General features: G+C 35.0%; 1 protein-coding gene and 1 long non-coding RNA gene across 19 annotated transcripts; both read right to left on the reverse strand.

The window, feature by feature from the left end:
- Positions 1-1,985: 1,985 nt before the first annotated feature.
- Positions 1,986-27,579, reverse strand: LOC127872077 (calmin-like). The gene is given in 11 exon segments (XM_052415408.1): positions 1,986-2,041; positions 2,044-2,230; positions 2,878-3,012; positions 5,643-5,734; positions 7,916-8,112; positions 8,477-8,601; positions 10,312-10,404; positions 12,511-12,591; positions 14,104-14,199; positions 25,692-25,753; positions 27,522-27,579. Coding segments are annotated over 11 exon segments (1,182 nt in total).
- A 12,173-nt stretch (positions 27,580-39,752) lies between these two features.
- LOC127873257 (uncharacterized) lies at positions 39,753-47,470 on the reverse strand. 18 transcript variants are annotated; one of them, XR_008046089.1, is made up of 10 exons: positions 46,473-47,468; positions 45,937-46,273; positions 45,583-45,770; positions 45,342-45,408; positions 45,100-45,151; positions 42,364-43,628; positions 41,482-42,219; positions 41,156-41,257; positions 40,976-41,035; positions 39,753-40,811 (listed from the first exon to the last, which is right to left on the reverse strand). It is a non-coding gene; the product is annotated as an uncharacterized LOC127873257 (long non-coding RNA). The 18 variants fall into 18 exon arrangements; XR_008046087.1 differs by having other exon boundaries at positions 45,100-45,165; XR_008046094.1 differs by lacking the exons at positions 45,100-45,151; positions 45,342-45,408 and adding exons at positions 43,934-43,985; positions 44,154-44,220 and having other exon boundaries at positions 42,364-43,304; positions 46,473-47,464.
- Positions 47,471-72,089: the final 24,619 nt, after the last annotated feature.

The following is a 72,089-nucleotide window of genomic DNA, read 5'->3' on the forward strand; positions in this document are numbered from 1 at the left end:
ATAATTTGCTAATAAAATACAACGGGGTCTTATGTATGTGCGTAAAGTGTCGTCTGTTATCAGCTTGTGCAGTCTGCAAAGGCTAATCAGGGATGAAATTTTCTGCCTAAACTGGCTTTTTGCTAAGAAGAAACAATCAGAAATATCATATAAAGAAAAAGTGTTTTCACTGATTACCCTTTGCAGACTGCACAAATTTTCAGTCCCATTTTCATTGAGCAAGGCTTACTCAATGATATTATTCATGTACAATTTAAATAGTTTCTCAAAGCAAATCCAGTGAGGTGCATTTAATATCTTAATATATGAATTCAATAAAATCTTGCCTAAACACATTTTTTGCATAAGAACAAGTCAATTGACAGCTGATTACCAGCTTATTACATGAACTTTAAGCCTTTACCACTTAGATACGTATTTTGACGCATTTGATGTCCCTGAGATTAAATTTAATCTAATTTAAATTTAATAAAAGACCTTTCTTACTAGATTCAAGTTTTTAAAGATTCATTTCCAACCCTTAGATACTGATGGGCAGCAAAGAGCATAAAACCTGAACAGACTGCGATTTACTTCCATGCTTTTCTGGTTGTATGCTTTGTGTACATATCCATTTAACTTTGCTTCTGAGTGGGAAAGGGTTGAGGAGAATCATAAATATACACATCACAGAATATCTGATTAAATGTTGCACATTTAGTAATGAAACAAATGTGTCTATAATTTGACAGTACAACAAATACAGTTTTGCGATTTCATATATTAAATCCACTACCATAACAACTGATTCCTATATGCATAGCCTATGGTTAAATGACATCATCTACATGTAAGCCACCAAAATCATTATTTAACCCTTCACCACTTAAAATGCGTATTATGACCCTTATGACCCTTATTAGTCCCTTAGAAATGTAAATACAATTAAAGACTTTTCTTACTAGATTCAATTTTAAAGGCCCCGTCTCTAACCCTTATATACTGATGAGCAGCCAAAAGAATACAACATGAACAGCCTGCGATTTACTTGCAGGCTGTTCTGGTTTTATGCTGTTTGCACATATCCATTTCCACTTTGCTTCTGAGAGGAAAAAGGTTAACTAGAAATGTGTCACAAACACTGATGCTAACAAAATATAAACTTAATTCAAAAAATAAATATTGCTTCATATAGAAAGTAAAATAATCAACTCAGTCCAATAAGACAAATACTAGTCCCACATCACAGACAACAAGAATAAATAAAACAGACATGTTTATATTAAATGTAATTTACTTAGTGAATAGTTGCTAGAAATTATGGGACAATTAACATCAGATAATGTTACTACAAAAGAAAACAACCAAGATGGAATTATCTTAAAATGCACACGTGAAGACTTTATAAAATATTTATTAAAAACGATGTTTATATCACATGGCTACAATGTTGTTGTTACAAAAATATACACATACAACTAGATGAATGTTATTTAAGTATTATAAATTGTTTGTAATATTTGAAAATATGAGCACATATGTATACAATATACAATTATAATGTAATACCAAAACAATGGCAATGCAAGCCAAACGACAAATTAATCCTAGCTTTAACTAAATTTAACAATATACATAATTATATGGTGGAATAATTTTAAAAACAGTTTTTTGTTCGCTTGTGTATTATGTTACACTTTGTTCTCCTACAATTCACTATATTTTTTTATAATGTAACTAAAAGGTCCACGCAGACAAAACTGAATATATTGAACATGTACTAGTTGGTAAATGACAAGTTTATCTGATTTGCTCTCAAACATAGATCATTCATAAACACTGGTCATTCATAAGTTCTTCACTGTAAAGACTTATTCAGTTAATCATTTTTCATTCAACAACAACCTCCTTACCAACACAAATCAGAAAATCTTCTCACCCTGTGATCCTGTAGTATTTTTCCCAGCTGCATTGCCATCTCATTGGGGCTCTCTAAGAATTCTTCTTCAAGCTCCAAAATCTCCTCTGCCTGGTTCACCCAATCGCCAAACTTTCCAAGTTTTCCTGGCAGACTCGCGCCCAATTTCCACAGCCACACGCGCGTCTGTCGAACCACTTTCTTCCATGACTCTTCGAGGGGTTTGAAGGTTTCTGATGTGAATTTTACAGATTTTCCAGTTCGGACTTTTTCGTCTAGTTTGTAATAAATATGCCCCCTTCTGTCCACTTCTGCTTTGAAGGCCAAATAGTCCTACGAATAAAACAAAACAATACATATTTTGCTTCAGCTGATATTTTGTTTTCATATTTATATGAACTATTATATACATATTTTACAACGATAAATATCACAAACAATGCAGAGATCAATCATGTAAGATATAAAATGACTATGTTAATGATGTGCCTTAAACAGTTCTAGCTGTTAAAGACAGCCAGTGTTGAATTATTCAATGTTTTATGAGATCTCAAGCAGTATAGCGTAATAAATCTGTACTTATGGTGTCCATTGCATTTGCGTTCAAGGATTTCATTTCATTTCCGCCCAAAACCCCAATAATTACATTAGGAGAGCTTATATCCAGCTACATGGAATGTTCAATTATCTCATAACTTTGAAATCACATATACATTTATCACCTTGGCAGATCGAAATATACCCACAGCCATAGCAATAGTTATTATCACTTTCTATTAAACTAAATGCAAAGGTTTCACAAGTTTTATTCTTCACGGTAATTGACCACTATTTTTTTGGTCATTCAATTAGAATGTTCATAAGGGTAACTATAACAAGTATATCCTAAATTCACTTTTCAACGTAGAAACTCACCATAACAATATTATGAAATAATCAAAATGAAAAGTCATCATAGTTCAGTTACCATAGCAACGTACCATGTACTCCTGATGCATGTCTTCGACAGGCTCAACGATCGTCAGCACCTCCTCAGCCTCCGTCTGATACCAGGTAAGCAACTCCTTGTAGTCGGCCAATTCCTGTTCAGCAAAATTCTGCGACTTCTTTCGTAACTATGGAGACGGAAGAGAGTGGCTTATAATAGCAAACCATACTGGCCAGTTTGTACTATCCAAAAATGGCAACAGAAAAACTGTAAATGATATATTTTCATATTTCAATGAGAATCTGTTCTCAACATAATTATTGGGAATGACAAACTTTTACATATGGTATGAGAATCCTTTCTCAAAAGAATGGTCTTCATGACATTCTTTTACAATCGGCATGAGAAACTTTTTTCAACAGAATGATTTTGAATAACATACTTTTACATTTGGCATGAGAACCTTTTCTTTAACATAACAATTGTCCATGCCATACTTTCATATTTTGCATGAGAAACTTTTCTCAACAGAAATATTTGGAATGGCGAAACGTAGATTATATACAGTCGAAACCCGATGGCTCGAACTCGCTTGGCTCGAATTTCCGGTTGGCTCGAACTCTCATTAAAGCACCGATATATATATATATATATATATATATATATATATATATATATATATATATATATATATATATATATATATATATATATATATATATATATATATATATATATATGACGTTAGGTATTAATGTAATCCGTAATTATCTCGAGCAATGCGAAAACTCACTGCATGTTCAATCTCAACTGGATGTAAGAGAAAGCTTCGTTTCACGACGAAAGCTAAGGAACGCAAGAAAGACTGACATAATGTTATTCTTCAAAAAAATATATAAAAATCAATATATGTAGCACTGTCTCATATGTAAATGATGTGTATATGGTGCTGATGCATGTTTTGTTACTTAGCGCTCTGTGTTACCGGAAAATGTGCTACGTTAAAACGTGCTGATATAATTTACTATATGATATTTGTTTAATTGTATTTGTTACTGTTTTAAAATATTGGTAAACAACAGTATTAAGTATATATTTGGTTCTTATTAATTCAAAAGCAGAAAGTAGGACGAAGTAGTACAGAGTTTAAGCAATATGTGTACTTTTTAACTGGAGGTGAAAATATACTGCAGATTTGTTCGTAAACAGAAGTTTATTAGAAATCGGATGACTCGAATTCCCGACGCGTTCGAGCCGTCGGGTTTCGACTGTATATTTGAATGATATTTCAATAGGAGTCAGAATTCTACTAGAAAATCTTTATACTTAAACTTAGAGATCATTAAACCTTCAAACAGGTTTTAATCATAGCTTGAAAATGCCAATACAAAAGAAATTAGAAAGATAGAATTTCAATGAATTACACATATAGATATAGATATCACAGGGAGATGAAGGCTGTCCGCTGAATAAATTCAAATTATCCTGAATATCCATCACCTGTTTCAAAAATATAATACTCAATTCAACAACTTTCACAAATATCTAAATTAAAAAATAAAAAAAATATTCAGCTAATCAAAATGGCACAACAAAATCAAATATATTAAATCAATTTTATTAATCCAGTAAGAACTCAAGTAAAACACCAAAGCAAAAGAAACAATTCAACTTCTATTTCTTTGCCCTTAAAATCGTATTCCTGTATCCAGCTTCAAGGTTAACACATGACAAAGGTCCTTAAGTAAATTTGCCTTGTTTAGAACCATAACGTGACTGTATCAATTGTCACAAATAAAACTACTACCAAGCTAATCTAAAAGTGCAATGATAGACTATTTTATAAATTGCACAATATAATTACATATACATTTTGTACATCAGTTGGTGTAAATATGAATTATAGCTTTATAAGGAATAAATGTTGAACATTTTATATGAAACTTACAGTTATTTTAACCCTTTCCCCCATAAGAATCAAGATGAAAATGGCTTTTGCAATCAGCAAAAAACCAGAACAGCCTGCGAGTAACTTGAAGTCTGTTTAATGCTGTTTGCTGCTCATCAGTAACTAAGGATTGGAAATAAAGCCTTTAAAACTTGACTTTAGTAAAAAAGGTATTTTATTAAATGTAACTTTCTAAGGGACCTCAAATGCGTCAAAATACGTATCTAAGTGGTAAAGGGTTAATCCCAGTTAGTATATTACGTGTGAACGCCTGATTATTATATTCTAATTATTCATACAATAAACTTAAATGGTAAGGCGATTGACATACAAATAATGACAATACTGCCAAGTCATAAAGTGAAGTTCACTAACTACCCATAGATGAAAAGCTTTTTAGATTAACTAGACATTTTCATAAAACAAAAAAAATACAATGTACTGGAAGTTTATAGCACATCATGTCTCTCGATTATTACGCCAAATGATTGATCATTAGATAAATAGCCTTAGTAATATGTGATATTTATGAGTTTGCAATATGTAGTACGTAATAAGTTAGTTAACGACGTTATACGGTTTAACTATGGAATAACCGACAAGATATTTCACATATGAAGATGACATTGTTTGAAAACGGTAGGTGCACAGCTTTGGACAAGATTGTGTCGAGAAATATATACCGACGTCTATGATACTCTATTATAGACCCTCCTACAGTTCTCATCCCATTTGGATGAATGAGCGCATTCTTCGTAAAAAAAGAGAAATGAAACTTATGAAAGATATCAAGGAACTTATGTAACTGATAATTTTTGTGTTTGATTTTCAATTTAGTGATCATGAGAGCACAATCCTAAAATTCTTACAGATTGGTCCTCTCCAGCCTCTGGGTAGGTCTTCAAGAATTGAGCAACGTAAGTCATCACAGATTTCTCATCAGGTTTGGCGACATCCACGTCTGGAATTCATGGAAAAAAACACGAATCTTTGCAAAGAACTTAATTTACGACTTTCAAGACAAGAATCACACTGTCGGGAAAATACTTCATAGAGAAATTATGAAATTATGTTTTCAATAATTCAAGCGCATACAACTTATTATAACTTAAAGGTACCGTCATACAGTATTTTACAACTTTTCTTTTCTTCGTCGTCGTGGTTGACGGTACCTTTAAATGCAGTCTCAAAATTATTGAAAGCACAAATCAACTTAGGGGCCGTCCATAAAGTATGTCACGCTACCTTTAAATGCAGTCTCAAAATTATTGAAAGCACACATCAACTTAGGGGCCGTTCATAAAGTATGTCACGCTATTTTTGACCATTTTTTTACCCCCTCCCGCCCCCCTGTCACAAATCTCTGATCATCCCCCCCCGTTAAGTACGTAACACTTTCTTCAAACAGTTTTTTAATTTACACGTTATTTAAATTTTATTTAAAAAAACTCTTCAATTAAACTGTATTATAATATAAAATGGCCACTTAAAAATCATAAAAATGACTGGTTCACAGATTTTGGTATGTTTTCAAGTTAGTCAATAAATGCTTTGAATTATTAATGAAAGCATCGGAACTAAATAGCTCCTGTATCAATCAAGCATAAAATAAAAGAACGAAAAAAGAGTAATCCACACCGGGGCTCGAACCACTGACCCTAGGAGCAATCCTCGTAATGTCACATAATATAGCGATAACAACAGAACTTTCCGAATTATTCTTTTTTTTTGTTTCGCGTTTGTAACGTTTTATAATTTTCAGGTTTTTAAATCGTCAAAAGGTGCATATAATCGATATTTAAGAATATTTTTAATGTTTTAATGTTCAGTATTAGTAATTCCTCGCAAATATTATAACTACAAAGAAAATTTTCAGATCCAAAACATTTTTTAAATTTTGTCAATTTACCAATATGTGAACAAGTTCCTTTAAATGACTTTAATAGTAAAATTTGTTTTTGAAAATATTAGTTATAAAGCTATAAAATTCAAAAAAAAAAATAAATAAGAAATAAAACAAATAACAATGAAAAAATGTGTAACGTCACACATAGCCTGACCCCCTCCCTCCAACAAACTGTCACAATGTCTTACAGTCCCTCTCCCCGTCTGGAGCGTGACGTACTTTATGGACAGCCCCGTAAGCATAATGCACCATAATTAAAACTAATATCTACACTATCAGACAACGCTTTGTTTTATATGTTCAAGAGCAAATAAGTCAGGAATGTGTGGAGGAATATGTCGCTCACTGGAGAAAAAAGACCTTGCACATGTACGCCCTATGAATACGATATATTTGACTAGAAACAAATGTACACAGAATACAGATGGCTCATATATAATTCTCTGGACACAGACACGAGTAATGTATTTAAAACCGAATGCGAACGGTTTGTACTACATGTATGCAAAAGTCCACATGTATGCACCGTAAACAGCCAATTTCACATATGTGATATACGCAATCACAATAGTTGCACATAACATGTCCTACTTAAATAATGAAATGTTATCAAAATGCACTTAAAAAATCGAAACGACAGATCCCTTGAACCTCTATTATCATTATTTCCATATAAGGACGTTGCACACATTTCAAGTGTCCACTGTTGCACATAGTCAGGATATAAAAATTGCAAAAACTTCACTGCGACATTGACTTTGAGACAAGCAACATGGTTTTGCATGCGATATGTCGTTTTGATATGATGATATTTTGTCCAAATTTATTTCGAAATCTCATAATGAACAAAACAGATAGAAAACCAACACGAAATGACACACATAAACAAACAAACACACACATCCGCAGACAGTGGTTAATGCCCTTTCGACATCATCATATCGGGGGCATAAATATTCAATAAAGTCCCCTGAGACAAGCGGTAGAAGTTCTTTCCACAAACCTTTAACATTTCATGCTGGCGAACGTACTGACTAACCAACGTACCATCCATCAAACCAATATTCCCAACTTAAACTTGATTACAGGATTATAATAAAAATATTAATTTTATTTTACTTCAAAGTAACTTGATTTTGCAGTACACATATTCATTGCATACATAGTTTGCAATAATATTGATACAAATATTTCAAATAAATCACAAAGAAAGAAAATGTTCTATAATAATCCCACCTCCAGGGTCAAGAAGTCTCGCGATTCCAAGGTGATCTTCAGCGATCGAGAAGGCACTCTCAATGTTGACCCTGGCGCTCTGTTTTCTTACCTGGTCCATGTCCACAAGGTCAGGTCGGATCGTGTGTATGATTGCATTGAAGGCAAGACCGTCTCGCAAACTTCTGCCAAAATCTTTGACTTCGATACCGTATCGTCTGCAATAAACACAATATGTGTTTTGTGATAAATAAGTTCTGTATTAACACATATATTCATACAGCTACAGCAAAGCAAAATGTTTAAATTATCATTCACTTCAATGCCATATTGTCGGCAAGGAAAGCATTTTATTATTATTAATATCATTGAAAACAATTTTTGGGAATTACATTTGACAAATAAACCCCAAATTCAGTTTACCACTACCGTTATCAATTTATGGGGAAAAACATATCAGAGTTTTCTTAATAACCATAAACGAGGCCTTACATATAACATTAGAATGAAATTTCAAAAACCATAACTGAACTTATCTCCAATTAAAAACGGCATGTAAAATGACGTTCATGAGATACGTACTTTGTTATAGCATTTTCTGTCCACGACAGGAGAGCTTTCTTTGCATTCACGCGAATCTTGTCGAGGGCAGTTATAGGGAGCTGCTCTGTACCTTCCGTTTCCTGGGGAACCATCACCTCCTTAATCTGCAGGGAACCAGAGAACTTAGGTTACACTCAGCCAGAAGTGGCTGAACAACAGTAACATGCATATTTATACAAAATGCAAAGTTAGAGTTATATTTTTTATAAGCCTTCAATTAAGTGTGAAGGCAGATATTTAGTAGAAACCTGCTTGAAATACTTGCATGGAAGTTTTTTTGAAAAAAAGGGTTTGTATAAGTTTAACTTATTTAACATGAGACATACCCATATTAATAAACAAATAGAGATCACAAATAACCAATCACTGGCATAACATAATGACAAAATTTTAAAAGGTATACAATATATACCGTTTTATGAGCTTAAAAGTTAATATACATACATACTCATTTTGAACACAATGTAAGAATTAAACGCTCCGACTTAAGGTTGTCCTTTCTTAACGAAAATCCAGTATAGGTTGAAAGTGGCCTGTGCGGACTGTATAAAGCCATATTTTCCCAGTTCGAGGCTCAGTGATATAAATGTTTGTAAAATTATACAGAATAAGATGTAAGATATATGGATGACATGGAAATAAAGAATGAAACCCATAATAAAACATTACTACATTGAACAATATAAATTGTATGAGCATGTCAGTAAAAATTGTATGTGTTGCGACTTGAAGGTCATATCATTTATTGTTATGAGGTTACATTAATTGTTATATGTTCATTAACAAAGAAATATTCTAAACTATGTCAAATATAAATATCAAGAATATAACCATGTATTCAAAACTCTGAATTAGCGCTAATACAATTCAAAGGAACGAAAAATAAGTAAATGGACACTAACAACCAAAAATATGTGTTTTTAATAAAATAAGTAAAGGAATGCATTCAAGGACGCTGAAATGGTTTAGTTATACCAATTCTATTTACACCTTCTTTATAAAGAAATTATGCGCAAATGCGTATGTACTTGGTAGGGATTTTTTTTTTAGGGAAAATGAGATTGGAAACTAATATGACTGAGACAGTATCATTAGACATTACTTATATCAACATGAAATAACAAGTACTTAAAGGGACTTTTTCACAGATTTTGGCGTGTTGTAGAGATTGTCATTAAAGGCTTTAAACTGATACATGTAAACATCAGAAGTAAAGATCTCCAGTATAAAACAAAATTAAAATGAAGAAAAAAAATTATCCTCACATGGGCCCGAACCACTGACCCTTGGAGTAAAAGAGTAGCGCCTTAACTACTAAGGCCATCCCTGCTTCTATACAATGCTTTGTATTTTATACTTTATATATGCAATCCATATATTGTCACAATTAATAACGATAACGACAGTACTCTACAAATAATTCAATTGGTTCGCGTTTGGAATACTTTAAAATTCTATCAATTTCTTACGATTGATTATTCGAAAATGTATCTTCAGTATGAGTCTCCGTCATGAGTGTTATTTTTCTCCCTCGTGTACATGTGTTTTTTTTTTACTTTTTCGATATGTAACAAAAAGTAGAAATATTCTAATTTTTACAAACTGTGAACAGGTCCCCTAAATACCGTTTCCTTTATTATATTTTTATCAAAATACATCAACAAAAACTTCGACCAAAAAAGTATGCAGAACAGAACCGAACAGAACACATAATTATGTGACAGAACAAAAAAGTACCACTGTCAATGATGATATTTTTAAGAAGGGACTCATACAACATGTTTAAATTTTATGTTATTGACTTAAGGATATACCTGGAAGAACAAGATGATGATCCAAATAAGACCCAGCACAATTGAAGATTTGCCATCAGCAATGTCCGAAACATTGATGTTCACAAGTTTAATCTGAAAATAATGTGACATTAATGCATACAACAGGCTAGGTCAATTATAACAGAGAATGAAAATATGTGTTCTGGTTTTCCATATTGTATACAAAATGTAATTCCACAGTAGAGAGAAACACGTTTGTATCTGAAATATAAATATTAAAGGTAAAACAGAAAATGCATTATATTACGCAAAAGTATTGCCGATTTATTCAATGACCAACATAACAAGTGAAAATAAAGTAATGACAATGTTTTATAACTTATGTGATATCAGTGTTGCATAGTATGTACATATGTTACACATTGTGATATATGTAAGGTCATGAGATTGGACAAGTACTATATTTCAATCGACTTAACAAGACTGTACATTTTTGGGTGAATATTTGATTAGGTTCCATTTACTGTCCATATTCAACAATTATCTAAATGGTAGACATTAACAGAGATAAGTTTCATTATTACAATGTTAAATAATATGTAAACAATATTAGATAAGAGTTCTTAGCAGATCACACGCTTAAAGCAGTTTTATGCTTGGTCGAAGCAACTAACCCCCATGTATTTTAGTAACGGTGTGTTGTCCGAATTCTTAAAGAGTAATTTTCTTTATTGTTTTATAAAAGAATGTCAAACGCAAATATAAAAAAAAACAACCATATGGAGCTAAATATATTTAAACTTAACTTAATAACAGTTACATTTAGTAGCTTTATATGCAGAATATTTATAAATGATCAGTTATGGCTCTGTCCGTAATTTTTCAAGTCGACACCGTTACGAAGAAAATTTCATCTACCGCACGGGAATGATACGGGGATACAACTTTTACCGAAACGTAAACATTCTTTCAAGCTTTTACGTCATAATTAAGCAATGAACAGAGCACGAAATATGTGAAAATCATCAAAAAGTAAGTAAAATATTGAACGTACTTTTATTCAGTGTCAACACCGTTCTTCCATTTTCTTTGCTATTTCCACTTCCTGTTCTTTTATGATTTTCAAATATTATGTATTCTTAGATGCCACAAAATACTGTGTGCGTAATGTGTTTTTGAGACAAGTAGCATGCTGTTTGTGGATGATCAAATGCCTGAATGTCATCACCGTTACAGTCCATACCGTTACGCTGAATGAGTAACGGTGATGATAACATCGTAACGGTGTGCACAAATATATACACACATTATGGTATGAATAAACTTCGTTTTCATATCGCCGATTGTTTTTCAAATAACATCGCAAATTTTACATGGAATTTATCAGACAAAAATGAAGAATTAATACAATTGGAATCAGTTCTGTCAGAATTCCCGAACGTCATCACCGTTACGTTCCACACCGTTACGCTGAATGAGAAACGGTGTTGACAACATCGTAACGGTGTGGAGGAATTTATACAAACAATATGATGCGAATAAAGTTCGTATTCATATCGCCGATTGTCTTTCAAACAACATCACAAATTTTACATGGAACTTATCTGACATACTTTCTAGTAAAAACACGATGCGAATAAACAAGAATATGAAAGTATAAGATAATCTGTCAACACCGTTACAAATGTTACAACACCGTTACGCCGCATAAAAAAGAAGACTTTTATATACATTAAGATTCAACAAAAACTGCAAACGTGTTTTAACATCATAAAGTCTTCAAAAAGGTGTCCAATGAAAGAAGAATTTAGTATATTAACATGTACCCAAACATTTGATAGAAATTCTTAAAGTTGTAAAACGTAATTAAAATGTGTATTTACACCGTTACGCACTTAATGTTCTGATAAAGTCACTGACGATTTGGAATTGATGTAATAGCCACTCATGATTACTTAATACAATGAAACAACGCCAAAAAAATCATTTAAATTAAGTTGAAATAAAATAATATTATCAAACAAGTATTTATGTCCGTAACGGTGTTCTCTTCACAGCTTTTGACGTGCGTCAAAAAAGTCTTCATAATCGCGATCTGGGTGACATAAGGTCGTGCCCAGCTTAGGTTGACGTCCGTCTGACATGTACCTAACTGATCAACGGTCTGTCGACACTGCTTTACTAATTGTGTTTTTGAATATTTTTTTTATTAAGAATAGAACCTAATCAAATATTCACCCTTTTATTCTCCAGAAATTTTAGGGCGGTTGATAAGTTGCTGAAATAGTGAACCCTCTTCAATTTGCCTCGCTCCATTGCCTGGAAATATATAGTTACAGGATGAATATGACAAATGTACAAAAACAAAATTTCAGTACTTGAATTAACAATGCATTTGAAATGTGTTATTGAAATTATTCCATGCAGACTTCAAGATGGGGCACATCAAGATTCTGAAAATATACACATAACGTGTTTTACCTGCATTATGCATTTTTTTAATGTTGAACGAAATTTAAAAACAATGCTATTACATTTATATTTTACTTTTTTACTTTTAATTTATTCTTCACATAAATGTTATTTTCAATTAAGCCCAATGTATACACTTTTACACGGTGAATTTGCCGATTGAACCCCGGTCTTTTTTGCCGAAATGGTCAGAAAATGCATGCGTAAATACATTATATTTTACCCCAATACTAAATGTAAATTTATCGCATACCGTACTCACACCACATAACCCATAGTAGATAAAAACATTTATGGAGCATTGATCTTATAAACTATTTTATCCAAGTAGGCATGGTTCAGAATTCTTCTTTAAATAACAGTCAATAAAAAAGACGTCAACCCAAAATAAAATAATCCGCATCATGAGTCTCACGCCAAATGCGACCAGCGTAGCTCCAGACCAGCTTGCGCATTCGCGAAGTCTAGTAATGCTAGGTTTACATCTGACCACGATTACCACGATGTCCCCGATTCCAGAGCATCGTGGCTAACGTAACAGAGCGTGGAGTCGAATCGGGGTGATCGTGGGGGAGCGTAACGGAACGTGGTTTAATCGGGGACATCGTGGGCATCGGGACAGATTTTAAATCAAACTTAAATTTCACCACGATTGTCCCGATTCTTTTCCTAATCGTGACAGAGCGCGGCCTTCGTAACAAAGCGGCTTTGTCGTGGGAGATCTTAACAGGACGTAACGGAACGTGGTGGAGCGTGGAAGCCAATCGTGTTGATCGCAACAAAGCGTAACAGAACGTGGAGTATACCATTTAATCGTAGAGCTCCCCGATTTTTTAGCCTCTGGCTAATCGGGGAGATCGTGGCCAGATGTAAACTTAGCATATGGAGATACCCTGCCCACGTTATATTGACACAAGGTTTTGTTTTCTCATTAGCGAATGAGGAACGAGAGGGAAACAGAAAACGGATCCAACATTTTTTGAATAAAAGTAATAAATCCTCAATTAAACCTCCTTTATATTGCCTCCTAAAGAGTTAACAGCGTAACACCAGTGTTTTAACAGTTTAATACACCTTCAGCGTCTCATTAACCAGGTCTATATACCCCTTTTAACAATATACTTGTTTAAAGACTGTATCTTGTATGTCTCATCAAACTATTTTACAAGCTGTTATTGTTTTATTGGTAATAATGGGATATGGCTTAGTAACAATTTCAATGTGTATCTTTAGAAATTATTGTTGACTAAGCGTTGTTTATTGGCCAAAATGGTGATATCGATTTAAGATTTCTTAAAGTTCTAGGAGAGCAAAATTGCTTTGTTGCGCAAAAGCAACACCAAGGTTATAATTTCTTACCAGTTTCTCTCCCGAGAGGACCTCAAGTAATGATAGTAGGACCACCCCATCTTTGATATCAGCAAACAGGTTCTCTACCTTCATAGGGGGGATCTTCTGTGAAGATATACCGGTACACAATGCATTAGATGAGCTTAAAACGAACACAAACATAAACTTACAATTTTCATACCCACACATGATCACGATAGAACTGCATATAATTAATTAGTTACATTGAAAGGGTTGTCATACATATTTTGTTGCTAAAAAGGCCATCAGACTGTAACATAATGCATTGTTCATCCAAACAAGAGGACAAACGGCCCTATACCCAATGAAGTCCTCTGTGAACAACAAAGAAGGAAAGCAAGAGCTTGCCATTGACGAAGTAGCAGTGCCTACCGGGTTAGTAGGTTCTGCGTAAGATCATGATCGCTATGATTGTCCAGCTTATTCACATTTGATGTATAGCAGGAGAAAGATTTTAGTTCTCATTTATTTCTGCAACTTTAGCAACGACAATTTCGGTTTGACAAATGAACGGCGATTACGAAATAACGTGAACATTCACCATATGGCCCACCATACAAGTAACGAGTTTCATTAACCAAGGTAAAGAACTTTGCGTTGTCGCAGGATCCACATTGTTTTTCACTTATTGTTATAACTATGGAGACTACAATATTGTCTGACACAAACAACTAAAATGGTTTTTAAGTAGGTCTTAAATAAAAGAAAATATGGCAACTAGACAATTGTATTGTATTTCAACATTCTGAGAATACTGCGTCAAGAAAAAAAAAACAGTATAAATCGTTTCTGATGGTCTTATAATGAACACTACAGTTTTCCTCCTGTAGTGGCCATTCCAAGAAAGTGGTAAAGTATCAATCATTTAATATGCAATACTTTTCCTCCTTTTAACGCTAAATTGAATGACATTTCGAGAACGTTAAAAACGGCATGAGCAGATAAAAAACAAAAAATGTGTAATGCTGTGCGGGCTCTCTGATGGGATCCATTCTCACGTGGATGTCATAAAAATAAAACAAAACATAGATTATGGCGGATTTTCGAACTTATACCAATCCAAGTGACATATACCCTTTAAAAATCGAAATTGAAATTCATTAATGTGTACTTGTGTTACTCACTTGCATTATTAATTTTATATCTCTCGTTAACAATTGTTCGAATTTTGTGTGCGGTGTCTTCTTTTTACTACGATTGATATGCTTCGAATATAACGTTAAACAAGTATCTATATGTGCGAAAAAAATAAAGAAACCAACGCCAACATCTGTCTGTGATGTTTTGATGAACGTTCAATAATACTTTTTATAATCTGTAGTTGCTTTGTACTGGCCTTGATATTAGGCACGTTTCTTTTTAAAAGTTGTTTAAACTCTTCTGAACATCACGTGCTTACGGTGGCTGCCTTTTCTACTTCATTCGTCGCCTTAGCTCAAAATTGTGTAAAGAGGGAACAAAACCTACGTTATTAGGTCAAATTTTCAAAAAAGCTTGAGAACATTTTTAAGGACACTAGTTTGCACAGTCTTCATAACATCTCCACATTTGTCTTTTCTTATGATAACTTGGCCGAGTTGGAAAATGATATCGGTCCTATGAAAAATTGTGGCCACCAGAACGTGAGACAATTTTTCTGTAGTGACAACATTTTAATAGTGAACCTGAAAAGGTTTGTGTTGGATTGGTTGGCGGTCTGATACAGCATTTATATGAGCGGAAGTAATAAAAATTGTCTCATGATGCGAAGCGGCCCTTTTTGAGGGAGAAATACAGTCTGCTACAGCAAACAACTAATTGAAAACATAGTTGGTGTTATTTAATCGATCGAACATTTAATCTGTATAGGTATTCATGTATTCAGTTTTGTACCGATGTATGATTAAAATTATATATTTTAGAGAATCTTTATCTCTTTATTATTAGTTTTTCTAATTTTGCAGTATGTACTTGGCAAATACGTCAAAAGTATACTTCCTTTAATCGGTCTCCATAGGTTTAAACGGATTAATATTTAAGTTTCTTCATCTCGATCATCATTCATAAATACTAGCTGACAGACCGAATAATGCTACGTTGATCAGTCCGAAAATAATGCATAATGACAGCATGTCAGAGTTCAACGACGGACGTCTAAAAAATATCACGGAAACAATACATACCAAGTCATATATTATTGTCTGATATCGTATGTCAGTGAACTTAGTTTCTACCTTATCGCAATTTTCCTTTTCAAGTTTAGCCTGTCATACAGGTTTGCTTTTACCCTGCGCACATACACATGTCAGTTAATGACAACTACCCTACTTGAATACTTGAATCATCCAATTGCAACAGTTATGAAGCCAAGCTCTCGAACGAACGAATCCCTGAAAGAGTCTAGCGAACAACAAACTGACCTAACCGGGCTACCCGGAATGTGACAGCCTCAATTCCGTATGTAGTTAGGCAATTAAAAAATCGGCTATGTAACAACGAACAAAAACATGAAATGATGATTACATAAAATTATAACGCTCATTATTGAAGTCCACTTAAGGTTTTAGAACTATTGTACCAACTTTTGATTTTTCTGTTGTTTTTTCGTCGCATATATCCCATTGTCATGATATTCTGGATCCGAAATCATTTGTACCGAACAATTAAGGATTCCCAGACATTTCAAATTGACAACCCTGAATCTTTTCCTCATTTGTTTCTGAACCACATGTTGACAAAAAAATTCCCTTGAATGACAACAAAAAGAAGTGAAACTCCAGCTGCTGGAGCAGTATTGAAATCTTATTACAAACAATTAGTTGGTCCTTTATTTATGGCAAGTGACCGATTGCCTAAACAGTACTAAACAGCACAATACAGCACAATACAAAACAACATAAACACAAATAAGAATAAAGCTGGGTTCACCGCCTTGGAACGGTCAATGCAACGCATTGGGGGTTTAAACCTGGTTATAGAGCGCTCAACCTCACACTTGGCCCATCAATATGTATTAATCAATAAAGACTTAGTTGGTATAGTTATATTAAATGGATTAGGTATTCATTGATAATAGGAAATAAGATACAATGTATGTTATTAAGAAAATATCATACCGAATGTACTCATAGCTGGTTTATTGTCATGAATAAGAACTTAACAGACACAAGTGTAAATGACAAACCTTAATTAGTCAATAAAGCCATACACATTAATTTACATACAGTGATTATTTACAGAAGCCTTCGGTTTGCCTTTTTTAATCTCAACAAAATCATGTCATTAGTTTAGACCATAAATGTCAAAATTTTAATGTCCAATGGTGTTACTTAAGATATAGATGTAGATATAAATTTGAACATCTTATTTCAAAACTTGGTCAGTACTAACAGTCATTGTAAGTTAATTCATAACCAGGGGAGTGATTGTGTGATTGGGGAACCACTTGAATGGAGGGAATACAAATTACCCACTCAATGATCACTCAACCCGCCCCTCTTATATAGATCTAAGTACATATAGAAATATGTGTATTTAAAAAATGGTCACGTGATGTAATTGTGATCAAAGTAGCGGGATAAAAAATAATAAATTCTACCTGTGTTGTAAATTAGCATTTTGATTTGAAGCTTATTGGATTTTATGTGCAATCGAGGTTTCTATCGAACTATCATGAATTGCAATGTCAAACTTGAAATACAAGAACAGAAAACAAAGACACCGAAGAAAAATTACCCTAATTTTAGCAAGATTATCAAGATGCATACACAATAAGGCCCGTCCGCGGACTCCGATACCGGTAACATGTCAGTTAGTGATTTTCTAAATAATGCGAACTCAGTGGTGTGTCAAAAAAATAAGAAAACCTTGTATTTTTACAGAGTCCTAGTTGTAATGTAAGTATTATCGGATGTTGTAAAACTGAAACCGGTAGCGGAGTTGATCATGACATAATGTCGGAAAGCATTGGTAATGTTACTTTTGAAAGTCGCCAGAGATTGTTTAGTGTGTATAAAGATGGGAATAATTGTCCAGGAGTCCTGAGAATCGATTGATAGTTTTGAGAAGAACATGGCACGGCTGTGGATGGTGCATGAGGAGAGAGCTAAGAGGGTCGAAGAGCGGATATCAGGATAAGATGGAAGATATACATGCTGGGAAGTTAGCGGAGAGGATGCAGGTGATGGAGAAGGAGCTTAAAACTATGCAGGATGGTATAAGTTATCGATACTCACTATTTATACGAAATAAAATAATTGTGCGTCAGTGTCGGGGGCCGCCGAAAAGGAAAATGAGACACCGGAGACGGAAGCAAAGTTGCGCAATAATTTAGTAAATGCTTTCTCATGAAGAAGAAACCTCTATTAGGTTACCTCTCAAATGATATATTTCTATAGAAAGTACATATTTCTTGTGAACTTGTTCGGAACAAAACGCTTTGAAACTTGTCCTTATTGATTAACAATGGTACTTTCCATTGAATAATGTACACAATTTATAGCATGGATCCATTTAATACATTAAAACACAGATGAAACAACGCTTTTATATTTTCTTTGATCCATCAATTGAGTCATGTACATTACTACTGCTATTGTTGGAGCATTGCTCTATATATCGGTAGTGTGCGTAACAATAAAAGTGTTTAGGCCCTAAATCCGAATCAACGACAACTACAAATAAATAAACTTTATTCAACACATTTTAAATGCATATAATATAGAATAACCTCAGCGATGCGTCACATTGATGACGTATACAAAGCTTACACAGTTATACGATTCAAATGCACGTGTAGTTAAAATACTTAGTCACACATAAATACTCTAAAGTTCCGTGATGAGCAGACAAATATTCTAAGAAAAGTTGCAATTATGGAAACATGTTTATAAAATGTTTTCTTTACTTATTGTTTGGATTGATTCACAAGATGGATAAGTTATTTACATTTTTCGGGAGCAAGCTGATGTTACTGCTTCTCCACGACAAGAAAACGTAAGATTGACTCGAGAATCAACAGAACGTTCCATAAGTGGCCGAAATCTGGCCGAAAATCGGCAGCGCAATAAAATTGACCACCGGCCGAAAACGCCCACGGCCCGGCCAAAAAAACGGCAAACACTACCGTCGCAAAATACAAAAACCAAAGATACAAAATGACGGAGAATCGAACGTTACATAAATGCACAAACATGGATTACTTTAATAAACAAAGTGTTATGACTGAATACTAAACTTAATACACAAATAACATATATGTATGTGCATAATTTATAATGCCAATTCAAAACGAGGATATTTACATCAGACTACTACACGGAGTAAAAATAAATATAAACAACAGGGAGACAATCTTCGAATATGAAATAAATCGTTAAAAAAAGGAAACGGTTTAAAGTGTTACTGTGAGTATCTGAAGAGAAACTTGGCCCAAATTAACAAACAACAAAGCCTTATATATGCTCATAATTAATTGTCTGTTAGTCAAAAACAACTAAAGAAAAGCACCACACCGTCACAGAGGTAAGGTACTTCAATATAACTAAAGCTTGCATGGAAACTTATAATTTTCTTCGCAGTATGTTTTAAGATTTTCAAGTAATTAAAATATTTTATCATTTAGTAAAACAATTGATGATCATACCAACTCAGTTATCTTGGCATTGTATTCACAACTGTTGGTTCACTTATCGACGCAGAAAACATTCTTGCTAGGCAGGCTCTTAAAACCATTTTCAAACTGAAAAAAAAAATCGTACACTTATCCAGTTAGTCATAAACTTAACATGTTTTATACATTTATAACTACAATTCTTAACTGCGTGTAGTATCTTTAGTTTACTATGGGTCTGTATAGCATCTGTCCTCGGTTGTTGCGGTTCCATAAGAGCGTACTAAGCCTCCATGGTGATAGTTCGTCCTTCGTTGTCGAAGATGACCATGAATTCAACTGTTAGTGTTTCTGTGGTTGGTGTTGTGGGTGCGAAGGTGACTGATTAATCCAATCCTGGCATGGAACGCCCTTCCACATAACGGGCAGGATGGTACAGATGAGGGTGCATCAGATGCTTCCCTCTCCTCCCGCTTTGCTCTCGTTTGCTCGGCAAGGCAGACACGATGCTGCTCGTGTGTTTTGGTTCCGACCTTTAGACTCAATCTCCAAGTACGATTCTAGGCGAGCTTCTCCCATGAGTCGTGTTCCATGCCAAACAGCTTGGTGGATACTTTCAGCGAGTCTTTAAACCGCTTCTTTTGACCACCTCTGGAGCGTGAGCCATTTACTAGCCATTACCCAGTTCACCATAGAACAGCTGTTTCGGGATGCGTGTGTCGTCCATCCTACAAACGTGGCCAGCCCAGCGAAGTTGGCCTGACCATATTAAGGTGTCGATACCGTACATGTTTGCACGGCTCAGGACCTCAGTATCCGGGATCTTGTCTTGCCATCTGATGCCTAGTATTTTTCGGAGGCATACTGTGTGAAAGTGGTTAAGCTTATTGGTGTGTCTCTGGTACACCATCCAGATCTGGCTGGCATACAGTAATGTTGTAAGTACAACTGCTCTGTACACAGTGAGCTATGTCGCTGCTGTGATACCTCGGCAGTTCCATACAGTTTTGTTTAGGCGACCAAAGGCAGACCTTGCTTTAGCTATGCGGGAGTTGACTTCGTCATCAATATGGATGTTTCTGGATAGAGTGCTACCAAGATATGTGAACTTCTCCACAGGATTGAGACGCTGAGACTTGATGGAGATGTTTGGCTCGATGTAAGGTCTAGTAGGTGCTGGTTGGAACATGGCCTCAGTCTTTTCAGTGCTTATTGTCAAGCCAAAGCTGTCAAAGGCATCCAAGATTCTGTTCAGGCTCTGTTGCATGTCAGCCTCTGTTGAGCATTAAGGGCACAATCATCTGCAAAGAGAAAGTCTCTTAGCCTTTTGAAATGACCTTGGTCTTGGCTTTCAAACGCTGAAGGTTGAAGACTCCCCCATCTGTGCGGTACCTGGGTCACTTTCAGAGAAGGCATCTGCGAGCATGGCAGTGAACATCATGCTGAAGAGTGTCGGGGCTAAAACGCATCATTGCTTGACACCATTTGAAACCTCAAAGGGTGAAGATTGATTACCATCATCGAGAACGTGGGCCTGCATACCGTCATGGAATTGGCGTACCATCGTGATGAATCTTGGTGGACAGCCGAATTTCTCCATGATTTTCCGTAAACCAGTCCTGTTCAAAGCATCAAACGCTTTGGTGAGGCCTACAAATGTTGTGTAAAGGCTGACATTCTGTTCTTGAGATTTTCTCTTGCAGTTGTTAAGCAGCAAATATCATGTTGGCTGTACCACGACCGGAGCGGAATCCGCACTGACTTTCAGGAAGGAGGCCGTTTTCAATGTGGATTAGGAGTCTGTTCAATAGTATGCGCGCAAGGACCTTTCCTTAAAAGAGAAATCCCTCGGTGGTTGTCGCACGACTGTATGTTGCCTTTACGCCTGTAGAGGTGAACTATTGACGCACCCTTTAGATCCTGTGGTAGCGTTTCCTGTTCCCACATTGACAGAAAACGTTCTGTCATTTTCTGGATCGTCAGTTTGCCTTACGTTTTGTAGATCTCAGCTGGAATGGCGTCTGCGCCAGGAGCTTTGCCAGTTGACATCTGCTTAATAGCCTTTTCTGTGAATTTTTAGCGGAAGGAGAGTTGTATTGTCAATCGGGGCCTGAGGTAGGCGATTGATTGCTTCGTCACTGATTGTAGATGGCATTTTTTAGACCGACTCAAAGCCTCAATGGTATTGCTGGTCTAGTTGGAGCTTCCCGAGTACCACAAGCGGGACATAGATCAGAGACATCGACGGTTTGATTGGGTAGGAGGTATATTTAGTCACAGTTTATTCACGCGAATCCAGGTAACGTCGAACCTTGATGTGTGTACCATTTTGCGATTCTGCCCATCCATTTCAAATAATGTCTTTAGAAGTTGAGAGTTCTGAAAAAGCATTCGCCTGGAGGTCTTAGTATGCATCTTCACTAATGGAAATCATTTTCATTAATCCATATTTTAAATCACTTTGCGCCACTTTACGGGTTGATATGTCCGCAATAAACATTTTCATTTGTAAAGGCATCGGGATTTTCAATATGCGTTTTTCCAAACGTTTATTCAATTTGTTTAGCCTGTTAACATGTAACACGGAATTTTACAAACGCTGTTAACGATTAAGAGCTTTTTTCAAACTATAAACAATGCCTCAATATAAGTCAAGGAACGCAATTTCACATATTCCTTTCAAAAAATGAACGCTAGAAACCAATCTGTGCATGCATCAAATTTAATTTCGATGTAATTCATACAAATTAGCCTCACTTAGTGTTTTGCTGCTTTCTTTATCTGGCCTCCACCGAATTTCAAAATCCGATCTAAGGAGGCTCCACATGAGTTCATCGTTTTCGCAAGCAATTTTCTAACTATTTCGCGGTCCTTTAGAGTCAAATTCTTAGTTGTGAACTGTATCTTTGCTAGGTGACTTGATTGAATTGAGAATGGACACTTCCAGTTATCAGTTTCATGTGCACGTTTGCCATACGTGAGAAATGGAGCGTATACAAACTGGTTTTAACCTCAAAGCATTTGTATTGACTATTGACCGTTGCAAGGCGGTTTTGTTCATATTTGTACGTGTGTGTCTTGTCTTGTGCATTTGTTTTGTGTCTCACTGCTTTTGCAATAAGTTTCTTGTAGTAAATTATGACCTTATTGTACATTATCGAATCATATCTCATGATTCAGCTAAAGTTTTAGCTCATGTGTTTGTGACCTTATTAAACGAGAATGAATTCAACGATTTTAAAGAAGATTTCAGAATAATATAACATTGAACTTGCCCAAACACCCAGTTCAAAACCGGGAAATATTAAGAGCTGGCGCCTTTTCAAATGCCACCACAGTTCTATGTATGGGCAGAGTTACTAACCGTTTGTAATCTATTTTATTAATTAACTTTATAATATAAGACGAGAATGTTTTCGATTTGTTCGCCCCATACAAGTTGATCCACGCCAATAAAGCGCGAAAAAGGCGGCCAATATGGAAAAACACGGCCAATACGGGAACAGCTCGACCAATACGCGATGCAGCCATTCAGAAACCAGGAAAAACTCGGCCTTATATTAAAATCTAAACTTTCGACAGTTTCGACACCGATTTTCAAATGATACTTTTGGGTACCCCTGTATACTTACATAAACCCCATCTTACATAATAATAAAAAAATCATACCTAAAATTGTTCGCTCCCATTTTGTTTTCGTACCCTATTTTTTTTTCGTACCCAATTTTTTTTCGTACGCACATTTTTTATGTGAAAAATGTGAGTACGAACATTTTTGGTACGACAAAAAATTTGGGTATGAAAATTTTGGGTACGAACAAATTATGCCAACAAAAATGGGTACGAAAAAAAAGTTGGGTACGAAAAAAAAGTTGGATACGAAGAAAAAACTGGGTACACAAATTTTGGGTACGAAAAAATTAAGCCAAAAAAAAATGTGGGTACGAAAAAAAAGCTGAATAATATTATAAAGTTAATTAATAAAATTATCATTAATTCGACCTCAGGCCAATACGGCTGTCTGAAGCTCAATAACAAAGCCAATATGAATTCAACTAATTAATAACATTATATTATTTATTTTGTTGAACATAGTTTTCTGTATTTATCCATATTACTTCACTTAAATTGTGGCCATTCTATCTTGTTAGATTATTGACGTGACCTGTTTGTTTTTACTTTCGCATATTTTGACTGTTTTCAATGGGCTTAAGTTGCAAGTTGATCGGTTTGCAAGACGTTTTTCTTATTCTTTTGCCCAGAATCAATTACTGCTCTACACACCCTGTATTAGAAAACATTTTGGGCTGTTGGGTGTTGTGGAGAGCGAGTTTTGCAGATTAGTTTAAACGTATGTCTTAATGTTTATAATGCTCCTAAACTAAACAAGCTTCTTGGCAATCGTCCTCTTTACAAAAAAAATATATTTTAAAAAATGGTTGAGTGTCAAAAATCTTAAATCTAGTCAGCACATACAACTGAGCCAAGATCTTAAAATATCATAATTTAATCATGTACATTCTATATTTATATAACCCGCATGAATTTTTATAAATATGTTCTAGACACAACTCTGTAATGATTTAATACTAAGTTATAATGCATAACTATGTATTTTGGGCCAGAGGCTTTTGTTTACACAATGAAATTGATCTGACCATAAGAATATTGTGTATGAGTAGTTTTTGTAAATCAAGAAGCTGAAGATATTTTTTTTTATAAAATTTATAATTGTCAGATACTAGTAATTATCGCATAGATATTGTTTATTAACATATTTTTTTTTACTTATTTAGTTTTGCTGATATTTTCTGCTACACGCATTTCGTTTGACAACACGGCCAAATCATTCAAATTCCACAGTCTTAAAATTTTAATTAACGAATAAAGCAATATGTCAAGCACAAGTTTCCATTATGTTAAGCAACGCTATTTGTAAATAAATAACCACTTTCATTGCAAACTTGACCCATGTTGAGATTTTTCTTGTTCGCATGTCATACCGTAGTCTATATTTTCATAATAATTGCGATCCGTTTATTTTGATTCGACTTTCATAACTAAATCCAATTTTGTCTAGATTTGTGCGCCTTCAATGTACATCACATTCACGCGTGTGTAGTACGACAAACCCGACTTTCGAAACATCAAAGATAAGCAAGATGTTTAAATGCATAAACGTTAAACTGCTTTAAATCCTTCGATCCATACGAAACGCGCTTACGAGGGAATTAAATGGATAACGTCGTTCAATACACGCACTGGTAATGCGGATTCTTCGATAACCGATGGCACTTCGATAACAGATGCAAACAAAAGCCACGCGCGAGAGGAGAGGAAAGTTCCTAAGTTTTTATTAAAGATATATTATAAAGATAATTTGTTTAGACAAGGCAAATGGTCTAGTTGATAAATGGTGTATCCTTTTCTATCAGGAAGATAACAAATCACGGAAGAGTGGTAGATTTTTGCCCCCAAAATAGAAAATTCGGTTGGAAAACAGCATGAACTGGATGGATAGTAAACATTTCAACAAAATAAAGATATTCGGAAATATTGCAAGAATTTATTTGATATTCCAGCATAAAGAGTAATCATTGTGCTTCAAATACTGAAATTTTGACAGTATTCAATGAAATATAAACGAAGATAGAGCATGTTTTAATAGATGGCTTTAATGAAATTGCAGACACTTTGATTCCCGATAATAGACACTTTAGATAACAGAGACTTTCAACAAATTGGGCACTCTGATAAACGAGTTTTATCTTCTACCTGAAATGCATTTATGTATATTATGGCTATTCTTACCAAACATTTTGAAGTACCTATCAATGTACATAGTCAGGCGTGACACATTGGGAATCTATTCATAACATCATTACACTCACACGTAACACATAACCAATGGCGCAATTTGCTTGCAAAATCACATTACTATTGATTTATATTATTCATATTATAATTGCCCTTTTAATATACCTACTTGTTTAAGATATGTATTCATCCAGTTTGTGAACGTCTTCTTTTGTACCCTCTCTTGTTCATCTGAAAATACACAGGAAAACCCCAGCTATTCCATCAATAGCCGTTTTATTGTTTGTTGGTAATTTATCCTATCATCTCCACTGGCGGCCAGCCAACCAGGCAGCCAGGCAGCCAGCCAGGCAGCCAGCCAGCCAGCCAGCCAGCCAGCCAGCCAGCATTAAAAATTCTATTGAATGAAACACTACTTTGGAAAATGTAAGTTTCTTCTTTGACATGTAGAAAGATTCCGGTATTAGGACTGATTTTGGTAAACATTTTAGCTTTTGAACGTGAATGATCGATTTGAAAATTGGCATGCAAATTTAACATTAGTTTATAGTGATAAATGAGTTGCTATTTGTATGATTTCAACACAATGATTAGTTAGGTAATACTATACTACACATGAGTCATGCAAGACTCTCTATAAACAATTAAACTTAATTTACTGGAATTTCCTTTTAAACACTTGCTCTGTGCTTCTTCAACTTTTGGAGACATTTATAACCTGAGCATTTATGTTCACTTCTCAGTCACTGAAATATAAACTTCTAAATCACTGAAATATGATTAAGTTAGAGACTGGTAAAACATTGCACAGACGCGGTTTAAAGTCATCTAGAAAACAGAAAACAAGGAATGTACAAGTGCAAAAATAGTTGATTATGTTTTCAATCAAGTTTTTTCTTGTAGACCAAATGGCATGTATTTGCATTGTTTCATTCAATAACACTTGGAAAGTCCTTTAAGAAAAGATATAGTTGTGGGTCTATACGTGCAACATGTTAACTTTCTATTTCGTTAAAGTTGTGGCTTTTAAGAAGAAAACTGCTTCCTGTTGTTGTTTTTTAATAGTCGTTCATTTGATTGGTTTCATTCTCCAACTATTTGTAGTATATCTTCTTTCAACCTGAATGTTTTACACAATTTAATTATTTAGCTATATATATCGTCTGTACACCAAGCTACGACCTCACATATACATATTTCAGCCTCAACATTTGATTAATTTATTTTTGAAAGCACAATTTCATTGGGCATACAAATAAGACGGCATTGATTGTCACAACAGAGTATATCAAAACTTTCAATGTCTCTATGAAATGCAGACAAATAATCTCAATAATACTTTGTTCTTTAAAAAACATTAACACAATAAAGCGCACATGTATGTTTATAATTCTTTTGTAAAAAATGCCCAATAAATGAGTGAGTGTTTTCAACACCTGCCAACTTGATATGTTATTACGTTCAGGTTTTGTATATAGAAAAATTCACATTACAGTCAATATTTTTGCAAACACTAACAAAACAAAAACATCTAGCAACTATTATGAACTCAATACTAAAGAGCGAAAATACTTATTTATGATTATGCAACAGGCCCTAATATGGCTTAAAAAGAGTACTTTTTACAAATTACATCGCTCTTTCTTGATTGATCTACCTGTAAATAGCACAATAAGTAACCTTTGTTACACTAACTCAACATTGGCAGTGGCGAAATAACATCCTCTTTTAAGTCTTGAACATAAGAAGAAAACAGATTCGATGGTAACTTAATAAAGCTTACAACGTAAACAGACTTATATAAATTGTAATTATAAAACTGGGGATGAAGTTTTTAATATTTGTTGAGGTTGTTCTGAATATGTGGGTAACAGCAATTATTTATAATTCAATAGTAATTGAAGATGGTGATATTTATTTTAACCTTCAAACTAATTCCACAAGACCTACCTTGCAGCAGTTCGATATGTCCCTGTATTCCTCCCTCCCCCCCCCTGACCCCCTTTCCTCCCCTTGTCGCCGGCGCCGCCCGGGGACATCGGGCCAGGACTGTCCATGGGGCTTGCGCTTGTGTACGGAGAGAAGAGGGAGACTTCGCTATTGTTTCGACTGTTTTTGTAGTAACTCTGCTAAGTGCCCTTTCATTCCACGCTCATGGTGTTATTCAATTCTTTGTGAATCGTCGAATAATTCTGGCTAAAAGTATACACCACGTTTTGACTCGTCAGGAAGTTTTCACATGACCAATTGTTTTGACAATAAAGTATTTTGTCGAATTTGTTGTTTTCTTACATGCACTTATATATAGTCCGGTATACACAGTTACACACAACACTACTTTAAAGAATGAATTATCTAGTGCAACCTGTATTTTTAATTCAGGCTTAAAAACGAAGTGTTGAGCTAAATCATATATGGCCACACACAAATATAAACGGATATCAAGTATCGATAGGTAAGTGGAAAACTGTTATAAATCATGTCTTCTGCACGTTGTAAAGATGTTTGTCACGACCGATGTTATTTGCTTAAATGATGTGCTATAAATTCGTTCGTAATAAAATGTAACTCCATTTCTTATCGTGTTTACAAAGGCCGAAAGTATGATTTGTCATTCAATACAAGTCATATGATGACTTAATAGATATCTGCAAAAGATGATTCAACTTTTCACAATTCAAGAATTATATTTACTTAATTAAAAAAATAAGCATTGTCATAATTCTTATTTCCCTTTGCATCGTAGACTTTCTAAAAACAACTATTTCTGGAAGATGCGTATACCGCAAGAAGCAGATTCTTCTCTTACGATCGAGGTCAGGGTGTGATGCAAAAGAGAGCACTTCATTGTCAACATAGCGTTTTAAGCTCTAAAAAATAAAAATAACTTGGTATATGTGTTAAAATATGTAAATAGCGTGCAATAATTAATTCGTAACATATAAGGCTAAGGTCTTATTCAGTTGTCAAAGGCCCACAGTCAAAATAAAATGTATATTTGTTGATGTGTTAAGATTGGTGAATTTCATAATTTCAAAATGTGTTTTGTAGTTTCAATAATGTCAATATTATGGCAAAGTATTATTATTCATTCTAGAAGTAAAAGGTACACACTTTTTTCCCTACTCATCATTAAGCATGATATAATATCATATTGTGTAGGTTCTATATATGTTGTTTGACACGCACTCTAAGTAGTTAAAGTTTATCGAAATGGACATGAACAGGTTTTCAAAATGAATGTTTTAATATAACAAAACGTCAATTAATTACTTAATCAATCGTAGTTTGTTAGTAAATGAAAATCTCTCTGAGAATGTATACCCGTATCAATGTTTAATATTGTTGTTTATAGCAAAATAGTGCATGTAATACGAAGTGGGCATGAGCTTTCGATAATTCCTGACACAAGTCGAAAATATTGGTTGATAAATATGACCGCAGAAATGATAATAAACTGCAAAATTGGTAAATATAATACTATTTAATATAAGTTAATAAGGGGCTTAAATAGACGAAGATTCTTGCATTTTTACGCAAAATAGATGAAATTGATACATTTTTAACAAGAGCAAATTTTCTTCCTTCCGTCAATTCGACCCAATAATTAAAACACCCTCTTGATTGAAGAGAGACCTATATCTTATTTCAAATTCTTTCAAATCAGTTCTTAAATGGGAAATGCACAATAACAGCTCTATTTACATATACCTTTAGAGTATTTTAGTATATTATGGGAACAATATTGGTTTTACTCCTTCGATCCGTTAAGTTGATACAATTATTCGACCAAGTCTAGTTGAAATAGCAAACTTGAAATTATTCTATGGTTTAATTCAAAAATTTCAAATCAATATACGACAGATTTTTGTTTTTGGGGGATAACAGCAGAAGACGAATTGGCGAGTACAACGTAGTTAATGAACTTTTGTTTAAGAATCGGCTACATCTACCAAACATACCTTTATCAGATAAAAGTTACCGGTAGTTAGCCATGAAAATTTCATCGATGGTTTAATTGTGTATGCGATTATTGTTTGTAAGATTTTGTTGGAATGAAGATTGAAATTTTCCTAAGACTAATTTGGTGGGGATATTTTATTTTAATACAGTATTGTATAAGCACACACGGTAGAGAAAAAAAGGCCATGTTTAACGGCTTGTTATGATCAATTTGCTGCTGCTAAGCTATCTATTATGCTATTTTACGTGTTATTTACTAGACTTTCAACGAATTAAAAATATATGGGGTATTTGGACGGGTGCGCGAGAGTGCGGGCGAGTGGCGTTTAAAACAGGTGGTTTCTGGTTGATAATTTGTTTTTACTTTCATTTGTCGTGCTACTTGCTATCTGTAATTCTATGTAACTTCTTGTTGTTTATCAATTTTTCAACAAAGTCATTAAATACGTGTATGGCGGGAAGTCAAGCTGGCGTACTGTTACTTTTATTTGCATAGAAACCTAGCTTGAAGTTTTATTTAAAAGGGTCGTGTCAATGTAAGGAAAATAGTAACTAAACTCGGAAAAACAGTTTCCGCTTACAATTTTGAGTTTGGACGAAGATAATGACCTACAGTTGTGTGTGAAGGTAAAATACGTTAGGTTCGGGTTAAAGGTGCATTTCAAATCAGTCGGGAAAAGGTCAATGTAATTGTCACGAAGAAACAACAACACAAATGTGGTCATTTTCTTGATATTTTTGGTTGAAAAAGGTTTATTTAATATTTTGACGATTGTGCGGTTTACTGTATATTTTCCATCCAAATATATGCATCCTTTTACATAACGATACAATATATTCGTGTCCGTAGTTTATTGATTTGTATTCACGAGCGCTTGGAGATCAAAAGTTCTTTCATGTGAAAATAAAAAAAAAATAATCCGATAATTTAACAAGCAAGAAATTACCAGTTTAAATACCCTGATATATGTATTTTAAGGACAGGAAAAAAAATAAACAAAAAGCAAGTGTGAAATAAGATGTCCCGATTATGGGAAATTTGATTCGTTGTATATATTTCATTCAATTGCATATATTTAACTTTAAACAAACGGAGAAATTTTTATTCATAGCAGTTTACAATATTTCTTATCTCCCCTTGTTCCCTTGGTTTTAAGATTCTTTGGCACGCTTTGTGAGCTATCGGCGTTTTGATCAATAATATTGTGATTGATTCAATTATGGTTTGCTTATATCTGATCATTTCTTTAGTTATAGTTGGAAGACGTTATCGTTTTTTTGCGTATATCAGTCTGAATTTCAATTTTAATTTGTGAATAAATATGAGTTAAACACAGGATCACTACAAGCTTAAAACTTAACGAATAGGAAGTTTGAAATCGTTACTTTTTACCGATTTTATTACGGGGTTTTGTAATTTTATCAAATTTAATTAAAATGTATGTTTTCGTTTTAGTATTTGAAGAAAAAAAGTTTTAGGAATAAACGTTGATCAACCTAACGTCTGTTTTACCCCTTTTAAAAATTAGCGTTTAGTCCTCGGTTATTCGCAAAAAAGTGAGTCTTGAAGGAAGCGATTCTTGTCGTTATATTTCCTGCACACAGACAACAAAAACACGTTCAAATCGTTACAAAATGTACTAGCCTTGCAAATGTTTTATCGTTTACTTTCAGTTTTTGTAATAGTTTGTGGTTCATAGGAACTGAAATAAGACGTTCCAAATGTGTTTACGCCGTTTGAATCGTCAGTTTGCATCAGACGTTTTCGAACATAATCACGCACGATGCAATTAAATACAATGTAATTGATTTTTATGACTTTTTATGTATAGGCGACTTTTTATTTGGCTTATATAAAAGACTAGTAAAATTCTATATATTGTTACCAGCAATCTAGATTAACGCCAAATATAATTTCAAAAAAGTTCATTCCTTTTGCATATCGTACCGATAAAAATTCCCAGCCAGTCAAATATAGATGCCAGGGGACCGTTTCTTAAAACCAAGTACGTTCAAAAATCATGCGTAAGTGCAAAACGTTCAGTTAGTAGCGTTTCTATAAACTTCGTAAAGTTACGTTTACCGTATTTTTGCACGTAAAGTTACGGGTGCTCAAAGGCTCACGTAACTCAGTAATTTAGCGTAAATATGGCGGCGTATGCACCGATATTTCGGAGAACCGAACGGAGACTACGAAATCTACGAGCGCAACATCATTTTAGTTAATTTAAACCTTTATCTATATTAAGATCTTGGTAGGGCATGGGAAGATACTGTAACGGAAATCCTGCGTTGATTGTGCAGGATCTATTGTGTACGATTGTGGATTGGAGTTTTGCTAAAAGAGAAAATTTTACATGTTCGAATCGATTGTTGTTATGATTTGTTCGATTTTCCTTTTGACAATTCATTCAACTTTCGTTTTAAACAAGGCTTTATCCAACACAAGACGCCAAGTTGAACTCAACGAATGTGGCGTTTTCTGAGTGATAGAATTGATTCCGGGATAAGTCTATTGCCATCGGTTTGCCATCGAAGTATTCGCATTACCAGCGTGAATAAGCGATCGCTTCGCTCACGTGACCAAGATATTAGAAAACCACTAGCAGACGACGCGCTGTATATTTTCCTTAAGTTGTGAAATATCGCTGCGTATTTACACAGTTTTAAAAGCACACATATTATATAAACCAAAATCGTATTAGCCTCAATAAACACGACTATAGAGTACGAATTAAGATTAAGCGTACATGTCAGGCTTCGAAATATGTTGACTATAGAGAAATCGAGCGTGAATCACGTTACTGTTACATATAATTAAATAATTTTTCGTATTAACAAGAGTCAAATTTTAATTTATAAAATATAAATAAAAACAATAGCAAATTAACCCGCGTTTTGTTGCATTGCCATAATAGTTCCGATATGCATTTAAGATTTTAATAAAGTGAACAGTATATTCTAATCCATGAATGAAAGTTAGATATACAGAATACCTTTCTAATATTTATATAATAGCGTAAATCGTACCTCTAGTTTCACTGCTAATATGATTTTCAATTTCTCCCGAGCTACCTTAACTTGCGATTTGGATCAATAATAAAACACACACGTAACTGGCTAAAGGTAAAACTGCGATTCATGCGATTTGCCAATCCAAAGTTTGCCAATACATAATGTATTGAATTGTAACATAATGGTCTTATTGTGTGCAAATATGCGTAGGCATTCACAATAAGTTGAAAGGATTGAAAAGAAATAGTGTTGAATTTCAAGGATCTAAATGCAGCTCTTTTATACGATGAATACAAAAAGCTGGCGGAAATAAACTGCAAGATATTACAACGTTGTAGATTCAAATATAAGGGAACATACCTTAACAAAGTATTGTTCATTGAACTATGAGATTGTATTCCCTTCGTAACAGCACAGTATAATTTGTATCTGAGGACTTCGCGATTTATTATTTTAATTTCAACATCAAGTTTAACTACTTAATACCAGCAGTATAATATAAATGCAACTATTTACAAAAACGTAGATTACTGTATACAATTTTAATTGATATGTCAACAGCGCTTCTTATAAATGTGTATACGGTTGTCACTTGATTGTTGAATTTGGCACATTTACAGTTTAAGCAGAAGTTCTGCATCAAGATCCATTTCATTGGAAATAGTATCATGCATATATCATTTTGTCAAAACTGCGTAAAATAAAATATACTGCAGAGACTATGAGATACAACCTGTCGACATGTTAGCTAAGTTGAGTTAGATTGGTCTTTGTCAGCTCTGGTGCTACTTGAAAGTTCCCTGGGTACTATTATGTATGCTACAATATACCCTGGGTACAGAAAATATACTTAAACATACCCAGGAATACTAAGGCTAAATCTGCTGTTGTTGGCTCTATTTTCAAATTAAAAATGTTTCTGTTTACATTCTGTGAAATGGCCTCCGCGATGATATTATCGAAACTCGTACTCAAAAAAGCATATTGAGTTAGGTTTTGTTCAAAGAGGATTTTGTTTCGTATTTGGAAGTGCGTTTGATGACATCAGATTTTAGGCAGGAATACAACTCTGTACCCAGGGTACATTGAAGTGTACTTAAGAGTACCCCGGGTACTTTTAAGTAGTACGGGGCCAACAATGACCAATCAAGCTTCAGTTGTTTAAGCGCTGCAATTATTAACTGGAAGTAAAGGTCAAGGCTCACACACTTGGCTAACTTTGCGCAATGGTTATTGTAACAACTTAAACTTAAGTTATCTGAATATTAATAATGGCTAATTTTAAAGTAGGTTTGAAAAGTTTTCACTGTATAAGTAAATTTACTGAAAACATGTATTGAAATGTACCAAATATGTCATTTTATACAAAAACTGTCAAAACACTATGACTTTTAAACCAATTAGGTTTGTTTTTGGTAAGTTACAGTTGTAATATGCTCAAAGTTGTATTTTTAGCGAGGCTGTTTTCGGAGAGAGAAAACCCGAGCTATTGTCATAACCAGCTAGTTGTCCAACGTCTGCCCGTCCGCTGTAGGCAATGTGCTAAAACCTTAACATTTGGCTCTAAACTCAAAGTGCTTCCACCTTCAACTTTGAAACTTCATATGTTGATGCACTTTGATGAGTTCTAAACGCCACACCTATTTTGGGTCACTAGGTTATAGGTCAATGTCACTGTGACCTCTACAAAAATATAAAATTCTGACAAGCTTTCACAGCACAGCGTGGCACCAGATATGCGGTGTTCTTGTTTATTATCAGATGTCATCGGTAATCAATCATATTAATATCATATTGATGGCAAAACTTTGTTGTTGCTGTATGCTTTACAATCATTTTTTCTGAGTTTTTAGGTTTTTTACAAAGAAATTTTAGAACACAAACCATGGGGACAATACAAAATCATTTCATTTTGTTTTATATATGGTATATCAACATTCAAAACCTTTAATATTGTTATTATAAATGCAGTTGCCACGAAGAAGAAGTGTCACATTTTAACTAAGGTCATTGTTAATCTTTACTGTCTGAATTATTTAATTACTAATTTTAAGATTATTTTTTTAGTTTCCTATAAACCATATGGACACATTAAATGCAGTTTCATTGATATGTTCAAATAAAATTGTTATGTCCTAAGAAGTTATTTAGAACCTTTTTCTTTATAGGTGGTCACACAGATTGACAATCAGTTTTTTTTCCAATATCTTTGAACACATTTCTTTAAACTCTTTACTGTGTTTTTGTACATACTGTAATGTCCATTTATACCATTTAAATTTCTATAATAATGCTGTAAACATTGCAAAACCCACTTCATTTTATCTTATATTGTGAAAAGCAATGCTGCAAATTTTCTTTTTTTTTACATTCAGTTATTATATACCTTTTTTGTTGGGAAATATTAGAATAAGGTATACTGTCTTTGTTATAATAAGTAAATGTATTTTTTTAATGTTTTAAAACCATTAACTTGTACAAATAAATAAGAAACATAAAATAGACAATGTTTGTGTTGTGAAGAGCATTTACTACCATTGCAATCAAATAATTTAAATAATACCATTTTGTTTCTTCACTTTTAACACCATAGTTATGCATAATATTCACATTAAGTTATTTGTCAAAAACATAACTTATAAGACAATATAAATTCAAAAGAAGTTGTTTGTTTTGCACTAAATAAAGCTTTTTGCGGACATGTATGGTGTCAGTGTATGTGTTCAAAAATCAATTGAAAAAAAAACCATCAAAGATTTGAACTGAATAAAACAACATATTTAACATATTCTCATAATTATGTATCTTTCCCAAACACATGAAAAAACATTTGAATAGCACATTTTTTACTGATTTAAAAAAAAATGTAATAGAAATTTAATATCAAGTATAGGGACACATATTTTTTAATAGCATAATTATTAGGAACTTGCAAGAATAAATTTTGTCATCCTGACATGATTCAACCAGTAAAATTTAACTTCATAAAAATAGGAATATTTAAAAATGGTTTGCTTTCTCCCTGTGTTTTGTTCATATGTACATTAAGCCAGATGTGTAAAACTTGTCCATGAATTTAAATTGATGCATTAGTTTCCATTAGTGAATGGCATTATGTTTAAGTATATTATGAGTGACTGAACTTTTTCACAAATATTTCAGTCATTGTGTTGGTAAAGCATGTAAAGTGATTCAGGTTTACGCAAGTGCCCGCTTGTCATACCAATTACCCCATACCAATGACCCAGGATGGATCCCAATTTCTCAAATTTTGTATTTAGAACTAATCACAACTGGTACATACCCTGACATATATTTTACCAATCCATGCATGTTTTTTAAATATTGAACAAAAAATATAATATAATTATATATGTGAAGAAGCATACTTTATGATAATTGCAAATGCCTATTGTCTCAAATTAATAGAAGCATTCATGGACAATGTTAATTTATCACAGAAAAAAGATTCTCATTTTAAATGAATTTATGAGTAAAAATCTGTTGTTTTTTTTAAATATTTTGCACACAAGTATAAATATAAACATGGTAAAAACATGATGTTGATTGTTATAAAAATATCTAGAAGTGCGACAAGTGAATACAAGCTACAAAGTTTGTTAATTCTTCTAAAACCATACTGTACTACTGTACATTATCATTGATCATTAAATGAAAATTAAAAAAATACTACCTTCTTTACAGAGGCCATTGCTGATGTTCTTCTTATTATAGGACATTCCATTTGTAATTCAGTGACGCACTAAACATAATCAAAGATACCCTTCCAGTAAATTGAATTCCTGTCAGGAAACTCCTTGATTATGTTTCTGTAAATTCAGATGTGTAAGCTACAATACACATGCCTGTCTTCTCAGTATTATCCATCCATTTTTTTCCAGTGTGCTCCAGCGATTTCAGTTTGAAATATATCTGACTAACCTTCGTAAAAGATTTGCTTCAGTAAGAATCATCACTTCTGTTTTAACAAAGAGCATATCCAGCACAACAAAGAATGGCCACACTTAATTTTAAAAGAATCAACAGATTGAACTTTTTTTTACAGTTGACCCCTTTTTTCGTCGCAATTTCGCAAACAAGGGAAAGAATTTTGCTCTTTATAATGTACTTCTTAATGATAAATGTATAAATATTTAGTCTACCGAAAGTTTGTTCGAGAAAGCAAATTAAATCTACTTTATGAATTTCTTCAAATATTCTCTATAAGGTCCGCGCAATCACCAGACTTCTGTTTAGAGATTATTCAAACATAGCAACTAAGTTTTACGCTACGTTCGGTTTATAGAAACGCACTTACGCATTCAGAAAAGCGTACGTAACTTTATACGTACGTACATTTTCGTCCGTAAAGTTACGCATTGTACCAGAAACGGCCCCCAGATCAACACGGATTATAATCTGGAAAAATTCGGCATGTGAACCGTGAAGTCGCTGTGTAGCTCTGTGTTGAATATTGTAGGTCATGAAACGTCCGTGAATGTCTTTGGGCCTACAGGAGGACAATTTCAATACATCCCTATTGATCCTTGACGATCAGGGTAGGGGGGGGGGGTAATTGAAGCATCCGAAATGATTCTGGATGGTCTGTGTTGCTTCCGTATGTGTTGGAAAGTGTATCCAGCATGGCGTCAAGGATTAAAATTATATCGCCGATTGAACCCAATTGCAACCGTTATTAGTTAGTTCCAGCATGTGATATAGACAATACACAAGTCATGTGTCAATTTAACGTATATAAATAAGTTTTCCCCACAACCCTTTATCTTGCAGTAAATATGGGCATTGGCGGGATAAAAATAACATCATGTTAAAAAAATGACAACAAATCTGACATAAGTTAAATACATTTATACAACCCAGTATTCTGATCGGCACTTCTCGCTTTGTGAGACGTTAGGAAAACAAAGTTCTGCATCAGGAAATTATTCCTATCAGTCATGTCTTTTTTTTTTATTCAATATCATACATACAATGTAAACATGTATATGATCATACAACATAGTGATTTACAAAGCAATAAAGTTCAGACATGTTTTACAAGATATGCTAATATATATTTATTTTTTTAGATTTTGCGTGAGTTCTTGTTTTACTCTCTTTAGGTTTTGTTATGTAGAGTACTTGAACGATAACATTAATGCAATATGTATTGATAAGTATGAGTACTCCTCTTAAACATTATTATTACGGTTAATATGTATTTCTTGCTGTAAAATACTTATTGACACTACTTATGAAATTATTATAATTTCATGTGCTTGAATTAATTATGTGCATATGTTTATTACTGTAAATATAGCAACTCGAAATCGAGCCTATGGGTATTTGGTCCCGCGAAAAAATTAATTGCGTAGGAGTGTGAGTCATTTCAGCGTTGGATTGTTATTGCATGCCTATTATCAGCGAATGTTCAAACGGTTCATTTCAATCGTGAGTGTAGCAAGTCGAAATCGAACCTATGGGCATTTGGTCCCGATGTAGACATTATGCTTCAAAACATTGAAATCGTATTTCAATTTTGCAACCGTAAAGGTCGACCGTTTACATTTTATGAAAGCACTCATGCAGCTGCTATTAACTCCCTTTCCAAAGCTACTCTTAATAGAGCCTAGTGGTATTATGGTTAAGGATAGGATGATGAATATTGCTATTGAGCAGCGAGTAGTATTCGTGTTATAACCAAAGCCGGGACTTGCACCCAGATTTCTTCTCCCTCGAAGAAGGAAAAGCGTTCTGCTTTGAACTACTGTGGTTGTATAAACACGTTTCATACAAGCTACATGATCAAGAGGTGTCACTCAGCGTTTGTACGGGCTTGTGACCGTTCTTTTCACAGCGAAATGAAAAGAGCCGCTTTACCACCTTGCGATATGCAATACGGACTAGCATACTAGCAAATATAGCAGTAACTTTTGTCATACATACATGAAGAAACATTGGCCTTTCGGCGATGGCTAAACCTCAGAAATCCCATTCAAATAGATATTTTTCACATCTTGCAGAAATGTTTTGACGCAGCATTGAAGCGACACTGCTTTCCAAACTAACCAAGTAGTTGTTTAACATGTGCATACAGATCTGTTACATCAATACATCATATATTGTATCTTATAACCAAACCATATCATTGAAGTAATACTGCTTTCCGAAATATTAAAGCAGGTGTATGAATGTGCTTACGGGTCTGTAACATTGATGCTACTATACTATATATTACATCTCACAACCAAATCATAGCGATGAAGCGATACTGCTTTTCAAAACATTCAAGCAGTTGTGTTACTTGACTGTCGTTTCAAAATGGGAACATTCGTATTGTTCTGTACAAACAATTGAGTTCTTGAGTGTTGAATACGGTTGAAGTGTAGCGAAATGTTACAGGTTTTAAACTGCATGCAACTTTTAACGCAAAATTGCTTTGCACAATTTCAAACTTCATGATCATACATCGAAAGTTATGAAACTGCGTATATAGTTTTTATTTATTTTGCTAGCGAAATTTTAACATTTCATTGAATAACGCAAGTTTATGGCCATGTGGTGAATGTCATGAAAGTCGCTTAAACTGATGTATATACTTTTTCATCATATCATCTCAAATGGAAAGTGAAAATAATCCCTAAACGTCATTTATGTAGTGTGTTTTGTTCGTATATTCTACAAGCGCAATATAAAGCCTAAATACTGTTGAACGTTTATGTTAATGTGCCTCACTGAAAGACAAGTTATACCAATAACGAACCGTTGTACAAAATGTGTATGCAGTCAAAAGCGAGTAACTGCTTTACGTTTACGAGTCACTCAATGTAAGTCTCAACACGAGTAGTTCGTAAGGCGCAATTAATGTTCAACACAACATTGAGTAGCATAGTTTGTTGCCATATGGAAAATATCTTATATCGGTTAGTCATTCATATAGTTTTTTTATCATTTTACCTCAAATTCAAGTTTGAAAGTTTTTTGCTTTGTACGTTTGCAAGCTAGTGGTGTCACTCGGCGTTTTTACGGACTTGTGACCGTTCCTCTTGTCTGAGTACAAGAGAAGTCGCCTTCCCACCCCAGCCCTAGCAGACTTAAACCTAACAATTTGAACAATGCGTGTTATCAACCGGTTGGTAGCCTTATCAAATGCCATCGCGTCCTCGGACTCGCATACGCATCGACCCACGTCAGGTTCTAAAGCTTGCGGGCAATAATGAGTGTCCCTCGCGATAGATTGAGGAGACTTGCCAGAGTATAACGACAGCATGGATAACACATGTTAGAACCGAAAACCGAGGCGTTTCCCCTCAAGTGCTATCGGTTCGCTTCGCAACTTGTGGAGTCGGTCTATTGACACCTACATACCTCGGTCGCCCATACTCAGTCAATTAACCGCTGTTGTCTTTCTGCTTGCCAAATAGCAGTCAAAACAACCTTACAGTGATCTAGCCAGATTGGAAACTACGAGCGAAAACTAACTCGCCCAAGCGAGTGACCCGCTCCCGATTCGAGCAAAACCTCACCTAAGCACTATCGACCCAAAAAACGCCAGTAACACTGCTCCGTTACTAGGGAGCCTTGCTAGTCAACACAAGTAATTTGCAATCCTGGCTAGAGCAATGAGTATATTCGGACTGGTGTACCACCATGTGATTGTCTGCGTCTAAATTGTTGGTATTTGATACTTAGAGTCTCTTGTGCCAAAGTAGAGACTGAAAATTTGTTTTATAAATCAAGCAATCATTTACTGGTTGGTAGTTCTAACAGTGCGTCAAAATAAGCACCGTGAAAACATTTTAGCACCGAAATACCGAGGTGTTTACCCCCAAGTGCTATCAGTGCGCTTCACACTTGTGGAGTCTTAAACCCCTCGGCCGCCCAAACACAGTTAATGACTGTTAATGTTTATTTTTTGTTTGATTTTGGTATTGCATAGTTTAAACACAAACACATACATCAATACATCAATATTGCTGGCCAGCACAATAAAACAAGGAAAAAAAAGGTAGGAGAACAATCTCCTTTATTTTTCATGTAAAAACATAAACATAAACATACACACTGTCAACACTTGCCACTTGCAACACCGAGTTCGTTTCAGTGCAGAATGTACACATTTTTCGATCGACACATATTCGCAATGTTACATGGATTCACAAAGTTACATGGATTCACAAAGTTGCACTGATGTCCATACGCGGGCCAATGTTCGAGTTATCGGTGCGATGGACCCACGGTTTTGTCGCAGCTGTACGCCACACGTATGTATTGACTACTCGGTGTCCACATCAAGGTTTGTATATTGGCACTGAAAATAGAAAAGCAAATTGTGTTAAACAGTAAACGATGAAAGTAAACAGCCTGAAATGATAAAAACATGCATGTGTAATATACCATGTATCAAATAAAATAGTAAACACAAACTGCTAAAGAAAAACACACAACTCTACCAACTGTTTAACTGATACTTACTTTTTTGTTTTGTGTTGCATGTTCAGGCGCCTTTCTGTCACTGCTCGTCTAGCAGTACAGCTGAAATGAAATAGACAGCATGATCAGAAACTTTCATTGTAATTGTACAACTTACAATTTATGTGCACAATTTTGCATTTAAGTATAACATACAGTAAAACAATTTCAACTAATACTCACTTTTTTGTTGTGTTGTTTCCACAAAGGCGCCTTGTTGTCACTGCTCGCCTGGTAGTAAAGCTGACTCGTCAAGTAGTAGAGAACACTCGTCTAGCAGTAAAGCTGAAATGAAATCGAAAGCATGATTAGAAACTTTTGAATGTGTTTGTACAACTTACAATTTATAAACACAATATTGAACTGTAACAGTAAACATGAAACAGATAACAATTTTACTTACCTATGTTGTCTTCGCTGAAATACAAAAGTCATGTTCATAGCAATCATAGCATATTAACACACAATGAATACAACTCAAAACTTTTAGTAAGAAACTCAGTACTTACTTTGTATTTTGTATCCAATCCCTCTGCGGGCAATCTTCTTCAGTCCACAATCGAGCTGAAATCAAGACTCAATGCATACATGTAAATTTTGCCAAATAACAAACAGAACTGTGAACCAAAACTTTAACTAAACAAAACTAACTTTTCAACTGTAATGGTACTCACCTCTGGCAACTGAAATCATACAGACATTTTGCATAGCACAATACATTTTTAGTTTGAAGATAAGAATGATTTATGAACATTTTACTTACACAAAGCATAAATATAAAAGACATGCTATGATGAAAAAAACAATATGTATACAAAATTATACATAAAAAAACACACTATACTTACCATTGCTGACCTGAAATTGAAAAAAGCACATTTTGTATAGCAGAATACAAGTCATCAAAACAGTTCAATATGAAAATTAAAGAAAGTTTGTGTACTTACCACAGCCATACTGAAATGAAAAAGAAACACATTTTACAATGCAAAATACAGGTCATCAAAACAGTTCAATATGAAAGGCAATTGTACTTACCACAGCCATACTGAAATGAAAAAGAAACACATTTTACAATGCAGAATACAGGTCATCAAAACAATTCACTATGAAATTATAGAAAGTTAGTGTACTTACCAACAGGCTACTGAAATGAAAAAAACATTAGGCATTGCATAGTAGTATACAAGTCATCAAAACAGTTCAATATGAAAATTAAAGAAAGTTAGTGTACTTACCACAGGATACTGAAATGAAAAACAGACATTTTACAATGCAGAATACAGGTCATTAAAACAGTTCAATATTAAATTATAGAAAGTTTGTGTACTTACCACAGCCATACTGGAATGAAAAAAAACATTTAGCAATGCACAATAATCAAGACTTACCTAGCTGATCTTGAATCATTCTCTGTTTCTCAACTTCTCAGTTGTCCAAAAGTCTGCTCTGTAACGACCCACCATTCCAATCTGAAAAATAGTTAAGCATAACAAAGCACAAAACAAACCAAAAGAATAGTTTACTTACCTCATATTTTGTGCAGGTTTTCAACAGCCAATTTTCTTCTTGAAACCTGTATTCGTCTCTTTTTTGACCCACTGTGGAACAGTCACAGCAATGTAAGTCTGAAACATAGAAGGGCATAACAACATAACATACAAACCAGTATATTTGTTTTGACTTACCTCGTGGCTAGAGTCGAGACACAGCTGCTGAATTTCTTTTCTGTCACAAGCTGTCAAAACATCTCTGCAACATCTCTGCAATTGAAACCTTCAAACAGAGTAAAACAGAGAAACATTTTGTATACAATATAGTAAACACTTACCTTGTTATAGGCCTGAGTTGCAGCAGTGATTCTTTCTTGAAATCTTCTTCTTTTGCATCACTGCATGAGAGACCTGAAAAATAGCATGCAGTGCAAAACACATGAGTTAAATTAAACCAAAATTGTGTTTCTACTTACCTTGCTTCTGTAGAGTTGAATCACAGTAGTAGAATTCCTTCTTCAAACACATTTCTCTGTCTACACCAGGAACTTGAATCTGAAACAGAGAAAAGCATCACATCAAATTGTACAACTCAAGTGCATTCATTCAATGCTTACCTACTTTCTGTTGAGTTGTTTCACAGCAGCTGAAATCCTTATTCACTGTTGGCACTGCTATGAGACCATTTCTGCATGTGAAATCTGAAACAGAGCAAAGCAAAGTATGCATGGCAAAAATCAAAAGAACAATTGTAACACTTACCCTGTTTGCAAGTCCCATTCACTTTCTCAGCAATGTTCCTCTTCTTGAATCGTCTTCGTCGCTGACTACAAGTACACCTGAAACATAGCATGCACAAAACATACCATATAAAAACAAAATACAAGTGTTCATACTAAAATGAAACACACTTACCTTTCTGCATTGCTCAGCTCTGTTCGACTGTCAACTCTTCATGTCATGTCATATCTGAAACGAACTAAATCAAAACATGCATAGTATACAATCATTGATAAAATTTCGAAACAATTGTATGCTTCATAGCTGTGTTTTTTGTTTACGTTACATATCACAGACAACTGGCGATCACAAAAGTAAAGACATTTTTGTACTACTCAAACATTATTGAAACAAATGTATACTACAATACTCACCACAGCTCCCTGAAATGAAATAGAAATGTTAACAGCATGCAAACAAATGTTAACCAATATCAAATCATCTATAATAAATATCAACAAAAGCATTTCGATACACATAGTAAGTGTTCACCATCATAGTACATCATCAGTTAGTTCGACATCCCACGGTTGCTCAAGTGTTAGTACTGGCTAGCATTTACCCTTTTCAGTAAACCGTCACACATCAGCATTTTTAGACACAAGTACTGTGCAATTCAACCCTTGTTATCATCTTTCACAGACTTCTATGAGTAAACAACTGAAAAATATAAAACGTTTGTACTCACTGTTTGGCAGCTCCAAGAAACACGTCTGTTCTGCTTGCCATCTGGACATCCACTGAAACAAAACATCTTCAAACACACATACATGTAAAACGTTTTTGAACAAAAATCAACACAGATCAAACTTGAATTATCCATCTGTACATGACACACATGAAAAATAGCATAAGTTTACTATCACATTACAGCAGTACAAATGAAAACAAAAATTTGATCGACTTACCTTGCTTCTGTAGAGTTGAGTAACCGACGTGGAAATCTTCTTCCATGTGTAAACCAGTGACTCGAATCTGAAATAAAGTAAAGAACACATTGTACAACTCAAATCAATGAATTAAAACTTACCTTACTTGTGATGAATTGTGTCTCAGCAGTTGAAATCCTGTTTAATTTCTGCATGTGAAATCTGAAACAGAGCAAAGCAAAGTATGCATGGCAAAAATCAAACAAACAATTGTAACACTTACCCTGTTTGCAAGTCCCATTCACTTTCTCAGCAATGTTCCTCTTCTTGAATCGTCTTCGTCGCTGACTACAAGTACACCTGAAACATAGCATGCACAAAACATACCATATAAAAACAAAATACAAGTGTTCATACTAAAATGAAACACACTTACCTTTCTGCATTGCTCAGCTCTGTTCGACTGTCAACTCTTCATGTCATGTCATATCTGAAACGAACTAAATCAAAACATGCATAGTATACAATCATTGATAAAATTTCGAAACAATTGTATGCTTCATAGCTGTGTTTTTTCCACTTTACATCACAGACAACTGGCGATCACAAAAGTAAAGACATTTTTGTTCTACTCAAACATTATTGAAACAAATGTATACTACAATACTCACCACAGCTCCCTGAAATGAAATAGAAATGTTAACAGCATGCAAACAAATGTTAACCAATATCAAATCATCTATAGTAAATATCAACAAAAGCATTTTGATACACATAGTAAGTGTTCACCATCATAGTACATCATCAGTTAGTTCGACATCCCACGGTTGCTCAAGTGTAAGTACTGGCTAGCATTTACCCTTTTCAGTAAACCGTCACACATCAGCATTTTTAGACACAAGTGCTGATAGATTCAACCCTTGTTATCATCTTTCACAGACTTCTATGAGTAAACAACTGAAAAATATAAAACGTTTGTACTCACTGTTTGGCAGCTCCAAGAAACACGTCTGTACTGCTTGCCATCTGGACATCAACTGAAACAAAACATCTGAAAACACACATACATTTTAAACGTTTTTGAACAAAAATCAACACAGAGCAGAGCTAAGCTGCAGCAGTTAATCTTTCTTAAAATTGAATTCTCCATCTCTGCATAGCACACATGAAAAATAGCATAACATCACATTACAGCAGTCAATGAAAACAAAAATTTGATCGACTTACCTTGCTTCTGTAGAGTTGAGTAACAGACGTGGAAATCTTCTTCCATGTGTAAACCAGTGACTCGAATCTGAAATAAAGTAAAGAACACATTGTACAACTCAAATCAATGAATTAAAACTTACCTTACTTTTGATGAATTGTGTCTCAGCAGTTGAAATCCTGTTTAATTTCTGCATGTGAAATCTGAAACAGAGCAAAGCACGCATGTTACAAATTAAACAAACACAAGTGTTACACTTACCCTGTTTGCAAGTCCCAATCACTTTCTCAACAATGTTCCTCTTCTTGATTCGTCTTCGTCGCTGTCAGCAAGTACACCTGAAACATAAAAGCATGCACAAAACATCCCATATAACAACTATTTTGTACTTACCATATGAGTGCTTTTCTGTTCAGGTCAGCTTGAAAACCCATCACTGCCATCAGCATCTGTAAAAAATTGTACATCACAAACAAACAAACAAACATAACATATCATACAAACAGTTTAACACAACAGATATGAGAGCTCTCGCAACCACGTCTGTTCTGTTCGACTGTCCAAAAGCAAGTGACAGTACTTCAATTCACTAACATTGAGAAATTCTAAACTTACCTTCAAGGCTTGTTGAGTAGCTCCAAAAACAAGACTGCTTGGCTCCACTGTTCACTCCAACTGTCATATCATCACTGGATAAGCACTCCTGAAATGTATTAAAACAAAACATGCATAGAACAAACATTCAGTCAAAAGTACTTACCTTTCACTTTGTCACTGCCCTGTGCTCAACTCCAGTCAGCATGACATCTCTGCTTGAAAGTCTGAAACATATAAAAACATGCAATGCAAAACAAACATAGTTACTTACCTTCTAGCATATTGTTGGAGCTCCAGAAAACACGACTGTTCACTCCAGCTGCCAGACTTGAACTGCCAGCACACATCTGAAAATCTGAACAAAGCATTCATGTTCATACTTAACTAGCCGTACAATTAAAGTTACTGACATACTCATCATCCAAAATAGAGTACACGAAAAGCTAGCTAGGTTTACCTCTGTTCACTAAATGAAACCATGATGATAAAGTAACTCACTTTATCTCTTCTTTTGTCAAAATACAAGTGTTCATAGTGGAATGAAACAGACTTACCTTTTCGTTTCCCAGCTCTGTTCAAATCATGTCAGGTTTTCATCTCATGTCAAATCTGAAACGAACTAAATCAAAACATGCATAGTATACAATCATTGATAAAATTTCGAAACATTTGTATGCTTCATAGCTCTGTGTATTTTCACTTTACAGATCACGGACAGCTGGCGACCACAAAAGCGAAAACATTTTTGTACTACTCAAACATTGCTGTATTAAGCTCACACTCATGAACACCAACCGACAGAGTTGCTATAGACTTATAATCCCTAAAACTGTACAATAAGAATCAAAAGCAGTTTTCAGTCATAATCTTTTATTGAATTCTATACATATGCACTACAATCTACAGTACTCACCACAGCACCCTGAAATGAAATAGAAATGTTACAGCATGCAAATACAATTTAAGCAATATCATATCATTTATCTACTATGTTTGCAAATTTTTTTCAATCATATGTTCGTTTCCCCAAAGAAGCTCATATTCTGTTCCACCATCATACACCATCATCGCTAATCACAACATATCGACACTATATCAGTACTGAGTAATTTCTACCCAACGCATTACACTTCTATACAAGTAAACCTGTACAAAACGAATCGAAATCAGTTTTCATTCATCATGATTTATTGAAACAAATTTATACTACAATACTCACCACAGCCCCCTGAAATGAAATAGAAATGTTACAGCATGCAAATACAATTTAATCAATATCATACATATCAACAAAAGTGATTCAATAAATTGTCATTTAATATTTTTGCAACATTTTTCCATCATATGTTCGCTTCCTCAAAGTACCTCAATGAATATTCTGTTCCACCATCATCCACTATCATCGCTCATTACAACATATCGACACTGTATCAGCACTGAGTAATTTCTACCCAACACATTACAACCATCATACATCATCACGCAACTCCACTTCAATCTATCGCGAAACATGAAGATCTAAACAGTAAAACGAAAAAAATTTGTACTCACGTTTTTTGTAGACAGCAGCTCCATGACCACGTCCGCACAGCTCGACATCTGAACCTCAACTGAGAGTCAATCGCTTGACACCACAACATAAATTTAATTTTCCACAACAGTCAAAGTCAGAGCTTAAAAAAACACGTCCGATCAGTCCGATGTCAAAACTTAAAGTGAAGTCAAGTCGTTCAAAAAAAATTAATGTAAGTCAAACATTTAATATATAACGCTCACAAAAGTTCGTTGTCAGTCAATACTAAACGTTCAAAAGTTAACATCGCATAAGAGTATGATTTCATTTCACAACTCAAGTCAAAGTCAAGTTGTTATCTCATAACAATAACCTAACACTTCAGTCATCCAGTCATTCAACAACCTGAGTTCCAAGTCGCTATTCTATAACGCGAAAACTTTTCATCAATAGTCAGAGCTCACGAAAGTACGTCCGTCTTCGTCAACGTTCAAAAGTCAACTGAAACTTTTTAATCGTAAAAATATTTCAAAGTCAAATTTTTTTCAGAGCTCACAAAAACAAGTCTGTCTTTGTCAAAGACCATCAGTCAACTAAGATTCTGTCGTAGTAAAAAAAATTTAAAAGTCAAAACTTTTTTCAGAGCGCTTTAAAAACACGTCCGTATTGGTCAATGTCCAAGTCGCAACTGAGCGTTCTTTACCCGCGCAGTTCAAATTATAATTAGGTCACGACGTCGAGAGCTTCGAAAAACACGTCCGAACCCTTCAACGACCAAACGAAGAATGACAGAAAAGCACATGGAAAATGTTTATTCTTCATGATTTGAGTTACGATCGAATGTGTATTTGATGACAAATCTAAAAATCATACTTACCATGCAAAAATCCTACAAATATTGACTTTGTGATGATATTTTTTCATGACCATACAAGCCGAAATATTCACACTCACAGCTTGAATGGGCATAAAAATTGATAAGCATGAGTCCGTACAATCCAACCAGTATTTCCTTCGAGTTAAAGCAAATCCATGGTCTTTAGGTCTCAAATCTTGTTATGAGGCGTACTCAACGCAGATTTTTAGTCAATGTTAAAACGACAAAAGGCGAGTATATAAAAAAATCTAGTCAAACATAGATTTACTAACCTATCATTCTGAAATAATCCTAGATCATATCAAATATGTGAGTAATCCATCAAAATATTTATTACTGAACATTTAACATCAGCACAAAATATTCCCGTATACCCATTTAAATTTCTACATAGCCTGAACAATTCAATATTTATTTTCAATTCCGAGAACTCAAATGTTTTCATGACGTTCGACTGACGAAAGCAGCTCGATATGATTTCGCACTAACTTTATTAAAGAGCAACTATCGCGCTGTGATTTTTTCAACTGTGTTTTGTGATTTGTACTAGTACAACGAAGATATAGAAAATAAATATCAAACCACATATATCAAAATGTTCAGCACACTGGCGCCTACACAATGATATACAAATAGTATGGTTATGTGTACAATTGTTCTTGAAAATTTGAAATATCGAGAAAATTTGCGTTAAAATCAAAATTTCATAACTCGCGCGTTCGATTTTGTATACACAAATAGTACCAGTATGAGCGCATCGAAATTTCGGTTCATCTGGTGAAAATTTTATGGAATTTGGACAACTGGTTCTATAGATATTGCACTTAAACCACTGTCAAAGAAACACAATTTTCTATCGTCGATATGTAAACACCCCTTTAAGTTGAAAGATGAGTTTCATTGAAATGACGTCGTCGATTTGCACTGACAACGAAGGGTCAAAATTACGATTCATGAAATGTGTGTTTGTTGTGATATGGTTTTCTGCCCGTATAACTGCAGCGTTTTACAAAAACATCAAGTATGTTACACCAAAATGCACAGAAATAAATTCCCCATCGCATGATGCAAATATTACTGTATCATATTGCGAAATGAAAATCTTTTCTTCATATCAACCCAAGTTTTACCAATAAACAGAAATTTTGACATATATCCACTTATCTACTTGCAAAATATTTAAACTCTTATTGTTCCTCTCTGATTGCTGGTTATGGTAGTGAAAATTTCATCGAAATGCGTTCACGCGTTATTGTGACAGTTAAAATAAACCGCTTCGATACAAACACAGTTTTATCAACTATTCGCTATCTAACGACGTTCGGTTTAACTCGATACTTTAAAGTTCAAAATTTCTATAAGCACGAATGCGTTTTCTCTCAGCAGTATTCTTGTAATTAGACCTATTGTGGAGTATCATACATCAAAATGTGCAGAACAGAATTCCTTATCGAATGGTATCAATTGTTTTATACTTGTCTTAAATGGGAATTTTTTTTCTTGTCAGCGAAGTGATTTTCATGCGAAAAACTAAGAATTTCTACCAAATGCGAATATGTTAGCAAAAAATGATCCCCACAAAACTTGTTGCTATTATCGTGTTTCATATTAATGCGAAAATGTTATGTTGATCGGTCAAATGGTTGGGAAGAAACGCGAAGTTAAACTTTGTACGAAATCACTGTTCTATTCGCAGAGAGTTTTCGACGTTGAGTCAAAATGTAAAGTTAAAGACAGAAATGCGTTTAGTACGAAATCGTTATCGCACTGTATTTTTGTTGTGTCTAATTATACGGTAAAGTGTAATATATAAAAATGCGTGGAATCGAATTTCCTACAAGCTAGTACCAAAATAACGATAAATGCTCATTACACAAAAAAGTTTTCAAAAAGCGAATTTTGCAAAGTTGATTATCTGATACAATAAGTCGTGTGAGAACAATATAGGTGAAACAAAAATTGTAGCTATCATGCGGTTAAATATTGTGGTGAAAATTTCATCTGAATATCATGAGGCGTTCTCGAAAGAATTGAGTTAAACCGATGCATTTTAAACTCCTTTCCCTCGCTTGTTTACATGCATATGAATGACGTTGTAAAAAATCTTAAGTTAAACACAGAAATGCGTTTAGTACGAAATCGTTATCGCACTGTATTTTTGTTGTGTCTAAACATACGGTAAAGTGTAATATATAAAAATGCGTGGAATCGAATTTCCTACAAGCTAGTACCAAAATAACGATAAATGCTCATTACACAAAAAAGTTTTCTTGTTAGCGAATTTTGCAAAGTTGAATATCTGATACAATAAGTCGTGTGAGAACAATATAGGCGAAACAAAAAATGTAGCTATCATATGATACAATACTGTGGTGAAAAAATCATTTAAATATCATGAGACGTTTGCGAAAGAATTGAGTTAAACCGATGTAACTGAAACTTTTCCCTCGCTTGTTTACATGCATAGAAATGCAATGACGTTGTAAAAATCTTAAGTTAGACAGAAATGCGTTTTGTACGAAATCGTTATCGGACTGTTTTATTGTTGTGTTATGATATATAGTTAAGTGTTATACATCAAAATGCGTGGAATTGAATTTCCAACAGAATCATACCAAACTAAAGATGAATGCTCTTAACGCAAAAAAGTTTTCTTGTTAGCGAGTTTTGAAAAGTAGAATATCTGACACAATGAGTCGTGTGAGAACAATATAGGCGAAACAAAAATTGTAGCTATCATATGATGCAATACTGTGGTGAAAAAATCATCTAAATATCAAGAGACGCTATCGAGCAAAATGAGTTAAACCGATGCAACTTAAACTCTTTCCCCGCTTGTTTACATGCATAGAAATGCAATGACGTTGAAAAAAATCTAAAGTTAAAGACAGAAATGCGTTTATGACAAAATCGTTATCGGACTGTTTTATTGTTGTGTTATGATATATAGCTAAGTGTTATACATCAAAATGCGTGGAATTGAATTTCCAACAGAATCATACCAAACTAAAGATGAATGCTCTTAACGCAAAAAAGTTTTCTTGTTAGCGAGTTTTGCAAAGTAAAATATCTGACACAATGAGTCGTGTGAGAACAATATAGGCGAAACAAAAATTGTAGCTATCATGCGGTTAAATATTGTGGTGAAAATTTCATCTGAATATCATGAGGCGTTCTCGAAAGAATTGAGTTAAACCGATGCATTTTAAACTCCTTTCCCTCGCTTGTTTACATGCATAGAAATGCAATGACGTTGTAAAAAATCTAAAGTTAAAGACAGAAATGCGTTTAGTACGAAATCGTTATCGAACTGTATTTTTGTTGTGTCTAAACATACGGTAAAGTGTAATATATAAAAATGCGTGGAATTGAATTTCCAACAGAATAATACCAAACAAAAGATGAATGCTCTTAACGCAAAAAAGTTTTCTTGTTAGTGAATTTTGCAAAATTGAATATCTGACACAATGAGTCGTGTGAGAACAATATAGGCGAAACAAAAATTGTAGCTATCATGCGATTGAATATTGTTTTGAAATTTTCATCTCGAAATCATGAGACGTTTTTGAAAGATTTGAGTTAAACCGATGCATTTTAAACTCTTTTCCCTCGCTTGTTTACATGCATATGAATGACGTTGTAAAAATCTAAAGTTAAAGACAGAAATGCGTTTAGTACAAAATCGTTATATCGCTGTATTTTTTGTGTGTTTAGAATTACAGTAAAGTGTAATACATCATAATGCGTGGAATCGAATGTCCTACAAGCTAATACCAAAATAACGATGAATGCTCTTTACACAAAAAAGTTTTCTTGTTAGTGAATTTTGCCAAGTTGAATATCTGACACAATGTGTCGTGTGAGAACAATATAGGCGAGACAAAAATTGTAGCTATCATGCGGTTAAATATTGTGGTGAAAATTTCATCTGAATATCATGAGGCGTTCTCGAAAGAATTGAGTTAAACCTCTTGGTAAGATATTGCACCCAAGCCAAGGTTGTTTACATGGATAGAAATGACGTTCGAGCTACAGTACATGTTTCGTGCTTTAAAAAGTGTATTCGTGATTATAGGCAAAATGGTTTTCGGCTAGTCTTGATCAAGCGATACAATAAACATACACGCATGTCATATCAAAATATTCGGAATGAAATTTTCTATAAGATGATATCAGTTTTGTTTCAAAAAGCGATAGGATGAAACAGTTTTCTTGTTGCGAACGTTTTCAAAGTGATTTTTATCACATAAGCATGTATGTTGGAACAAAAATATCAATAGAAAAGTTGTAGCTATCAATAAGCTGGGCATTGTACTTTAAATTTGATAGTGATGACTTGAACAGTTCCGGAGAAATTTGACTTAAACCTCGGTGTACGATATTTTACTCAAGGTTGTTTACATAAAGCGAAATGACGTACTACATGTCATGAATTTTTGCGCGATGCCGATTTAAAGAAAACGATCAATGTTGCGTTTAACTCGTGTTCAATCGAAATTATTCACATACATACAAAGTGTTATACACCAAATTCTTCAGAAAACAATTCCCTATTCAGCGGTACATATTGTGTTTATGAAAACGAAAAGGCAAAAAAGTTTTCTTCATACTAAAGATTTCGGACAGATATTTTACATAGAGGCATATATTTCAGAACAAACCAATCAGTACTTATTTAAAGCATATAGCCATCTGTTTAATGTACTGAAAATTTCATATTGATATCTGGAGTGGTTTCATAAAAAATCGACTTAAACGTCGTTGTACGATATTGCACCAAGGTTGTTTACATGAAGCGAAATTACGTAGATCTACTGCACGTCATGAGTTTAAGTGCGTTGTAGAAAAACAATATCAGAGTTGAGTTCAGTTTTCTGCTGATAAATCGGCGTTTCAATGTGTGATTATTTAATCCACACAAAAACTTCATATTCAACGGTACACATTTTGAACAATGTATCGCAAAACGAAAAGGCAAAACAGATTTCTTTTAAAGGCTTTATTTTCGATCATTTTGTCCAAGAAGCATTAACAAAAGAATACAACGTCTGGAACAATCATTGTGGAGCTTTCTCAGTTGAATATGCTAGTCAAAATTTGATCCCAATATCTGCAGTAGTTTTTGATAAAATTGCATTTAAACTTTCTCGCAAATACTCATCTATCTGTCTACTGTGAAATGACGTTCGATATTATTTGCACTTGATGACCTCGCTGTGGTGCGTTAAAGAAGTATTGGATTGGAAATTTAAGCGCTGTGAAATTATTACAGCAAAAAAGTTGTACTAGCGAGATATTGTGATTTGAAAAATACTCCACTGCACTGTTGCGTTGAAATTTGATCATAGTACATTTCGCAAAAATATTCATACAAGTTCATATCAAATAACAGCTGTTAGGTATTAACTCATTTTTCACACACACAATTTTGTTTTGTCGAGATGAAGAATTGCGAATGAGCAAAATGCTAAGTAAACGTATATGGCTGGAATTTTCACAAGCGCATAAGCTTTGTCGAAACTTGTGAAACGTATCGAGTACTTGAGTTAAATATTCTCTGCGTACTTTTGTTGTAACATTCGATGTTTTGTATTCGAGTAGTATTAGGGTAACGTTTGGTATATGAATAACGAAATCGGGTCGCCTGTTCTGAATTGTTAATTCGTGCTTTATGTACAACCGACAGTCGTCGCGAAGTGTGGGAAATGTCTTTCTGAGGTACTGACCCAACTCGCTAACGTACGTTTTATCAAAATCCCTCAGACATGCAACTTTGTTCAGCGTTTTTCTTAAGTACGAATGTCTACATCTGCCACGCGTTAGAAATTTGCTATTCATCTTTATCAAGGACTTTGGTATGTAAGCGCTATGCTTTGTCTATATACTGAAAACGCACCAGCCCGTTGGGTATATAAAGCGACACGGACAGGTATGGTCATCATTCTTGATTTGAGACTCCAAGAGAGAACATTGACTCGAAATCATGCCGAAATACGCAAACCGACTGCCAAAGTTCGAGGACACAGACGCTGCTAGTGGTAGTAGCGAAACGACTGGCAAGGGCAAGCGACATGCTACAAAGCCATACACTCGACCAGAACAATCGGCGTCAATTGATCTAAAGTCGTTCGGCTATCATTTGAACAGACTTGGAAGTCAGGTTACAGCGTTCGTTAACAGCAGCGACTTCGCTATGTCTAAAGAAGGTCGCGATGTCTGCAAGAAAATGGTATCGTGTATTCAAAAGGCTTCATCTTATCAGCGAGAAGCGAGCGAACATTTGGTTGATGATCAAGAGCGTTTCTTCGAGGATGAGTGGTCTAAACGCGAACGCGCGCTAAAAGAGCAACATGAACTCGAAACCGATAGGATAATAGCGCAGCTCCTATTTGAAAAAGAGCAGGCTTTGGATTCGCTTAGAACAAAACTTCAAGAAGAAAAAGATGAGGCTATTCGAGGATTGAAAACGTGTACCATATGCTACGATGAGCAAAAAAACAGTACCTTGACAAGGTGTGGGCACACTTTTTGTGAAAACTGCTGCCTGATGATGTTTGATGGAGACTGCGCTATGTGTCGAGCTGACGTTACTGGCTGGGTGCGAATGCTTTTCACGGATTAAATGTTTTGACTGTTTTCATATGTTTGATGTTTGTTGTAAAATAAAATGTTTAAATGCATATCATGTGTATGTTGTTAGTCGAGCAGGTTAGATATAGTTTGATTGTATAGTAGAACGTTGAGCTTACGAACAATGTCGTATTGAATTGCAATGGATCGAATGCTTAATATGAGTCATTGTGTAATATAACATCTAGTAGTATCAACATATTTCGAAATGTGCAGCGAAATCAAAAAAATATTATAACACAAACTTGAACTATATAAATCCAGTCTTTTGACAAACGCAATCATTCTCATTTGAGTAACGAAGCGAAATGGTGTCAAAACAACTTGCTGGTGTTGGTTTATGTTTAGATGATGAAAGTCATCCGTTATATCTCACCCCAAGTGAGCTCAACCAAACTTGTCAAAACGTGCACTCCCTTCTAAAAATGAGAGACGAGAAAGCTGATAAACAGTATCATTTGCAAAAAAATGAAGAAAAAGAAGCTGCCGATTTTATTGCTCAGCTTGTACAGCAAAATTCCAACGACTCATCAGGTTCGAGTAGTACTAAGAATTCGAACAAACGCAAAGCTATTGGTGATTCCGAGGGACACACTGTCAAAAAACCTAAGGGCTCGCGAAATGCAAAACAAAATGCAATCTCAAGTGAAAATAAGCAGACTGACTTTGTAGAGCAGTATCTCAAGAAACAACAAAAAATAAAATCGTTGCACGCTGATGCTCGTACAAGGATAGCGTTCATTGAAAAATCCTTACACTATGTGCAATCCAAAGAAAGCGATGAGCCAACGGTTTGCTCTTTTCTGTCCGAGGCATCTTCAAATATTTCGCATGCTATAGAAAGCATTTCGAGCGAACTACAAAACAGTGGCGATGTTGACTCATGCCGAATATGCAAAAATGAAGACAATCCACCAACAATTATAAGCAAGACGTGCGGACACGGGTTTTGCTGTATGAAGTGCATAGTGAAGTATTTGGAATACGTCTACAACAAAAAATCTGGGCAATTGATTTGTCTGAAATGCAGACATCCATACGATAAGAATGCAACATGTCAACTTGGTGCTTGCTATGGCATTATTGGTTGATACTTAGAATGAATAAAATGTATAGAACCTTACAACGTGTTTTGTTTCACATGCTTGATGTTATATGCTTACACGACTTCAGGCTCATATTGGCCTTAAAAAATAGCGGAATGAAAACTCAGATGAACACACGTTATTGTACAAGATTTTGACCCATAACAATTGTTTACATGACGTTCGTTTGACGAAATTTGCTCGATATGATTCCGCACTATTAAAGCGACTACAGCTCTGTTCTTATTTCAACTGCAGTAAGATCAAAATATCATAACTTGCGCATTCGATTTTGTATGAACAAATAGTATCAGTATGAGCGCATCGAAATTTCGGTTAATCTTGTGAAAATTTTATTGAATTCGGACAACGGGTTATAGAGATATTGCATTTAAACCACTTACAAATAAACACAATTTTCTATTATCGATATGTTAACGCCGCTTTAGTTGGTAGGATGAACTTAAATAAATATTGAAATGACGTTATGAATTTGCACCAAGAACGAACTGTCAAATGCTTTGCCATATGAAAATACCGAAAACTGCCATTTCACACACGTCAGACACACATATCAACTTTCACAAAAAAACTGCAATGTGGAAACATACATTTTTAAAACATGTTGTACTAGTTAATGCTCTCTATAACCGTTAATCCTGTTTCTTTGATAGTGATAGATCAGAAATTAAGATATTGACTAATGCAGCCATTTCACATGTTCGTGCCAAAGCCAGGGCTTGAACCTGGATCTTTTTCAGCCAGCACATGACTGGAGAAAGCGTTATACATTCTACTACTCTGGCGTTTGAACTGATCAATGCTGGATAGTCACTATGCATAGCAGTCAAAACCTAGCAATCATGATTGTGATCAGATATTCTCTTCAACTACAATACCCCGTTTGACCATGTATATGACATTTGTTCACATACGTTCAAGCAAACATGATATGCCAGTTTTGATTTGAAAACCTCAAGTATCTGTATTATACGTATAGCTAACATATTCTGCAATAAGAAAACAGTTTTACTATCCCAGCCAACACAGTGTTAATACATTTTGGTTGCTTCAATTTGCATTGCATACAAATTAGCTTGGGTAGAGAATGATTATTGTGATCAAATATGTATGTGCAGACCAAAATGCAAAATTTCAAGTGATCATCAAACTGTAAAGTATGATTTGTGTATCAACTTTCACAATTTACTGCAATGTGGAAACATACATTTTGAAAACATGTTGTACTAGTTAATGCTTTCTATAACCGTTAATCCTGTAACTTTTGATAGTGATAGAACAGAACCAAAAATTGACTTGTGGTTGTGCTTGCTAGCTCACACACACTGAAATATGGGTTTGGAATGGCAATCTCTTTTTGCATCAGACCAGTTATGAGAGCCATGCATAAAAATTCTCATGTTCTTATCTATAGATACAAATAAAACCAATCTGAACCAAAAATTGACTTGCGGTTGTTCTTGCTAGCTCACACACACTGAAATATGCGTTCGGAATGGCAATCTCTTTGCATCAGACCAGTTATGAGAGCCATGCATAAAAATTCTCATGTTCTTATCTAGACACAAATAAAACAAATCTGAACTAAAAATTGGCTTGTGGTTGTGCTTGCTAGCTCACACACTGTAATATGCGTTCAGTGAATTATCAAACTCATATCAGAGCTAGGACTTGAACCTAGATTTCCTTCTGCGAGAGAAGGCGTTCTTCCTTGAACCACTCTGATGATATGAATTGATCATCACTGCACACATAACACAAACAATAAGTTTTGTGGCCAGACATGAACGTGCTGACAAAAAAACATGCTTTCAAAATTGCTTTTATATACTTTTTTTCTCATCATTTGCATCAGAAATCTTATGAGAGCCATGTATAAAAATTCTCATATTCTTATCCATATGCATGAATAAACCAAATCTGAACCAAAACATGGCTTGTGGTTGTGCTTGCTAGCTCAAGCAGACACTGTTAGATGCGCTTTGTGAATGACTGAATCACTGCACAACAAACACACACAATGAGTTTTGTGGACAGACATGAATGTGCTGACAAAAAACCATATTTTTCTAAAAAGCATTTATATACTTTTTTTCTAAGCATTTGAATGAGACCAGTTATGAGAGCCATGTATCAAAATGTTCAAATATTCTCTTATGGACCTCAATAAAACAAATCTGAACCAAAACATGGCTTGTGGTTGTATTGCTAGCTCAAGCAGACACTGTTAGATGCGCTTTGTGAATCACTGAATCACTGCACAACAAACACACACAATGAGTTTTGTGGACAGACATGAATGTTCTGACAGAAAACCATATTTTTCTAAAAAGCATTTATATACTTTTTTTCTAAGCATTTGAATGAGACCAGTTATGAGAGCCATGTATCAAAATGTTCAAATATTCTCTTATGGACCTCAATAAAACAAATCTGAACCAAAACATGGCTTGTGGTTGTGCTTGCTAGCTCAAGCAGACACTGTTAGATGCGCTTTGTGAATGACTGAATCACTGCACAACAAACACACACAATGAGTTTTGTGGACAGACATGAATGTGCTGACAGAAAACCATATTTTTCTAAATTGCATTTATATACTTTTTTTCTCATCATTTGCATCAGAAATCTTATGAGAGCCATGTATAAAAATTCTCATATTCTTATCCATATGCATGAATAAACCAAATCTGAACCAAAACATGGCTTGTGGTTGTGCTTGCTAGCTCAAGCAGACACTGTTAGATGCGCTTTGTGAATGACTGAATCACTGCACAACAAACACACACAATGAGTTTTGTGGACAGACATGAATGTGCTGACAAAAAACCATAATTTTCTAAAAAGCATTTATATACTTTTTTTCTAAGCATTTGAATGAGACCAGTTATGAGAGCCATGTATAATAATTCTCATATTCTTATCCATATGCATGAATAAACCAAATCTGAACCAAAACATGGCTTGTGGTTGTGCTCGCTAGCTCAAGCAAACACTGTATGATGCGCTCAGTGAATCACAGTATCACGGCACAACAAACACACACAATGAGTTTTGTGGACAGACATGAATGTGCTGACAAAAAACCATATTTTTCTAAAAAGCATTTATATACTTTTTTCTAAGCATTTGAATGAGACCAGTTATGAGAGCCATGTATCAAAATGTTCAAATATTCTCTTATGGACCTCAATAAAACAAATCTGAACCAAAACATGGCTTGTGGTTGTGCTTGCTAGCTCAAGCAGACACTGTTAGATGCGCTTTGTGAATGACTGAATCACTGCACAACAAACACACACAATGAGTTTTGTGGACAGACATGAATGTGCTGACAAAAAAACATATTTTTCTAAAAAGCATTTATATACTTTTTTTCTAAGCATTTGAATGAGACCAGTTATGAGAGCCATGTATAAAAATTCTCATATTCTTATCCATATGCATGAATAAACCAAATCTGAACCAAAACATGGCTTGTGGTTGTGCTCGCTAGCTCAAGCAAACACTGTATGATGCGCTCAGTGAATCACAGTATCACGGCACAACAAACACACACAATGAGTTTTGTGGACAGACATGAATGTGCTGACAAAAAACCATATTTTTCTAAAAGCATTTATATACTTTTTTTCTAAGCATTTGAATGAGACCAGTTATGAGAGCCATGTATCAAAATGTTCAAATATTCTCTTATGGACCTCAATAAAACAAATCTGAACCAAAACATGGCTTGCTCAAGCAGACACTATTAGATGCGCTTTGTGAATGACTGAATCACTGCACAACAAACACACACAATGAGTTTTGTGGACAGACATGAATGTGCTGACAGAAAACCATATTTTTCTAAATTGCATTTATATACTTTTTTTCTCATCATTTGCATCAGAAATCTTATGCGAGCCATGTATAAAAATTCTCATATTCTTATCCATATGCATGAATAAACCAAATCTGAACCAAAACATGGCTTGTGGTTGTGCTTGCTAGCTCAAGCAGACACTGTTAGATGCGCTTTGTGAATGACTGAATCACTGCACAACAAACACACACAATGAGTTTTGTGGACAGACATGAATGTGCTGACAAAAAACCATATTTTTCTAAATAGCATTCATATACTTTTTTTTCATCCACTTTCATTTGAAATTGTTATGCGTGCTTGCTTGAAAAATTTGCAAATACATACACTATAGGCAATGATAATAAAAACTGACTCGGGACAGACTTACAAATGGGTTTGCTTGTTGATACACACATTTGTGTTGACTTGAAAGAAAGATTGTTGTGACCAAACATTCACATGTTGGCAAAAAGCAGAATTTGCATTTTGTTGTGTATATAGATTTTTTGGAGTTTAGGACATAAAATGTGCTTGCGAATAAGACTTTAACATGGGCAATTGTGCATTCTATGTCTAAAATATGAAAAGTAAGCCTAGAATATTCTGATATATCAGTGCATGTTTTCATTAATACATATATAAAATGTCACATTGAAATGTAAATTCTGGTTAGAAATTGTTCAACTTATGCCATGAGATGAAATCACGGTGTTAGCCGCACACAGTTACAAATAAATACTGAGTGTTCATTCATTTTAGAAATCAACTTAGTATGGCAGAGTTTGATGTGTACAAATAACCTAGTCAAAAAAGTCTGATGCAGATAAAAAAAAAACAACACAAATCAAGTTCTAAACTGACTGACTTTGTATAAACCAGAAGTTTTCACAATAATCTGAATTGATGTACACATTTTGCTAAGAGTGTTTCACTTTTGGTACAAACAACTACACAATATGATTTATCATGTAGTTCAACATGCTTTGTTTACATGTATTTGAGATGTGTTGACATTTCAACAATACACGGTTTTGTCTATCACAAAAAAAACAAAACGATTTTCGTGGTACTTGCTTGTCAAATTATCCATGTTTTGACAGATTTCATCGTTTCTTGAACTCTCAATCCAAGAAAGAAAGCCTGAAAATGCCTCACATACATGTATCGATACTGTACATAGAACAACACCCATTTTTCGGAAGGTTTGATGAAACTCATATCTTTGAACGTTGTATTTTTCCAAAAAGCAAAGTAAACTACAAACTTTTTGTCAAGCATGAATTAAAACTATCTTTTCTAGAATAAATGACACCGCATATTTCGCAAAATTCGGCTTGTTGATAAAAATACTCGTCGATGAAAACATAAAACACTTTGTTTACATACAATTGAGGCTTTTGTCGACTTTGTGAAATTTCATGCTTTGGGGAAGGGACATGCATTTCGAGTTTTATGCTGTTGAGTTGAATAACGGCATACTATAAAAGGGCGAATTGCTTGTGTTTGAATCATTTCGATTTTTGAAACCGAACGAACAACACGCATAATGAGTGACAGAAAAGCTTGCGAGCAATGGATGTCAGGTGTGGAGAAAAGTGGAGGTTTCCAGGCATGGTTAGAGAGGCAGAATAAGCATCGTGAGAATAAGTCGTTAGCTGGAAACAACAAAGCAGCTTGTAACAGATGGATTAAGAGCATGGGCGAAATGCTGCCAACTGTGTATGACACTACGTTAGTGATTGTGTGTCATAGGTGCAAAAACTTTTTTTCGATGGTGAACTTTTGCCGTAGATGCGAGGCCCTCAGCTGTGTGTCATGTACGCGGATCGACGATCGCTGCGAATGGTGTGGCGAAATTCAGGGTTACGGCCAAAACAGAGAAGCGAGGCTTTTGCATCTGTGATGGACTGATCGAGTGGACTATGTGGGCTGATCTAGTGGACTATGTAAACTGTTGTACGTTGTTGTTGCGAAAGATTGAATGTTTGAAATATTGATTGTTGCAGAATAAAATCGTTTGAAACTACATATACATAGTTGTTTGTATTTGCTTTGATTAGAGTTGGATAATATAATTTGAGAAAACATACGACACTGGGTTATATCAATAACTAACGCAATAGCAAAATCAAACATTCGTGCACACAATAGTACTTGTTTTTCAACTCTGCGTTTGGTAGTTGCACGAATAAGTATATGTTACTACAAGAATAAGAACAAAACGAATTGAACGGTTCATGATATTTATTTACAACACGATCATACAAAACCTACTCATGTGTCTATCAATAGTCTTGTTCCTGGACCCACCATTCGCAAAAACTGGCAATTCGGTGAATGTTTATGGTGTTCCAAGAACGGATCGTCTGTAGATTTCCAATGATACAACACAATGCCACAACGAAAACATTTGCAACGGTCGTGTTGTCCCAAGTAGTACAACCCGCAAGAAGCAAGCTGGTATTTGTTTGGTTGTATTTGGGGAGACCAATGCTCAAACGTTTTCAGTCTGTCGATATAGTTGTTCATAAACATACTTGTTTCATTCGTGCAAAAAGCGTCGGTATCATCCATGATATGATATGATATTATATTACACATGCAATTGGTTATTTCAACATCTTTATACATTTTTTGTCTCAAAAATACTCTTGGTCAAACGTTACGAGTTTTGTTCTCTTGGCTTTTGAGCTCAACAAAATCCCATTAATGGTTTGAAGTCGTTTTGTGGGATCTTGGTGTGTCCAGCACAAATCATATTTCGGATTGATCAGAATAACCTCAATATCGACATAGTACACAATTTCCGTATCTGTCGCTTTCCAACATTGATCTCGCGTCGAAAATGTAAACTTCACATCTGGATAGAGATCCATGATGTACATTTCGACAGCTTTGTTCCACTTTTCAATATTCAAACGCAACATATGTCGAAAAAATCCCAAATCTTTGAGTTCAACGGCTAGCATTGTTTAGGTGTATAGAATCAATTTTCAAGTTACTACCTATATAACATTTTCTACCAAACAAACAAACACATGTTAACGTTTCAACAAGTTTATTCAATATTTTGCACATCGACAATTGACAGGCACGCAGTGACAGGTCCAGCATCGGTGCATTCGGTTTATACGTCGCTGTGTTATTTTGCCCACGCTGAGAAAGAATGGAGGACGTTTCGCCACCGCAATTTCAGCTTCCCAGTCTTCGGTTTTTGGAGTGCTTTTCATCTCGGACTGGCTTATCTCTAGGTCCCAATTCTCAGTTTGTGGAACTCGAAATTTAGTTGATTGTATAGACATGTTGTTGCTTTGGCGTTTTGATCAAAATGACTTGAATCAATAGTCATGTAGCGCTTTTATATCCAACCCAGCGACTGTTTGAGAACCATTAATCTTTACAACCATTAACCCAAAGTTGTTGTCACTTGTGTTCGTGAACAGAATATTGAGAATTTCGTTGGCAGTATTGTATTGACAAGAAACAAAGTTGTACCTTGTTTTCACCAAACGCGCAATTTCATCACGAAGTGTTGTTGAGTCATCTTGTTGTGAGACCTGATCTATTTTATCACGAATGTTTTTTGTGCGAAATGAGTCAAGTTGTTTGTTCCAAAACTCAGTAGTGCATTTGGGTACGAGTGTTTGACCGTAACGTTTGATTAGACACGAAGCCAGTTTGTCATGTGTATGCTTTGAAAATGTAAGTACTCCAATCATACTCAACGCGTTTGTCAAGTAATAGCTTGTAGCTGCCATATCTTTTGTACATGTGTTTGAAAAATATAGGTGACACTGGTGAACCTCATTGCCGTAGATATCTTCGTAATCGGTTTGTTCACACAGCAGAAAATCAAACCCATTGCTTTGAGAATCACTAAACCTGAGCTTCACAAACTGTATGAATTCAGATTTTGATTTATGAATGACAACTTGTTCTAGATCTGTTTGTGTGAAATCAACAGGCAAAACATGTTTTTCGTTGATAACAATGTAACACGATGAATCAAAATCAAAGTTTTGATTTATGTGTGTTGCTAACAACTCGGGTTGGTTTGATTTGATGAGTGCATGCAATTTGCTTTCGCCTTTCCGTTCGATGCAACGAGCCATATCTGTTTTCAAAACCTACTTTTTCAAGCTTATAACACTAACTTTGTAACATGACGGGTTTGTATATTAAGCCATGCAACTTATTCAATGCGTCTCATTTACAATCTGACAACCGAAGCGACAACATGTTCGTCCAAACATTGTGCGAAAAATTCATTCGCGAGAAAAGAAATTTCAATGCGAATGGTCACCAGAAGAAGTACATGTTTAGCGTTACATGTCCTTTCACAGATGTCGAGGGACTGCGTTTTACGTCGATAACGAACAGTCCGTATGACTACTTGAACTACAAGCCAACGCTGGACCATGTGTTTCTCGATGAACCGACACTAGCTGCGTTTGAACGATATGTTGACTTGATGTTTTCTGTTGCCGATGAAAAGATTGATATGTGCTACTTCAAAATATTGAAAACATTAGTACCAGAACATTTCGCAACTCTAAACGAGCGCATAAAGAAGGGTAGATACATGCAGTCGAATCCCACGTTAAACTACAGACTGCCGATATGCATAATACCAGTGTTGGAGTTGCACGGAATCGAGGAGTTTAGCAAAGTCTATTCGGTGAAATCCACTTGCCTATCTTTGGAAAGGACTCAGATACGATTGAAGCTGAACACCTACTTTCGAGCAGTCATGACATTACTCGATTGTTCGGAAAATGATATCGTGGAAATATTGGTGAAAAAAGGAGTGCTACCGAGTAAAAACTTTCAGCTTGTCAGTACACAGAAAGAGCTCACAATAGGTCTGAAAATTGTGAGAAGCTGTGGTGAAATATACGAAGCGTTGCAAACTGGCATCGAAATGAGAGAGATGAATGCTAACGTATACTCACTACAACCAAAATATGGATATCCAAATACAAATTTGTGTCAGGCGTTAGAGGTTTTGTTTGTGATGCATCCTTTGTACCGCAAGCACATCAACAGTCTTCACATTGAAACGGAGCTGATCGATGGGGGAAAAGGTAGACTAGTCAATGCTATTCCTAATCGCAAACGCAAATTTGCTGAACATTCAAAGGATCAGTCCAGTCTCCCCAAAAAGATGCTTTGCAAAACACAAGAACAAACATGGAATGACTTGCCTTGTTCTGATAAGAAGGCGTGTTCGGAGCAAAACGAGATAATCAGTATGCCGGTCGATTTGGCAGTCGTGAAAGAAGAAATCGTGGAAACGTTCACCCCAGAACAAGAGGTACAAGAAAACCCGATGCCCGTTAGCGACATGTTACCTGAAGAAGACCCATGTAAAGTTTATTTCATCAATCAGTGTCAAAACGAAGAACACGAAGATATGCTCTCTCAAGCGGTTAGAACATGCATTCCCAACATTCACATCCCACCGAACTTTGTCGCATTTTGTGTGTCGAAGGAATTGCTGACAAACGGCCTCGTTTTGTACATTCCTGCAGATTTTGTGTTGTAGTCTGTTGTGTGCAAATTTTTTGTTATATAGCTATTACATGTGTTTTGTTAGATGAATGAAATAAAATCCAGCAATGTTGCGCTTCATACTATTTGTCTTGTTTGTGTCTCTATGTAGCTGTAACGATAACTGCTTCAAGAAATCGCCAGAGCGCGATCTGGGTATATACAATGGTGCATTCTCGTTCGTTTCCTATGATGATGCGCTAGAAAAGTTACGCAAAATTGTATATATTCCTGAGAGAATGTACACAACGCAATATGATATTCTCGAGGCCATACGAAAAGTCATAAATCAAAATTTGGGCGTGAAAGACAATTATTTGACCATTGATAATCACAGGGATAGGTTTTGTTTCCAAATCAAAGGCAAACTCTTTTTGATTTTGACCGAGAATATAGGCAGGATGCTAGCTACTGATTCTCTATGGCGATTCTTGGTACCAGACAATACATCTAATCATGTTGCAGACATCGAAAAACGCAGTACCGATAATGAGCTCGTCACATCGACAGTTTCAAACGAAATTGACACACACACAAACAGCGAAATGGAAAACACAACGCTTGCTTATATCCCCAACAATGGTTCGACAACCACAAAGGTTAACAAAAAAAGCACGCAAGCAACACTGAGAGTTGCACACGAACATACAACTAAAACATTAAGTAAAAACCTTAACACATCAGTTGTCAATGCCCTTAACAATGGTTCAACAACCACAAAGGTTGAAGAAAATAGCGATCTTGGCACATCGAGAGTTGCAAACGAAACTAGCACACGACAAAACTACAGTGAAATCCATAACATAACGAGTGGTAATATCACAAATAATGGCTCAACAACCACAAAGGCTAACGAAAAAAGCGAAACAGGATCTGTCCTTGTTATAATCGAAGTTGTGTTTTGCATTCTAGCCGTGTTTGCAATCGTTCTTGGACTTATAGGATTTGTGTATAACGTTATAAAAAAAAACAAAGGAACTAAAATAAATATAAAACACACTCATATAAACGAATCTTGCCATTCGTAATGTTCTAAGCCAAGCATGCGGTCGTTTATCGTTTTGTGTTTGTTCATTGTTGTCCGCGCAAACACAACAGTTCAAAGCGTTTCTTCTTACGGTTTACAAAACTGTTATTGCAATGTGTGTGATCCGACTAAAAGTATTGGTAAAATATATGATGGATCTTGCTACTTTATCAGTATTGAGCAACAGTTCAAAGTTGGAAACCAGTTTTCAACGCACGTCAATGTACGTAAAACTGTAAACAGTACCGACTATAATGCATACGATGTGGTCATTTTTGGACAAAAAAACATTCATCTAAAAACGGTTTTCACTCAAGTAAGCAACGAATTTATTTTGAACAACATTCAAGGTTCTATCAAGATAGCGCTGTTCAACAACAAAGATAGGCCTGCTCAATGCGTTCATTTGTTCAAACGAAAATATTTGGGCATTTCATGCGAAACGGCTAACGTAGCGCTGTTAAAAGCGGATCGAGGAGAGTTTGTGACTGTGTCACCTTTCAATCCGCGTGCGTACAAGACATGTTCATTTGACGAAAACGCAGCAGCGTCGATCACATCTCCTAAAACTTGTTTCGTGGTGAATGAAGATGGCCAGTGCTTACCAGCAGTGCTGCGAACAGAAGAAGAGTTTCAAAACGCTTTTGACTATCTGATTAACAGAACGCACGACCCGAAGGTGAATGCAATATCTCAAAATTTGATGTTCAAAATTGACAGTCTGAACGAAACGCTCGAATTAAACGATTACGCGATAGTCTATTCGCGAGTGTCATATGATGAGAACAATACGTGCTTGTATATCGACGTGAATGAAAAATCTATTTCGTATGAAGATTGTACAACAAAACGAACTCTGTGTCAGATTAGAATTCCTGGTATGGGACTGGATTCACCGAGTGACGATGATTCCAAAAAAACAGCTTTTGGGTCTTATTTATTGCACTAACATTTGTGGTTGTTTCTTTGGTTATAGTTATAGTTATTGCGTATGTGTTGCAAGGATTTCAATCTAGACGTTTACAAACTACTACAACAGTTCAAATAACAAGCGCCTAACTCGAGTATTAAACCATTCACGCAAAGTCAGTAGTTGTCATAACGTAAAAAAATGTTCAGCTGTGAGTTTGTGGCTGCGATGGTAGCAAATTACTTGGAATGCAAGCAGTTTGAGGACTCAAATGACACTCTTTGTGACATCGTCGAATGTGTGATTTTGGTTGTAAATAGCACTGTTACGATGCATGTTCTTACAAAAGATGAACTGACCATAGCTTGTTTTGATGAAGACTATTTCGCCGAATTGCTTGAACAAAAGCTGAACAATGGTTTGAGCTGGGATGTGTTTGTGACAGCATTTGTTTTGTTTGCGGCCGTCGTACGTGAAATATCGAATTACAACGCTGAAGGCTTCTACCACCTGAATAAACTACAGAACGTGTTCCGTAAATATAGACTTACTGACTGGGTTGCAAATCAACCTGGTAAATGGACATCGTTTATACAGTATTGTAAGCGAGTTTGTTGAATAAAAAGTAGAAAACAGAAAAATACGTTTTTGGTTGTTTTATTTATATGTTCAATCATCACATTCACGGTCGCTCTGTAAACTAAACGATAAATTTGATTCCAACTCTACAAACAAATCGTTTTTATCAAAAATGTTTTTGATACCAATCATATCGATGATTTCCTTACACATAGCACAGCCGTTGGATTTCAGTAAATCATATTTCTTTTCAGTCTCGCCATCTCGATCAGAAATACTGAAAAGCAGTTTCGTTTCATCTAGTGTATCCCGTATTATTAGATCGACATCGGCGTAATTATCGTCGTTGATTTCGACGTTTCCAACAACATCTTCAACAAGCATTAAGTACACGCTAAGATGAACTGTGATTCCAAAGCACGTTAGTTTAATTTCGTACTTAAACTCAGGTCTTGGCTCGAAATAACAATTTGACCAACCCGGTTGAAACGTTTCAGATCTATACGCATAGAACTTCTTAACTTTGGGCTTTTCCGTTGATGTGATGCTCAAATGCTTCGATACTATTTCCCACAACTGTTTTGCATCAGCTTGTGACTTGATTTCCCTTTTCCTTTTTTCAATGCGATCATACTTCGACATTTGCGGACGAGCATAAGATGACCATCTGCGTCCAAAGTACATGTTTTGAAATGTAACACTTTCCGATATTAACTGACACTTAAATGGTTTGTGATCGAAATCGTTACAAAATGTGCATATATATTAGCGCTACGCAGAGTTAACTTCATTTGTTGATGTTTGCGACTATATTTCTTGGCATTTTGCTTATTCAATTAATCATCGAAGAACGAAACCCAGATTTTTGGGATCGCAAAAAGACTAAACGTTAAAACAACAAGAAAAAGCCATGATTGCTGTTACAATCCTTGCGTTGATTTGTATTCAAGACTTGCAATGCGACCCGACGGTGAATGCGATATCTTATAATTTGATGCTTAAAATTGACAGTCTGAACGAAACGCTCGAATTAAACGATTATGTGATAGTTTATTCGCGAGTGTCATTTGATGGGAACAATACGTGCTTGTATATCGACGTGAATGAAAAATGTATTTCGAATGAAAATTGTACAACAAAACGAACTCTGTGTCAGATTCGAATTCCTGGCATGGGACTTGATTCATCGAGTGACGATGATTTCAAAATAAACAGCTTTTGGGTCTTTTTTATTGCACTAACATTTGTGGTTGTTGCTTTGGTTATAGCTTTTGTTTTTGTGCAACTTTTCCTTGCATGGTCGTGGTGGTTTACAATGCCCGTAATCAAATGGCAACGATAGCAGACTAGGTGAAATGGTTTGTGATATAGATCGTTACAAAATTTGCATATAAAAGTTCTGCACAAAAAGTAAGCTTCATTTCATTTCTTGATGTTTGCGACTATATTTCTTGGCATTTTGCTTATTCGATTCATCATCGAAGAACGAAACCCCGATTTTTGGGATCGCAAAAAGACTAAACTTGACAACAACAAGAAGCCATGATCGGTGTTACAATGCTTGCGATTATCTGTATTCAAGACTTACGATGGTGGTTTTCTGTTAGAAAAATACGAAAAGAATGCATACAGGTTATGAAAGAACTTCGTGAACGCTTTCAAGCAAATAGTTGCTGTGATTGCAAAGACTGCAAAAAACGTATGGCTCAACTTCACCTGGAAAAAGAGCAAGCAGTGAAAGACTCGCGTACTTGTATAATTTGCTGCAATGAAGAGAAAACCTTTGCCGTAGCACCATGCATGCACCTTTTCTGCGTACACTGTTGCTGGCACATGCATATATACGGGAACAAATGCGCTGTTTGTAGATCTGAAATATTTGATTGGAAGCGGATTCATTGGACTGATTAGTGTTATGACTTTTAGTGCATGCTTGTGTGTGTATTTGTTTGAATAGTATCGTCAAATAAAATGTTGAAATGCATTTTATGTTTTGGTTGTTAGTTTGGTAGAGAAGATGCAAGTATATTGACGTTTTGGGTTTTATCTTGCTGCGTGAAGAAAACAAACACGCGTGTTTACTGTTTTTGCTCTTTATTTTCAACATACAACAAACAAAATACGACATTTAGTTCATAACATTTTCTTCTCTGCGCTTTCGGCTCAAACTACGACTGAACACTTTTGTAAAGCTTCTCTTTCTAGTTCTCGACCGCTTTTCATCGTTTTCGCTAGGTTCGTTGACAGACATTGGTTTTTGGTTTTCCTTAGACTCGTTTTCTCGTCTTAACAATTCGTTATCATACGCGGTTTTGTTGTGAAATGTAAGAAGTTGTGGAATGCGTTTAAGAAACAAAACCACTTCTGTCATGCCTAGGTGCTCAGCGAGTTCGATCATGTTTACCAGACTAGAGATTGACTGCCAATCCGAGTAATCTAGCGTGAGACCGTTACATTGGTACTTAGACAGGTTCATGAGAATTTCAAACACGTTCATCAATTCTTGAACACTGTACTTCGGCTGAATCTTGACATGATTTGTCTTAACGTTAGTGAACATTTTCACAATTGCTGCTGGGTATGATCTTTGTTCTTTGCCCACATAAAATACAACCCTGTCTTTGCTTTGTTTAAGCGACTGAATGAGCTTTGAAGAGATTTCAATACCAATATCGTACTTCAGTTTAGTGAACAAGCGATTAGTGGCTTCGGTGTCAGTGACCCGTTTAATATCTTTAACGTTTATGGTTGACATGGTTGACATGGTTGTGTGTGGTTTGAGTGTTTCTATAGAAAAACTAACCTTAAATAGATTTTTATCGCAGTTTTCCAAACCGTAATTTGTGATTGTATAGACAGTTGAACATCCACAAAAAGTCATGTTTTTTCTTGAGCTGGGAATCACATCCTATAGTGTTAATCATAACAAGAAAAACATAAACGCCTAAAAGCGAGTAAGGACAGAGTGAAGTGTTTCTCGAAGTTTTGTATGTATCGTAAATAAACTTTATGTATGTGGAATTGTTAACCGTACTTTCGTCAAACAGAGAGAAAAAATTGTAAGCTTTCAGTCGGTTGTATCCACACATTGGATAACCAAACACTGAGTCAAAATGACTTGTTATTTCGCTAGTTGTCAATTTCGTGAACAGCGACATGCGTTCATCGTCTTTGAACTCATTGAGAACCATCGTGACACACGTTTGAATTCCGCACCCGAGTTTCGAGTTAATATCTACTAGCTTGATTTCGAATGTGCGTATTTGCTCTTCGTATTCTGTTATGTACTGCAAAATGCATAGCGAACATTCGTTGTGATGTCTCGAGTACATGGGTGAAAACAAGTAGGTGTTTGGAGCTAACTGTTCGTCTTCGTCAATAATCAAATCCTCATCGATATCCATTGATAAAGAAACACATGTGTACAGTTCAATGGTACAATTTATTTACAACATATACAAAAAATGTAACACACACACGTCAACATAATCATACAATATTGCAACAACGTAGTCATTGGTCATCATCGCTCAATTCTAGATCACTGAGTATTGTTTTTTCCTTTTTCGGTTTCTTTGCAGCTTTCGTTTCACCAGATTTGCGCATTCTTTTAACAGCCAGACCGTTCATAATTTCCTTTTCATCATCGTTTAGCGTATCTGAGATTTCTGTATCGGAGATGTCGATATCGGCATATTTGCGTTTTTCCTCAACATTGGAAAATTTTATTCGCTCTATTAGCGCAAACATGTTTTCGTCTTCCCCAGAACCGAGTATTTTGTTAATCACATCAATTGGAATTCGATCGAAAACGTTAGAGCTCACAGTCTTCACAACATCGTTCTGCAGGTTTTTTGTTTTCTTGATGCCCTTTATCAGATTCTGCGTTCTTACTTTGAGGCTTTTGTACTGCGCTAGTTTGGCATCAATCTGTTTAAGTTTCTCTGAAAGTTATTCTATCTTCAAATAATCGTTAGGCGACAAGAAGACACCTGACTCGACTTCAGACACCCAATTCCTTTTCACGCCGTGTTGCAGGACAGCATTTGCAAACTCATTTATTCGTTCACGGTTGTTCAGCATTTGTTGTGCCATCGTAGAAAGTGATTGCGAGTGTGCTTATTTTGTTAAC

The sequence above is a fragment of the Dreissena polymorpha genome, chromosome 3 (genome assembly GCF_020536995.1).
Source record: "Dreissena polymorpha isolate Duluth1 chromosome 3, UMN_Dpol_1.0, whole genome shotgun sequence".
Taxonomy (NCBI): domain Eukaryota; kingdom Metazoa; phylum Mollusca; class Bivalvia; order Myida; family Dreissenidae; genus Dreissena; species Dreissena polymorpha.